Below are 72,089 nucleotides of genomic sequence, written 5' to 3'. Positions count from 1 at the left end.
TAAATAAATCATGTATCAAAATCAGCTTTAGCTAAAAATAAAAAACACAGAATAAGAAAAAGAACATTGGGGAGGAAAAAACTGTTTAAACATATTGAACTTTAGCAAAAGATCTATTTCACAATTTATTGTGAACAACTTTTCTACTCTCTCTTGCAAAACTAATGAGAAAATCAGTTCAAATGAGAAAAAGGAATGTTGAGTTGCGTAAACGGTGCTGTTTAAACATAAAAAATGTGAATGCCAGACTTTTGCCCCAGTAGCTCGCTGACTGTACCATAAAACCAATTTTCCAAATCATAGTTAGGTAGCTAAGCTGAGAATCGCTTAGTTTTAGGGGTATTCATGTATAATTGGCAAGGTTTTAGTGTGTACGAGAATTAAAATTCTAGAAGTTAAAAACCACCTGTATGGCTAAGTGGCTTTCCAAATGCTTGTAACAAGTGCAAACTCATCAGAAAACTATGAAAACACCATTTCCATCCACTTTTGATATTATTGCAGGTTATCAAGTCTTAATTGTTTTGTATATAACAATATCTTATTTCAATTTGCTTTGTTTTGATGGCTGAGTTTTCCTTTCATTATTAATTGAGCTCATTCTCTGCTTCACTTCTGCACTTCACTAAGTATACTTCCTGGTGCTTAAAGAATGTGACAAAGATCTCTGTCTTCTAACAGGGGAGGTGACACTATACAATAAATATAAATAAATGATATAGTGTGTTAGAAGAGAAGTTTAAAGGGAGGGAAAAGAAAAGCAGGCTAAGGGGCATTGGGGAAAGCTGCACTGGGAAGTGCTGGGCATTTTGTTGTATAAAATAAGGGGTCAGGGTAGGGTTCATTGAGAGGGTGGGATGTGAACAAAGATTGGGGCAAGTTAAGGAGAGGACAGATAACTGCAGAGGGGGGTTTACACGGTGCAAGCGGCATCCCCATGACAGCTAGGGAAGTGAACTGCTCACACTGCACTTCCAAAGAAACAAAAAAGCAAAACTTAGCTGTGAGAAACACAATTAACTGGCGGCTCTTCTAGGGCATCCCCTAGCCACTGAGCATGGTGACAGCACCAGAATTGGGCAATTTTGTCCACTGACTGCCGGGATGGGCAATGTTGACTCCAGAGCTGCCCATTAGGTTGACTGAAACTGTGTGATCTACATCACAGTCTGACTCTCTCTCTGCCCAATTCTGCTTCCTTTCCACTTTCCTTTCACAGGAAATATTATCACCATTGTGGTCTAGAGGCTTTCCTTACCAAATCCTGCTTCCTCCCTTCTATTTTTCACAATTGATATCCACCATAAAAAAGGGCTAGTATTCCTAACTGTTTTGGTGTCTGCTTCCCAGGTACCTGAATTTACACAGTGACTGGACAATGAATAAGAGATTTACAAGGATGAGAAACTTGAGCTGTAAGCAGCAGGATGGAGGTTGAAAAAGCCCGAAGTCTAAGATAGAAGGCAAAAGGTTGTTGTTGTTATTATTAATATTATTATTATTGAGACAGGGTCTCATTCTGTCACCCAAGCTGGAGTGCAATGGCGCGATCACAGCTCACTGCAGCCTCAACCTCCCAGGCTCAAGTGATATACCCATCTCAGCCTTCTGAGTAGCTGGGATCACAGGCATGTGCCACCACAGCCAGCTAATTTTTTTTTTTTTTTTTTTGGTAGAGGTGGAGTCTCCCTGTGTTGCTCATGCTGGTCTCAAACTAGACTCAAGTGATCCTCTCACCTCGGCCTCCCAAAGTGTTGGGGTTACAGGCGTGAGCCATGATGCACAGTCTGACAAAAGATATTTTTTAAGCTCACTTGTTGCAGGCTGAAACTGTTTTTAAGTGTTTAATTGTGGGATGCTAAAATGCTTCAATAATGAGTTGAAAATTTTTGTTACAATAAGGCACTGTTGTTGCACTTAACAAAATGTCACCACTCTACAAGCATGTAGAATTTGGAAAAAGGTTCTATGAGCATAAAATTTATGTCATAAATCACCAATCTACTTATTAACAATGGGAAAAGGAACAACAGCTCAATGACTAGGCATGTGCTGTGATTTCTATTATGGTTTCTTTCTAATTTGGTCTGAAGCTGTCTCTCTTGACAATGGCCACAAGCCAAGATAGCCACTCTCTAGAAGAGCCCTGACTCGGGCAAAGTTAGCTTTGGTGTGTTGGTTAGGGGAAACACAATGAGGAAGTGAGGCCAAAATGCACGAAACAGAACAAATTTATTACTTACAGATCCCAGAGGCATTGGGGTGCTGCGAAAGTCTGGAGGTGGCAGAGAGCTCAACCAGTGGGTGGAGAGAGACAGAGAGGCAAAAGGGGAGAGCGGGAATGAAGGAGACAGAAGAGGGAGAAGGAGTGGAGTGGGAGAAAGAAGAGAGGGGGAGAGGAAGGGAGGGAGAGAGAGGACCTGTGAGGCTATGCCTTTATTAAGGTCCATGATCATTATCCCTCAGGCTTTCATGAAGAGGGCTGGGGATTGGCTAGTTTAAAGAAAACAAATGCAAAGGGGGAAACTACTTACTTGCCCCTGGTGTTGACCATTAGGTTTTATCATGGTCAGCATCTGTGGAACCTGCTGGGTTTTGGGTTAGCAAGATGGGGAGAAAGGCTATATCTCAAACAACCACAAGGGGAAGTTTTTGAGGTTTTGTTTTTGTTTGTTTGTTTTAGAGACAGAATCTCACTCTGTCACCCATGCTAGAGTGCAGTGACATGATCAGAGATCACTGACATGATCATAGCCCTCCTGGGCTCAAGGAGCCCTCCTACCTCAGCCTCCTGAGTAGCTGCCACTACAGGCACACAGCACCACACTTGACTGATATTTAAATTTTTTGTAGAGATGGGGTCTTGCTATGTCGTCCAAGATAGTCTCAAACTCGGGGCTTCAGGCAATCCTCCCACCTCAGCCTCCAAAAGCGCTGGAATTACAGCCATGAGCCACAGCACTTGGCCAGGAGGGGAAGTTTTAATTAAGCCCAAAGTGATAGGGTACAACTGGGTTTCTAACAACTTATGTCAAGCCTAAAAATGGATGCCAAGACTGCAACAGTAAATAGATTTATGCAGTGTGTGTTCCGCCTACAGAAGGGGTTGAGTGAAACACTTATTTGCCTTAATAGGATCCAGCATCAAACTTTTCCTATTATTGTATTTCCAACACAATGCCTGGTACAGAATATGTGGTCAGAGAACATTTGCTGGATAGATTGATGTCTTCAGAACACTGTGAGTCAAGGTAGACAGATGTGAGTGAGGAGGATCAGAAAATGCCTAGGAAGTTTCCTAACATGAACTTGCATTCCATGAGCCTCTTTCTTTCACATACCACATCAACTCCATCAGCAAAGCCTGTCAGCTCTAGTTTCAATAAATCCAGAACCCAACCGCTTCTTACCACTTGTGCGGCTTCCACCCTGATATGAGTTACCACTCTCTTCTGAAGTATTGCAATACCCTCCTAACTGGCTTCTTTCCATCAATCCTTCCCTTCCTCCAGGGAATTCTCCATACAGCAATCAGAGCAATTCTTTCAAAACATAAGTCAGATCATGTCACTTCTCTGTCTTAAACCCTCCAATGACTTTCTATGTTACTCAGAACTAAAGCCGAAGTCTTTACAACAGCTCTCAGCCCACTGTCCCACCTCCCCTTGTCTCTCTCCTCCTTGCTTCCTTGGCTCCTTCACCTCACCTCCTTGCTATTCCTCCAATAGGCCAAGAATGCTCCTACATCATGGCCTTGCATCTGCATGTAATAAGTGCTATATGAATATGAACATTTATGGCTATTATTGTTTTTCCCTTTATTCAGTTCTCTCTCTTTCCCTAGCATTGGCATGACTGGCTTCCTTGCTTCACACTACTCCAATATCACTCGATTAAGGAGACTTTTCTTCATTAACTGGTACATCAATCTGGGCCTCAGCAGAAAAACAGACATCACATTGCCATTTTATGGGTTGAATTGTATTCTCCCAAAGATACGGAGAGAACTGAAACCCCAGCACCTCAGAATGTGACCTTATCTGGAAATGGGGTCATTGCAGATACAATTAGTTAGACAAAGTCATACTGGAGTAGGGAGGGACCATTAATCCAATATGACTGGTGTCCTCATAAGAAGAGACATAGGGATGTGGACACACAAAGGCAGATGATGATGGAGGCAGAGACCAAAGCGCTGCGGCTACAAGCCACAGAACGCCAAGGATTGTTGGAAAAGCACCAGAAGCTAGAAAGAGATGAGGAAGAACTCTCCCAAATCTCAGAGGAAATACAGCCCTATGAACACCTTGATTTTGAACTTCAAGCCACCAGAAATGTGAAAAAAAAAAATTTTTTTTTTTTTTTTTGAGACGAAGTTTTGCTCTTGTTGCCCAGGCTGGAGTGCAATGGTGTGATCTTGGCTCACTACAACCTCCACCTCCTGGGTTCAAGCGATTTTCCTGCCTCAGCCTTCCGAGTAGCTGGGATTACAGGCATGTGCCACCAGGCCCGGCTAATTTTGTATTTTTAGTAGAGACGGGGTTTCTCCATGTTAGGCTGGTCTCGAACTCCCGACCTCAGGTGATCTGCCCACCTCAGCCTCCCAAAGTGCTGGGATTACAGGCGTAAGCCACTGTGCCTGGACAAATTTTGGTTATTTAAGCCACCCAATTTGTGGTACTTTGTTATGGCGGCCCTAAGAAACTAATATGGATATATATTTTGAAAACATTCACGAAACAGACGCTTTGCAATGATGTGGGAGAGAGAACAGGGAAACTGCAGGGAGAGTACATATCCCTGGAGTGAGAAATAAGGGTCCTCTAGACTTGAGGGGGCAAAGTGAGGAGCAGTTACCAGAATCACCTGGAGAGGAGCCACGCTACAGAAGCAGTGACCTTGTATCAAGTGCACTGCCAATGTCAAAGAGGAACAAATTCCCTAACTTCACCCTCCTCCCTCAAACCTATCTCCTGCAGAGATGCCTCAGGAAGCCAATTGCGGTAGTCCTGCAGATTAGCCTTCTTGGGGCTAATTTCTGGGTGAAGAAGGAGACAAAAAGAATACTGGGGGTGGGGTGGAAATGAAACATAAATGGAACAATCTGTAAAGCAATATTCCTTTTCCACAGCACTATTCATCCTCTTCATGCATTTTTAAAAAATGGTGCTTATCATCTGATGTATAATTTTTTTTATTTTTAGTGTATTATCCGTTTATTATCATACTAGAATAAACTCCATGGGTGCAAGGACTTTGTTCTGTTTCCTACTGAATCCTTAAAAATTATTTGTTGGACAAATGAATTGTCTAGTCTGGCATTTTTACCCTGGATTTTTTAAGTCAGCAGCTGCTGTATCTCTTCTTGCTCAGCCTCTTCCCTAAAACCATTTGATGGATTTCCAAAAATGCAAGCAATGCTTGTTATGAAGCATTTGGAATTTAATCTTGGCCCAATAGCTCTAGAAGGGAGGCTCAAGGCCCATCCTACAATGCCTTGCTGACAAGAGCTTCATCTTGGTGGGATTTTTGTGTTCTGGAGTAGGGGTGGAAGTGTCATTATCTAGCATGTCTAGTGTGCAGTTTTTCTAGAAATTCAAAACAAAATTTTATCTTAACATTGTTTTAGAAAAATGATATTGTGCAAACATTTTTTTTTTTTTTTTTTTTTTTTTTTTTTTTTTTTTTTTTTTTTTTTTGAGACAGAGTCTCGCTCTGTCGCCCGGGCTGGAGTGCAGTGGCCGGATCTCAGCTCACTGCAAGCTCCGCCTCCCGGGTTCACGCCATTCTCCTGCCTCAGCCTCCCGAGTAGCTGGGACTACAGGCGCCCACCACCGCGCCCGGCTAATTTTTTGTATTTTTTTAGTAGAGACGGGGTTTCACCGTGTTAACCAGGATGGTCTTGATCTCCTGACCTCGTGATCCGCCCATCTCGGCCTCCCAGAGTGCTGGGATTACAGGCTTGAGCCACCGCGCCCGGCCTGTGCAAACATTTTAATTAACTGACATCTAAAATCTGTTGCCACAACCACAGTCATGTGCCGATGACATTTTCATGCTGAACCACATTTATGTATGACATTTTAAAGGAGCTGAAAAATTCCTATCACCTAGTGATAGCTTGGGTGTCATAATGTTGAAGTGCTATGCATTATTTACAAGTTTGTGGTGATGCTGGTGTAAATATACCTGTTGCACTGCAAGTCATATAAAAGTCTAACACATAAAATTATGTATTGTATATAGTACCTGATGATAAACGATTGTTATTGGTTTATGTATTAACATACTACACTTTTACAATTTGGGACAAGGTCTCACTGTGTCTCCCAGGCTGGAGTGCAGTGGCACAATCACAGCTCACTGAAGCCTCAACCTCCTGGACTCTAGGGATCCTCCCACCTCAGCCTCCAGAGTAGCTGGGACTACAGGCGTGCATCACCATGGTTGGCTAATTAAAAAAATTTTTTTTTTTTGTAGAGACAAAGTCTTCCTATGTTGCCCAGGCTGATCTTGAACTCCTGTGTTCAAGCGATCCTTCCATTTCAGCCTTCCAAAGTGCTGAAATTACAGGCGTGAGCCACAGTGCCCAGCTTGTACTATACTTTTTTTTGGAGACAGGATCTTGCTCCGTAGCCCAGACTGGAGTGCAGTGGTACAATCTTGCCTCACTGCAACCTCTGCCTCCTGTCCTCAGGTGATCCTCCCACCTCGGCCTCACAAGTAGCAGAGACTACAGGTGCATGCCACCACACTTGGCAATTTTTATTTTTTGTAGAGAAAGGGTCTCGCCATGTTGCCCAGGCTGGTCTCAAACTCCTGAACTCATGCATTCTGCCTGTCTCGGCCTCCCAAAGTGCTGGGATTACAGGCATGAGCCACTGCGCCTGGCCTTGTAGTATACTTTTTATTGTTCTTTTAGAGTGTACTCCTTCCACCTATAAAACAAAAGTTAACTGTAATATAGCCTCAGGCAGGTCCTTCAGGAGGTATTCCAGAAGAAGGCATTGTTATCATAGGAGACGACAGCACCATGGGTGTTATTGCCCTTGAGGCCCTTCAGTTTGACAAGATGTCGAGGTACAGGATGGTGATACTGACAATCCTAACCTGGTGTAGGCTTAGGCTAATGTGTGTTTCTTAGTTCTTAACAACAACAACAAAAAAGTTTAAAAAGTAAAACAACAAAAAAAGAAAAGAAATAGGAAAAAAAAAAAAATGACCAGGGGCAATGGCTCATGCTTGTAATCCTAGCATTTTGGGAGGCTAAAGTGGGAGGATCTCTTGAGGCCAGGAGTTCAAGACTGCAGTGAGCTATGATCATGCCACTGCCCTCCAGCCTAGGTGACAGAGCAAGATGCTGTCTCAAAAAAAAAAAAAAAAAAAAGCTGATAGGATAAGGATATAAAGAAAATAGTATTTTTACAGCTGTACAATGTTTGTATTATAAGCTGTTACCAAACAGTTAAAAAAATTAGAAGTTCATAAAGTTACAGCAAGCTAATTTATTATTGAAAAAGGAAACACTTTAAATTTAGTGTAGCCTCGGTGTGCAGTGTTTATATATAAAGTCTATAGTAGTGTACAGTAACACTCTAGACTCACATTCACACACCAGTCACTCATTGATTCACCCAGAGCATTTTCCAGTCCTGAAAGCTCCATTCATAATAAGCACCCTATACAGGTGTGCCATTTTAAATCTTTTACACCACTTTTTTAACCATACCTTTTCTATGTTTAGATACACAAGTACTTAGCGTTGTATTACAATTATCTACAGTACTCAGTACAGTAACATGCTGTGCAGGTTTGTAGCCCAGGAGCAGTACACTATATCATGTAGCCTAGGTGTGTAGTAGGCTATACCATGTAGGGTGTAATATATTACATTCTATGATGTTTGTACAACAACGGAATCGCCTAATGACACACTTCTCAGAATAAATAAATTTCTTTTTTTTTTTTTTTTTTTTTTTTTTTTTTTTGAGACAGAGTCTCGCTCTGTCGCCCAGGCTGGAGTGCAATGGCGGGATCTCGGCTCACTGCAAGCTCCGCCTCCCGGGTTTACGCCATTCTCCTGCCTCAGCCTCCCCAGTAGCTGGGACTACAGGCGCCCGCCACCTCGCCCGGCTAGTTTTTTTTGTATTTTTTTAGTAGAGACGGGGTTTCACCGCTTTAGCCAGGATGGTCTCGATCTCCTGACCTCGTGATCCGCCCGTCTCGGCCTCCCAAAGTGCTGGGATTACAGGCTTGAGCCACCGCGCCCGGCTAAATTTCTTCATTAAGTGACGCATGACTGTATTTGCGGAAACATATTCTTTTTTTTTTTTTGAGACAGAGTCTCGCTCTGTCACCCAGGCTGGAGTGCTGTGGTGCTATCTCAGCTCACTGCAACCTCTGCCTCCCAGGTTCAAGTGATTATTGTGCCTCAGCCTCCCAAGTAGCTGGGACTACAGGCACGTGACATCATGACTGGCTAACTTTGGTATTTTTAGTAGAGATGGGGTTTCACTATATTGCCCAGGCTGGTCTCGAACTCCTGAGCTCGGATCCACCCATCTCGGCCTCCCAAAATGCTGTGATTACAAGTGTGAGCCACTGCACCCGCCTGGGAAAATATATTCTTTTATATGTCTAGAAAGTTTCTAAGAACTCAAAGCAATGCTTACTTCTAGGGAGGTGGGAGGAGGACTTTCATTTTCAACCAATCCCTCCCTTTCTACATTGGTTTTTTTTTTCCTTTTGCCACAAGTAAAAAAAAAAAAAACTTTTTTTTTTTTTACATTCACTAATATATGGAAAGGCATCTCTCTCCTTGTTTTTCTGCAGACAATAATAGTTGTAGCAGGAAGCTTTTAATATTATAACTGTACAGCATATTTCAGGTTTTTAAATATTTTCACATTTTCTTATAACTGTTGTAAATTATAACTAAAATGACCTTACCATGTTTTCAAACAACATGTACAGATCATCCACATTGTGCTAGTTACTTCAGATAACAAGATGCACAGGACTGACTCAGCCCCTGTCTTGTGGAGTCTACAACTGAGTTAGGAGTCAGTCAGCATCCACTACTGAGCACCTACTGTTTTCTAGTCTCTGTTGTAGGTGAAAACAGCCGTGAATATAGGAGTGAGTGTCTCTCCCTAAAAAGCAAGTGGTTTGCCTAGAAAAAAGGCTTAGGCCAGGTGCGGACGCTTATGCCTGTAATCCCAGCACTTTGGGAGGCCAAGACGGGCAGATCACAAGGTCAGTAGTTCGAGACCAGCCTGGCCAATATGGTGAAACCCCCATCTCTACTAAAAATACAAAATTAGCCAGGCATGGTGGCACGCACCTGTAATCCTAACTACTTGGGAGGCTGAGGCTGGAGAATTGCTTGAACCTGGGAGGCAGAGGTTGCAGTGAGTCGAGATTGCGCCACTGCACTCCAGAGTGAGACTCCATCTCAAAAAAAAAAAAAAAAGAGAAAAAGGTTTAATACATGTTTAATGTATATTATTAAATTTGTTGGAGAAGTCTTCACTAAAAAAGTAAAATATGAATTGGAACCTGAAGTTGAAAAGGAGTTAGCCATTCAAAGATCTGGGAAGACAGAGTTTCAAGCTGAAGGAACCTCAAGTGCAAAGGCCCTGAGGCTACAAACAGCTTAGCCTGTTTGAGGGCTGAGAGGGAAATGGATGACAGTGAATGAGCGGGTGAGAGAAGGAAAGAGATGAGGTCAGAGAAATTGGTAGGAGTCAGATCACGTGGGCTCTCCAAGGCCATGTAAAGAGTTTGACTTTTATTCTAAAATGTAGATATTAAGCATAGATACAACATGCTCTGGCTGCTGGGGACGCTGTTGGGGGTAGAGTGGAAGTGGAGAGACCAGGTGGGACGCAGGTGAAGGATAATGATGGATTAGCTTAGGACTGTAGAAGTAGAAACGGTGGAAAAAAGGTTGACTTGGGGATATACTTTGAAGAATAAGGTTGACAGGGCTTGATAATGAATTGCATGTGGTGGCTGGGAGTGGGTGAGGGAGGGAAGACAGTTATCACGGATGAAGACCAGATTTTTGGTCTGAGCACCTGGGTAGATTGTGAGGCCATAAACTAAGATGGGGGAAAACTGGGAGAGGAGCAGTTTGCAGCAGGGAAGGAGGTCCAAAGAGAAATCAATTGTTCTATTTCACCATATTAAGTTTCAAAGGCTTGTTACATATTCAGGTGAAGATATTGCTTAGGCAATTGGCTAACTCTATAGCTAAGAGGAGAGGTCCAGGCTGAAGGTATTTCAAAACAAGGGCCAAGATGAAACCACCTGATGACTACGAGTAGCTATAGGAAGAGAGAAGGCAGAAGATTGCATGTTTAACTACTACGAAGCGAGTTATGTGCCGTGAAAGGGGAAATACCAGGTTATTGGAAGGAGAAGCTGGTCAAGGAAAGTTTCTTGGAAACATTAAACCCAAGCTCTTAGAAGCCACTGAAAACCAGGCAGTGACACTGTATTAGTGAGGATGCTGTCCCAGAGAAGTAATTTGTAATTGGTCGTAGAGCTAGTGGCCTGACTAGAACTGTGTTTTATACTTGAACTAAATCAAATGTGCCACAGGCACATTTAAAACAGGAGATTATTTATAATATTATTATATTTATTATAATAAACTCCTGTTTATTATAAAACAGAGGAGAAGAGCTGGGCGTGATGGCTCACATGTAATCCCAGCACTTTGCGACACCGAAGCAGGAGGAATTACTTGAGCCCAGGAGTTCAAGACCAGCCCTGGCAACATAGGGAGAACATATCTGTACAAAAAAAAATAAAATATCAGCTGGGAAGCAGTGGTGTGTGTCTGTGGTCCCAGCTACTCAAAAGACTGAGGTGGAAGGATCTCTTGAGCTCGGGAGGTTGAGGCTGCAGTGAGCCGTGTTTGTGCTACTGCACTCCAGCCTGGATGACAGTGTATCCCCCTCCTTTAAAACAAAAAAAGAGGGGAATAGTGCCACACCCTGGGATACAGGCTCTGGAGTCATTCTGTCTGAGGTCACATTCTGGATTTGCCATTTACTACCGGCTGGGTGATTCCAGGTGCATTACTCAACATCTCTGTACTTCAGTTTTCTATCTGTAAACGCATTTTCTACTAATAGCTAACGGTTTACAGACTGTTTATCATGATCCTGGTACTAAGATTTTACATACAGGGCCAGGGGCGGTGTCTCACGCCTGTCATCCCAGCACTTTGGGAGGCTGAGGCGGGCGGATCACGAGGTCAGGAGATCAAGACCATCCTGGCTAACACGGTGAAACCCCGTCTCTACTAAAAATACAAAAAATTAGCCGGGCGTGGTGGCGGGCGCCTGTAGTCCCAGCTACTCGGGAGGCTGAGGCAGGAGAATGGCGTGAACCCGGGAGGTGGAGCTTGCAGTGAGCAGAGATTACTCCAACGCACTCCAGCCTGGGCGACAGAGCGACACTCCGCCTCAAAAAAAAAAAAAAAAGATTTTACATGCAATATTCAACTCCCCCCTCCAATAATCAATGAGTGACATTATTATTTTCATTTTACTGCTGAGGATCCGGAAGCACATTCACCCATTCCACAAGTATTTACTGTGCACCTGCAATGTGCCAGGCATGTTCATGGGGGAACACAGCAAAATCTTTGCCTCTATGCAGCTTCAGTCTGGGGTTTACAGGAAAAGGAGAAAGATGATAAACAAGAGATATGTACATTACACGGTAATTAAAAGGGGATACCTGCTATACAAGAAAAACAGAGCAGGATAAGACAGATAGGAAGCTGCGATTTTAAGTAAGGCAGCCAGAGCAGACCTCACCAAGAAGGCAACATCTGAGCAAGGATGTTAAGGAGGGGAGCCGGGACAAGTGCAAAGGAAGGCCCTGAGGTGGGGGCAGCCTAGAATCCACCAGTGGGGAGAGTAAGGCGACTCGGAGAAAGGCGAGGGACTAATACATCCGTTCTAATAACTCTGACTTTAACTCGGAGCTAGATGGGGAAACACTGGACAGTTCTACCCCGAGGTGTGACAGAACTTGACATTCGTTTTAAATCGGTCCATCTGTTTAGGCCCAAGGACCCAAGGCTAGTGAGAGAAAACAAAATTTGAAAGCGGGCAGTCCGGCTCAGTAGTCTGTGCTGTCGGGATTAAAGAATCAGTCGACACCCCCAGGGCTGAGCCCCGCAGCGAGCGCCCCCCGGGTGCTGGCCCCTAACTGTGGTTACCGCCATCCTTTCACTTAAACTCCGCCCCGATTACTCCCCCGCTCCAGGGCTCGGCATCCACTCTGCCGGGTCTCCACGTAGCGCTTCCCCGGCTACATATTGCGTAACTTCGGCAGTCGGGCGGAGTCTGCAGACGCGGAGAGGCGGCGGGCGGAGAGAACGCCCCAGTAATAGTCGCTAGGAGGAAACCCCGAGAGCCCCTGCCGCCCACGGAACGCGCCTGCGCAATCCGGGTCCAGGCCGCCGACATTCCAGAGCCGCCTTCCGCCCCGCCCCCAATTCCGGGGCGGAGTCGTCTGCCGCGCCTGCGCAAAGCGTCGCTGCACCCCCACGCCTGCGCGCTCCGCCCGCCCGGCCCCATCCCCCCAGGTTTTTCGCGTGGGGGAGGGGGCACGTCTCGGCGAGTCACGATGATGGCGGCCACCATCCTGTGGTGAGCTAGCGGATTCCCTGCTTGTCTCGCCGAGCCCCTTGCGCCTCCTGCAGACTCAGTGGCTGGCGCTCGGCGCGTGAGGAAGCACGGCGGCCCGAGCTCGCGGGGAAGGCCGCAGTCGCGGAGGCAGCGGCGCGGTCCGGGGCACGGGCTGGGGGAGAGGCCGCTCCGCTGGGCGAATGTGACAAGCCCCCACCCCCACCGCCTTCCTCCCCAGAGCGCGAGGAGCGCGGGCGACCCCGGGGCCCCGCCAGGCCACAGACCCCGCCCAGCGGCCAGCACCCGGCGCAGGCCCGGCAGCAGAGCTGCGCGGCGGCACCATGCAGGTCACCCTGAAGACCCTCCAGCAGCAGACCTTCAAGATAGACATCGACCCCGAGGAGACGGTATGCGCGCGGGCCGGGGGCAGGGGCGGCCGCGTGCTGGCCGCGGGGAGCGCCAGGAGCTCGCGGGGCTGGGCGGCGCGCTCCAGCGGGGGAAGCCCCGGAGGGCGCGTTGAGGGCCCTGAGTCCTGGTGCCGGCCCTGGCCCTGGCGGCGTACAGCGGAGCCAACTCTCCTGGCTTGGCCACGGGCTTTGTGGCAGGAGAAAGGGGAAGCAGTGGCCGGACGCCGAAGGCCTGGTGGCAGATGGCGTGGAGCGCACGCCCGCGGGCCTGGGCCTAGGAGCTCGTGCTAGCGGGGCTGGAGGGGGATGGGGAGGTCCAGGCCGTCTCGGCAGTGGGGCCTGGCTTTCTGGTGTGGGTGCACAGGTGGGGGAGGGAGACGTAGGCGTCGCCACTACCCATGTGTGGACCTGGTTAGGCGCTTAGGTCCCAGAGTTGGTAACCCGAGAAGATGAGCCTTAAAAAAAAAGTATCAGGTTCCGTTTGCCGCCGAGTGAGAGGTGAGTAGTGGTGAAAATGAATTTACCCCTTTCCCCACAGAATTGTTAACCCTTTTATTTGCAAATGAATCGTTCTGCTCCCTTCCTCCCGCCACCAAACCCACACCCTTGCGTAGATTGCACTTTGAGGCCTCTTTAGTGTTGGTTTTAGCGTTAGAACCCTTCAAATCCATCCAGGCTCAAACTAAACCTCAGATTTAACGGGTTTTCTGCATTAGAAATCTTGGAATTGTAGGAGTTGGAACCCTGCACCCACCCTCCCCCGATCCCCCAAACAGTAGCGGTTCAAGGGGGAAAAAAGAAAAAAAAACAACTTTGAATCCCTTCTGCAGTTAAAGCCTTAAACATTTCAGAAGTCCACATTATACATTTTTCTGTATTTGTGACTGCATAGAGAGACACTGTTGAGGTCAGTACAACTTTATGCCAAGAAGCTAAAAACGCCGTGTGAATTTACTGCTTATGTTCGGGAATACACCGCTAAGATTGTCATAATACTAAGTTTAAACCAGCAGCTTTCTGCCCAACTCTATTTTTAAAAGTAGTTGATTCTATTTTGGGTGGAGATCAGGGGCTTTGGTGTTAATTAAGTAGACCTGAGTTCCATTTGTGGTTTTGTAACTTATTTGCTATGACCTTGGGCAAATTACGCTATCTTAGTTTCATCTTCTGTATAATAGGGATAATACCTGCCTTGCAGAGATGTGAAGATTAAATGGTATGTGTTTACTTGGTGGTCAGTAAGTGGAATCGATTATTTAAACAATGGATTCCTTTAAGTGGAGATACAGTGTTACGTTTTACTTACCTCATTTAATCTTAAGTTTTGTACATCTTTAATTTTTTAAAAAACAACCTTTTTGGGATTTTGGTACAAAATTACTTGATTTCAGAATATATGTAGGTGTATGCTGTGTGATTAACTTCTTAAAGGAACAGTAGATCTCAATTATACATGAGAAACTTTTCAGTGTCCTCAGAAGTAATTGACAACACCCTGTGGACTGACAGCACTAATAGAATCAGATTCCTCTTGAGTATTTCTTTACTGCTTAATGTGTATTAATAAGTTGAAGGGTGAAAGTTAAAATGGAGTTTGATGATTTCAGACAAACTATGTAAAATGCCTATTTGACTTTGGTTCTTTGTGGTAACAAATGTTGGTGCCACAGTAACTTAATCGGCTTATAATACTCAGTTAATTTCAGAATTATTGAAACCTAAAGAAAGATTGTGGCTTTTTGGTAAACATTTGTGGGTGTATGAAGTTATGCAGTGACTCTTTCAACAGCTCCACTGAAGTATTTATGTTCTGTAGGGTTTGTTTAGCGTTTTAGGCACTTTACACATGCAGTGTTAACTGAGAGTCAATGCTGTACCTGTGTTTATATAAATTCTTAACTATTTTTGCTGTTTTCCAGTTTATTTTCAAGGAAAAGTAATATGTTACACTTCAGGAAGTATATTTTTGAGAAGCCCATTGTTAGGGAGTGGCTTCTACAGCTTTTGCTGCTATTTACATAAATAAATATAATTTTGTTTCTATTAGTATAAAAAAACTAATACTGTTAGTCTGGGGCACGAAATTAAAGCATTTCCCCTGGGATATATGGAACGTTTGCATTTAATGACTTGTCAGTTTTTATTTTAATTAGGAAATAGTTTTCATGACAACATTTTCAATTCTATATTTGTAATGTGTTTTATTTAATATTTGTTTTTGATACAACACTTCAGAGTTCCAGTAAGAAATACACAAAGAAAATTGTATTTAATAGAGCAACACTAAGTGTTCTGTTTGTAAGTTGTTGTGAGAACTAGGTAACCAAGGATATTAGAAATAGATCTAAAATGAAGACAAGGTTGGATCTTATTGAGACCTGTATTTTGGTCGACTCAGAGATTTGTCCTTGTTTAAGAAGGAACCAAGGAAATTAAGTGACTTACGTAGCCAGTATAGAAGCTCTTGTGAGCTTGAGATGAGCATGAGCAAAAATGGAAGAAAGGACTGTGCGACAAGGGGAATCATGGGAGTGATTCATTTGTTGAACAAGTAAATGTTTAGTGAGCTTTGCTGGCAGGACTGGAGGAGTACAGGGACCTGTAGAATGTGACCTGGGGCTTCTGGGAGCCTTATTGACTTAGTCAAATCTCAGTAGCTATAGAGTAGGGGATATACACATTGGAAAAAGCAAGATAATTTGTTTTAAGGTGTTTTTATTTGCCCTAGTTTTAACAAAACTTTCTTAGACTTATTAGGCATTTTGTACCATTTACTTGACTATTACCGTGATACATGACATGACCACTACCTTTAATGTTAACCTTTACAAAGGTCTTTGTTTTTACAATTGTAATGCAAACCGTCTTATAAAATATTCAAACAATACAGAAACAAAATGAGAAGGTGGTATGTGTGGGGTAGGGAGATCATTGCTAGGAGATGTTCTTCATTGTGTGCTTTTTTTTTTTTTTTTACTGTAAAAATTGTGGGAGACATTTAAGTAGCCTACATATTAAAGCATTTTGAGATGTCTAATAGACCACTGCTTCTCTGAAATTTTTTAAAATTCTGAAGTTTAGGCTGGGCGCGGTGGCTCGTGCCTGTAATCCCAGCACTTTGGGAGGCCGAGGCGGGCAGATCACAAGGTCAGGAGATTGAGACCATCCTGGCTAACGCAGTGAAACCTCGGCTCTACTAAAAAAATACAAAAAATTAGCCAGGTGTGGTGGCATGCTCCTCCCAAGTAGTCCCAGCTACTTGGGAGACTGAGGCAGGAGAATCGCTTGAATCCTGGAGGCAGAGGTTGCAGTGAGCTGAGATTGCGACATTGCACTGCAGCCTGGGCGACAAAGCGAGACTCTGTCTCAAAAAAAAAAAAAAAAAAAAATTTTTTTTTTGAAGTTTAATGGTGTCGTGGACATTTAGAGGGAAATGGAATAGTTTTTAAGCTCAGTTTTGTAGTCACTTAGTTTTTTATGTTACTGTTGCTTGAAGCCATTAAGAAAGGTAGATTTAAGAATAAACCTTTTGAGATAAAAAATACAGTGCAGTATTTTATTGCATCACTGAAATGGTGACAAGAAAGAGTATGTGGTATACAAATTAATCCTGCAGTCTAACTCTTGACACTGTTTGCTTTGAAGAACTGAAAACAAAACTCAGTAAATTTGAGATGAGACTTTAAATGCAGAAGCTGAAATGTGATTGGATTACTATATAAGTGACATTAAAATTCTACATATACATTGGATGTGTTTGCTAAGAGAATTGTAAAGATATCATTGTTTTAATATCTGTAAATAGCATATTAGTATGCTGTGAAGAATTACCTAATTTTGTGGTTTATCTCTATAATGTGGTTATTATAAAATACTACTTTACCCAGCACTTTGGGAGGCCGAGGCGGGTGGATCACCTGAGGTCAGGAGTTCAAGACCAGCGTGACCAACATGGTGAAACCTGGTCTCTACTAAAAATAGAAAATTAGCTGGGCGTGGTGATGCATGCCTGTAATCCCAGCCACTTGGGAGGCTGAGGCAGGAGAGTCGCTTGAACCCAGCAGGAGGAGGTTGCGGTGAGCTGAGATGGCGCCAAATACTTTATCCTATTTCAACTTTCTGCATAGCACTTACACCATTACCTGGTTCTTAAAATTTGTTTTTTGACAGTTTTATCCCACTAGAATGCACCTACCATCACAGCAGGGCCTGACATCTAGTAAGTACACAGAAAGTATTTATTAAATAAATAAATCAACATACAAACACACTACATTGGGGGAGCTCACCTTCGGCTCTGGGGCTCAAGCGATTCTGCTGCCTCAGCCTCCCAAGTAGCTGGGACTAGAGGTGTGCCTCATCACACGTGGTTAATTTCTTTGTATTTTTAGTAGACATGGGGTTTCACCATGTTGCCCTGGGTGGTCTCGAACTCCTGAACTCAGGAAATCTGGGTGACTACTTTTAAATTTACTAGTCACTGAAGGCCTTTCTGAATAAGGTGACATTTAAGCTGAGAGCTGAGTAAAAATGAGCACTTGAGATGAGGAGAGTGTTTTCTGTAGGGAACTGCTAGGGCAAAGACCTTTAAGAATGTGTTTTGGGAACTAAAAAAGCCTGCATTGCTAAGGTGATGGATAAGAGATAAGAGAGTGAGTTAGGCAAGTGGCCAGAGCATTGTAGGCTAGGGGTTTTCAGGCTAAAATTGGAAACATTTACAAGCAGAACAGAAATCTTTATTTATCTCTGTCTCTCTTTTCTCTCTCTTTTTCCCTCCCTCCCTTCTTTTCTCCCTTCCTCCCTTCCGTCTCTTTTCCTCTCCTTCCCTCCTTCCTTCCTTTCCTCCCTTCCTTCCCCACTCCCTCCTTTCCCTCCCTTACTTCCCTTCCTTTTTCGACAAGGTCTTGCCCTGTCATCCAGGCTAGAGTACTGTGGCATGATCATAGCTCACTGCAGCCCCAAACTCCTGGGTTCAAGTGATCCTCCACCCTAAGCCTTCCCCAGTAGCTGGGACTATGGGGGCATGCCACCACTCCCAGCTAATTTTTAGTTTTTGTAGAGATGGGGTCTTGATGTTTTGCCCAGGCTGGTCTCCAACTTCTAGCCTCAAGTGATCCTCCTGCCTCAGCCTCCTAAAGTGTTGGGATGACAGGCACAAGCCCGCATACCCAGCCGGGAAATATTTCTTTTAGGATTTTTAAAGGTTACTTTGATGCTGTGGGGTGGGCAAGAGTGAAAAGCAGAGACATCAGTTAGGGGGCTTGTGCAGTAGTTTTAAGTAATTGAAGCTTGAACCAGGGCAGTAGCAGTGGAGATGTAGAGGATTTGGAGATGTAGAGCAGGGGAGATGGAATCAGGATATGTTTTGAGAGGTACAGTTGGCTGTACCACTTGCTGTGTGACCTCAGGCAAGTTACTCAGTATGTGCCTTTTGGTCCTCTGCTGTAAAATGAGAATACTAGTATAAAAGTACTAAATTATTGGTATATGAGTTTTGAAATAATATTAACAGTGCTTGGTAATGTGGTCCGACTCTCCCTCCATTGTTCTTGATTAGAAAGCCTCAAATATGATTAAATTCAACTCAGTGTTTGTACTTGCACCTGAGTGGCCAGAGATGCACCTGTTGCCACATTGACTTGTCTCGCTTAAATTTATGAACATTAAGGAACTTAAATTCATGAGCAGTAAGGAACACTAAGACACACGAAGGAACCTTAATTGGGTCCTTAGTGTGCAGCACCTGACAGTCTTACAGTTTACTAGTCACTCTTCCACTGCCACAGGATGCTTTCATATCATCTACCTTCCTTATTTTCATTTGACAACCCTAGTCTTTATTTGATTGAGAATTTAGAAATAATCGAGACAGAATGTCTACAAGGTCCTACCATAGCTACCTACCTGCTAGCCTCCTCTTACTGTAGATAGTTCTGAATTGTGGATGGTGCTATCTAAGGCAGGTCCTTCCACTTTTCCACTATACTTCATCCCCTGTCATGTGTGAAGGACATCACTCCATCAGATCTTCTTTTCTCTTCATCACTGATTTTTCCCATTTCTAGGGTATACAATTTTTCCCCATCCTAATGATACAGTCCCTCATCTCCACATCCCTCTGCTGCCCTATTTCCCTGCTTCTCAAGAAAATTCAGGAGTATCTCTTAATTCTGTTTACTTTTTTCCACATCTTGCTCTTTTCAGATCTACCATACTGTTCCTAAAAGGGAGTCCTCACAACTTTGTACTTGTGCTTCATCCTTAAGCACAATACTTTTAAAAAAATCTTTCTCCTCATTATTAAAATGGGAGTAATAATAATTGAACTGCTTTCCTAATGGTTGTGAAAATCAGGTGAGATCATGGGCATGGAAATATTTAGTGAATTGTGAAATTAGAAATAAGTTTTGCAGTTTTTAAACAACCTGCTTTCATCAGTTTTTATTTTGATCATTTCACTATCCTTTCTTTAAAAGGTTTGTATGAATGAGATATTCTCATTCTCTTAGATTGACATAATCAGCAATTTTGAACAGTGTGTAAAAGCAATGAACAAGGTCCTGCTGTGATAGATGCCATATAGGATTCCGGTTAATTTCTGAAAGAAATTTGCTGAATTTAACCCTACTGTGGCACAGTGAATCCTGCCAAAGGACACTACACCATCTGTTCCCTGTAAGTTTAGATAAATAAATGTCTTTTGTAGTGTCACGAACGCTAATCTTACAACTGAATTAGCTTTATAAACCTTTTAAACATTATATAAACTTACTTCAGCAGAGCAGGTAGACCAGCTACAAATGACTGATAATACATGAGCAGATCCTAGAGGCTTACACGGGTAGATAAAATTGTTTTCACCCATTATTCCCCACACACTTCTGGTTGAATTAGGTAGGCACCTTGTTTTTGCTGGTGCACTGGAGAGATCTATTCTTTGCTTATATAGAAACTTACAGGTATTTTGGGAATTCTGCTTACTCAATTTTCAAATTCCTGTGTTTCTTTTAATCTTGTTGAAATCATACTCTTAGGAATATATTTTAGAATAGATTAAACTGGCATGTATTGGCTGACTTAAGAGCCTAAGTACCGTTTTACATGGTATTTAGGCTCATTTCTGTAGGACAAATGGGTTTTGAATTTCAAATAATGTATTTAAAATAATAGCCTTTTGGATCATAACCCCAGTTTGAGGATTGCCTTTGTTATAGTGCCTGCCTCTTGTCGTATAATTCATTTTATGTTACCAGTTATTGTTTCTGTTGTAAAAATCTCCTTTACTAAATTATTTTATTGCTTGGGTCCAGTGAGGAGATTTTTCCTGTTTGTACTGAAGTCAGCTGACATTTTTAAAATCAAATTTGTATTTGTAGAATTATCAGGAACCTACCTTGGTACAGAAATTCCCCAGGAAGTACTCTGGTCCGTGTACCAGTTTCTCAAGTGGAAGGAGATCAACCAAAGAACCAAAAAAGAAAAAGCATTGCCTGTAGTGTAAACATAAGAAATCCTTTAGTAAACATATTTGGCTTTGGGAATCTCCTTTATTTTGCTAATTGTTGATTGCCAAAATTTAATTGCTATTACTGTTTTTTAATTAGTCCGTGTAGTATTAGAACTGCCTTAGACCTTTTTCTTTTAAATGAAGTCTCTCTTTTTCTGTTTGAAAGTCCAGTTTTCCCTGAATTACTCAAATAATTCAGGCTCGTTGTAGTAAATATAGTAAAATGTGATTGGCTTCTAGTCTTTTTTAAAAATATATTTACACATAATACATGAACACAGCTACACTGTTTAAAAAAATTAATTGCTTAGCAACTAGCTTTTTTCCCTCAAAGATAGTTATAAATATTTCATTCGTTTATATTGCATAGTGTTCAAATGAATGTATGTACATTAATTTATTTTACCACTTCTCCTTTGTGGATGTTTAGGGTTGTTTTCAGTTTGTAGTATTGCAAACAGCATTGTAGTGCACATACTTTGTACCTTTGTCTTTGAAGTAGTTACATAAGCACCTCTAGCATTGATTTCTAGATGTGGAATTATTTGGTCAAAGTGTGTCAGATTGCCTTAAAAAATTCCTGGTCAGGCTGGGAGCGGTGGCTCACGCCTGTAATCCCAGTACTTTGGGAGGCTGAGGCGGGCGGATCATGAGGTCAGGAGTTCGAGACCATCCTGACCGACATGGTGAAACCCTGTCTCTACTAAAAATACAAAGAATTAGCTGGGCTTGGTGGCGCACACCTGTAGTCCCAGCTACTTGGGAGGCTGAGGCAGGAGAGTCACTTGAACCTGGGAGGTGGAGGTTGCAGTGAGCCAAGATCGCACCACTGCACTCCAGCCTGGTGACAGAGCGAGACTCTGTCTCAAAAAAAAAAAAATAAATGGCTGATCAGTGCTTACAAACATTATTTGTTATTTATAAATACTGTCTTCCATATGAGTAGCCAGGATTCAAATTTAGGGACTCTGCCTCTAGAACCTATGTGTTTAACCTTTCTATTTCATCTGCCTTAGTGTACCCATCAGAAAAAGGATAATAGTATCTACCTGTGTACTAGTTACCCTATTACTGCATAACAGATTACCCTAAAATGTAATTAAAACAGTAAATACTTACTATTTCATAGTTTCTGTGAGTCAGGAATTCAGGGGTATTTTAGCTCTGTGGTTCTTATTCAGAGTCTCAGGAAGTTGCATTTAAGGGCTTCATTCTGTACGTTAAAGGCTTGACTGGCTGGAGGGTTCCCACTGCAAGTGACTTCCTCACATGGTTAACAACTTGGTGATGGTTATTGACTGGAGGCCTCAGATCCTCCCCATATGGGCCTCTCCCCAGGATGCCTGAGTGTCCTCATGACATTGTGGCTGGCTTCTCCCAGTGTGAGTGATCCAAGAGAGCAAAATAGAAACAATGGCTTTTATGTATAAACCAGCCTCAGAAGTCACACTTTTACTTCAGCAGTATCTTACTGTTCTTGTGAACTAGCCATAATTCAGTGTGTGAAGGGTATGTACGAAGACTTGAATGCCAAGAGATGGGAGTCATTGGGGGCCATCTTGGATGTTGGCTACTACAACCTCATAGAGATGTAGTACAGATTAAAAGAGTTAATTATTGTGAGGCTCTTAGTACACTGCCTGGCATATGGCAGGTACATAGCCTACATTAGCTTTTATTCAGATGTTATATTTCAGGGCTACCCATTAAGACTTTACACCATTATTTTTACTGTATGTAGTTATAACAGTAATAAGGAACAACATAGTTACAGAAGTAAGAAAAGTAATACTGTAACATTGAGCAAGCTGTTATATGGAATATGCAGTTGCTGACCTAATTAACAATCAGTAGCCTAGAAATCTTATGCAAAGTGCTGTGTAAGAAGATTGACATGGCAGCTCATTATACTATCATAGGAACATGATTTACGAGATATTATTTTGATGTCTCATGCATGACCTAAATTTGTCAAATGAAAATGACTACTTTTTTTAAGAGACAGAGTCTTGCTGTGTTGCTCAGGCTGGAGTACACTGACAAGATTATATCTCACTCCAACCTTGAACTCCTGGGCTCAGTCAGTCCTTTATCTCAGCCTCCTGAGGTAACTGGGACTACAAGCAGGCACCACAGCACCCGTCTAATTAAAAACAATTTTTTTTGAGATGGTGGCTCACTATGTTGACCAGGCTGACCTCGAACTATTGGGATAACGGGGGAAAGGACTACTTTTAATGGTTGTTGGCCTGAACTAAAATAGTGCCATTGCCACAGAGATGCACAGTAGTGCTTACATTAGGAAATAATTAAATGGTAAGTTTAGCTTTGTGGCTTTGTGGTGGCACTTTTTTTGAGATGGGGTCTCGCTCTGTCGCCCAGACTGGAGTGCAGTGGCGCGATCTCGGCTCACTGCAAGCTCCGCCTCCCGGGTTCACGCCATTCTCCTGCTTCAGCCTCCCGAGTAGCTGGGACTACAGGCGCCCACCATGTGGTGGCACTTTTAAATACACTATTATGATTGTCTTCCTTTGCAGGAAAAAGGAAAAACCATGCCCATCATGTTGAATATTATATTGAGTACGTTTTTATTTTAAAATGCACAATTTTATAAGAGATAATTAAGTAGCTAGAAAAAAATGTTTGATTTCTTGAATGTTAACCATGGCTTTGTCTCTAGTGGAATTGATGATAAACCACCATTATTTATATAGCGGGATATGCGGCACAATGAAAGTTCTAGCCCTGGTTATGTACTGGGACTGTGGTGCTCACGTTTATATTCACTCTGTCGAGATGGCTTACTGGAATGGGAGTGTTGGCGTGGGGCTCAGCTCAGTTAAAGGAGTCATAATTGCATCTATTGTGGGCCATATCCTTTCCAAGAGAAACCTGTGCTGAGTTCTCCCTCTTCCTTTGAAGCATCCAGAAAGAAGGCAGTCTTTCTTGCTAATCTGTTTTAAAGTACGCCCAATTAGATTGGGTTAGGGATGATCAAAACAAAGTAATTTAGATACAGTTCTTCCACAGATACATTATGGTTTAAATGCCTCTAGGACATCGTGTGAAGGTGTTCAGTAGAGAGTTAAGTGTGTATAAATGAAGGTCAGGGAGAGACAGCTGGGCTAGAAATACAGATGACATCTGCATAGTTATTAAAACTAGGAGTAGACACGATGGATTATCCTGGAAGTCTTAAGTAACACTTAAAGGGCTGGCCAGGGAGGAGGATTTCGTGAAGCAGTGAACGGAGAGATAGGAAAACCAAAAGTATGACATCCTGGAAGCCAAAGGATGGTAGTATATAAAGGAGGGACAAGTCAGTACTGTCACACGTGACAAGAGGAAGATAGGAGAGGATTAAGAAGTGTCTTATTATGATGTTGCAGAATTCAGTGATACGGGTAAAGAGCAGTGTTAATGGAATGGCCAGTGGTGGGGGTGGGGAGGCGGGGGGCGGCACTACCAGAGAAAATAAGAAGCAGAATGAGAATAAATTTCATGTTTTTGTTTATCAGCACAATATTGCTCTCTTTTGAGTAGTTGGTTTTGGATTATGAGTAAGTGAAGACAGTGGTGTGTGTTTAAGTTTTTGAAGAATTAGATTAAGAGGGGAGAGAGAGTGAGTCTAGGAGGAGATGAGATTGTTAAGTGTTTGTTTTTAAAATGATAAAGAATTAGGTCTGAGTGTGAATGGAAGTGAACTGAGCGAAGAGAGGCTGAAAAAGCTGGGGGAGATAGGCAATATAATGAATTTAGTAAGATACTGAAAAATACTTGGAGGCGAACCAGAGGACAGGTGGAAAGAATTAGGTTTGAAAGAAAGAGATTCTTCTTTCATTTAATAGGTGAGAAGGAGATGTAGGTGGGTCTGGATGGAGATGTAGGTGGGTCTGGATGGAGATGTAGGTGGGTCTGGATGGAGATGTAGGTGGGTCTGGATGCGACAAAGTTAAACAGAAAGTTGAAAATAAGTTCCTCTATCTTTTTTTAATAAGGTAGAAAGTGGTCACCTGCAGAGAGTATGAGAGGATGCTGGGAATCAGATTTAGAGTAGAATGCAGATTTAAGATATTCTTTTGGAGGATGGAGAATAGGGCTAACCAGGGGGAACAGAAGATTTAGTGTATCCTTTTCTCCACTAGCATTTAGAAAACTAGGTATAAATGTAGATAGGCAGTCTCTTAGGTAAAAGTTGAGATTTGTTAGCTAAGCAAGGTTAGGACAATGAGACACTACAGAGTGGTTGGAGTAAATTTTAGAGGTTGAGTACTGACAGAAACAGATGGTGTTAGTCCAAATACAGAATTCTGTGTGTCAGAAGCAGCCAAAAGACAAGGAAGTTTTTGATATTAGAAAGAACGTGATAAGAGCAGTGACAGTGTTGTCTAAGCAAAATAGAGCTGATAGTGAAGATCAAAATGAAAGTAGAAACTCTAGGAATCAAGTCTTACGGAGGTTCAAGAGCAAGTGTAGTGAACAGTTACTAAGAGCTGGTAGGAACCGGAGATTGGTCACTTATAATTTTAAACATAGAGTGGTTTGTAGATGATAGAATTCAGCCTGTGTTCTATGAGTATAGATTGGATTGTAAGTAAAGATCACTGTTTTGTTCAAGGTAAGGAACAATGCCAGAATTTCAGACAGGTCAGTGAACCTGGTTCCTAAGTCTTGGGCTGTTATTTTCTTTGAAGTGATACTGTTGGGTCAAATCCCCGTGCCTTCCCCCACTACCTTAAAAATGTTGAAGCATCTTGGCATGTTGCCCTCAAAAAATTTGATCATTTGATACTTTAATTCTTATTCTGAGAATGTATTTCTTCACTTTCAATGCCAAGAATTATTCAAACCAGTCTTTCCAGTGTGGTAGTCTATTGGATTAATAACATGAGGCATCATTTATGTGTTTGGTTACTAATGAAGTTGAGCTTTTCTGTGCTGTGACTGTAATTGTGAATTGCCTGCCCTGTCATTTGTCCAATTTTTTTATTAGTGCACGAATAGTTTTGTGCCTTGTTTCTCTTTTTTTTTTTTTCTTTCTTGAGACAGTCTTGTTCTGTTACCCGGGCTGGAGTGCAGCGGCGTGATCTTTACTCACTGCGGCCTCAGCCTCCCGAGTAGCTGGGATTACAGGCATGCGCCACCATGCCCAGTTAATTTTTGTATTTTTAGTGGAGACAGGGTTTCGCTATGTTGGCCAGGCTGGTCTTGCGCTCCTGGCCTCAAATGATCCACCCGCTTCAGCCTTCCAGAGTGTTGGGATTACAGGCGTGAGCCATTGCACCCAGCTGCCTTTTCTCTTTTTTAATTGCTTTTTTTTTTTTTTTTTTTTTTTGAGATGGAGTCTTGCTCTGTCGCCAGGCTGGAGTGCAGTGGCACAATTTCGTCTCTCAGCAACCTCCGGCTCCCTGGTTCAATTGATACCCCTTTCTCAGCCTCCCGAGTAGCTGGGACTACAAGTGCGCGCCACCACGCCTGGCTGATTTTTGTATTTTAGTACAGACGGGGTTTCGCCGTGTTGGCCAGGATGATTTCGATCTCTTAACCTTGTGATCTGCCCATCTCGGCCTCCCAAAGTTCTGGGATTACAGGCATGAGCCACTGCGCCAGGCCTCTTAATTTCTTTTATTATTATTTATTTTTATTTGTCCTTTTTTCTGTTTGAGTTGCATGTTTAGCCTGTTAATTTTTCTTCTTTGTTGAATAAACATTTTTAGTGTTTAGTCTACAATTACTTCTTTAGCCAAATCATATAGGTGTTTTGTATGGAGCCCCCATTGCTATGTTCTTAATATTCTGTGTTTGTTTTGTTTTGTATTTGAGACTGAGTCTTGCTCCTGTCGTCCAGGCTGGGGTGCAGTGATACGATCTTGGCTCACTGCATCCTCTGCCTCCTGGGATTCAAGCAATTCTCCTGCCTCAGACTCCCAAGTAGCTGGGATTACAGGTGGCAGCCACCATGCCCGGCTAATTTTTGTGTTTTTAGTAGACATGGGGTTTCACAGTGTTGGCCAGGCTGGTCTTGAATCCAACCTTAGGTATCCGTCTGCCTTGGCCTCCCAAAGTGTGGGATTACAGGCGTGAGCCACTGTGCGCAACCTTAATATTTTTTAATCAATTTTGATTTCTTTGAAGCAAAAGTTATTTAGTAGTAAATTACTAAAGGGCCTTTCTGTTTTGGTCCAGCTTTTCTTAATTTATGGTGCTGGTTTTTTTTTTTTCCTTTTGTCCTCTCCTCTCTCATTTTTGATATATAAAGCTAGAGAGTCCTGTTATTTAGGCTTTTTGAAATATGAAATATTTAAGTCTTACTTCATTGAAACCTGTCAAGAATGAGATATTCCTGCATGTTTATTTTCTTTTATTTGTTCCTTCATATGTGTCTTTTTTTCTTTACATATGTCTATGCTCTGTTCATTTATTCATCGAGCACAGGATAATGGAGCACCCACTCCATGCCAAGCCACTGTGTATTGTTCTGAGAACTGGGTTCATGCATAGAGCTACACTTGATCTGTAGTTTATTGTAGTTTTCCTAAATAATCACCCTTGCAAATATTGTATCTTGTCTTTATAAACAAAATTTGAAAAGAAATTTACCATTCACCACTGAGTGCTCCACCCATGCTCTGCCATCAGTTAGTTGACTTGGGAAGTCTTTTAGCATGTAGGATAGCAGTCCTCAAATGACTTGGTTTCAAAACTTGTTTACATTTAAGTAAGTTATTGAGGGCTGGGATTACAGGCATGTACCACTATGCTCGGCTAATTTTTTTTTTTTATTTTTTATTTTTTGCATTTTAGTAGAGACAGGGTTTCATCATGTTGGCCAGGCTGATCTCAAACTCCTGGCCTCAGGTGATCCTCCCACCTCAGCCTCCCAAAGTGCTGGGATTACAGGCATGAGCCACTGTGCCTGACCCAATGTACTTACATTTATTAATGTTTACCATATTAGAAATTAAAACAAATTTTATTAATGTTCATTTAAAAACAGATATAATAAATTTTTTTTGCAAAAAAATAACTATGTGCCAAAATAACAATAACAACGAAGCACTGAGAAGACTGACACTATTTTACTTTTTTTGCAAATCTGATGTTTGGCTTTAAAAAAATTTTACTTGTGTTTCACCTTTGAAATGAGGAACAGTGGAAAATAGTGAATTGGGGTTTTTGTGATGGATTTCTACTTTGGGGAACATCAGAATAGCAATAATGCTACCGATCCATTTCAGGAAGATCAGTACAGCAAGAATGGTTTATATGGTATTTGCAAAATACTTTTTGGAGTCATAAGGGATGGTAACCTCTTTATTTCCGTCTCCTCGTCTATAAAATTGAGTGGGTGACATTTCCTTTTGTCCCAGAGTTTTGAGGATTGTGTGAAATTGTATGTTAACATTTGAAGCTAAATAAGCTTTTTTAATCTTTGAAGTACACACCGTCACTTTTTAATTGTAGAAGAGAAACTTGTATTTGTATCCCTTTCTGTCTAAAACTCAGAGAACTGTCAACTTAGATAATTTTCAAGAAGTATTCTGGGAAATTGAAGGAATTTGAATTTTTCTCCTTGGTTCTTGTGTCTTTAAAGTAATGAAAGTAGTTCTATAAAGGCAAATGAGAAAGCCATCTCTGCCTTTTTTTACTCTTTTGCCTCCCTACTTAACAGGTGAAGAAGTCCATTGACTCGTTTTTCTAAATACTGTATAATGAGCCTAATTGTCACACAATTTTAGGAAATGAAGAGACTCTAAAGGTCATGGATTCCAGCTCCTCTTATAGATGAAACTGATTCTGAGAGAAGCTAAGCTGCTTGTTTAAGAGCATTGAAGTTGTCTGGTGGTTTTCAGCCTGGGCTGAACTTTGGAACCACCTGTAAAGCTTTTTAAAAATACTGATGTCAAGGTCCCACCCTCAGAGATTATGTTTTAATTGGTGTTTGTAAAGCACCCATGGTGATTGTAATGAAGCATAAAACTTAACATGAATTATTTGCCTTTTAGCATTCACAATTTAACCTTTAACATTGAAGTATTCTTCTTGTTGATGAGACTATTTTATTTCTGAGACTTTTTAGGTGATCGAGCTTTACTTTCTTGCTCCGTGGGAAATAAATCCATAAACATTATATAAATCAAAACTTTGATGTTGAAAACTTTATTTTAAATTATCAAGTCAACTAGTACATTTTTAAAAATCTGTGTGTATCAGATGGTGTTAAAGTTTATGCCTATCATAACTAATAATATGAGTTAATATTGAATCTTTTTTGATACAAATTGGAAAAACGATCTTTGAGGTTTTGGAAGCATTAATAATTATGTATATAATTTTTGTCTTCCATTATTTATTCAGATTCTGGATTGTCATTTTTTGTTTAGACTTTTTCCAAAACAGATCTTTATTTTTCCTATAGGTGAAAGCACTGAAAGAGAAGATTGAATCTGAAAAGGGGAAAGATGCCTTTCCGGTAGCAGGTCAAAAATTAATTTATGCAGGTATGAATTAAATATTAAAATTAACATGCCATGTCTTGATTATTCTTTTAGTTTTAGAAATGTTATCTTACATATTGTAGTATATTCAAATTGTCAGAAAAATGGTTGTACAAATAAAAGCAGTGAAAGAGCAGTCGTTTGAATCTAATGTTGATATTCAATCTTCTCTTTATTCACATTTGCCCTATGTATTTTTCCATCAAACGGTATTTTGTTTCATCTTTTGTAAGCATCATGTAACTGGCTTTTGTGTTTTTAATGAAACTGAGCTTTTTTAAAAAATTTAATTGAAACCATTTATACTGATTGTGTTATTATTACTCTGTTTGGAATCATTCCTGTAAAATTAAGTTTTAACCAAAACCGACTGAAGAATACCAAAAAAACACATCACACAGAAAGACGTCGACAGGAAGAAAAGGGGATTATGTAAAGAATTCTTAGAAATCAATAAGGAAAGGATGACCAATAAAGCAACAAAGGATAAGAGTAGGAATTATAGATTTAACTAGCCTCACTAATAACCAGGAAAATGTATATTAAAAATACACTTGATATCCAAATTTAGTAGAGAAAATGCTTTCGTTGTAGATGTTAGTAAGGTGGGTGTTTGATTGCCCATGGATTCTTCTATTTTTCTGAATAGTGTTTCCTAAAGTGAGACAGCCTGGCGGAAATGCTAACACGGTGATTCAGTCCTATTATTTTTATAGATCTGAGTTCAGAAGCCTAAAGAAGCAGACATAAAATTCCAATTTCCAGTTTCTTGTTTTGGCCTGTTTTCTCATTCCTATCCATATTCCTTTCTGTCTTAATGTTAGCAGCTTTTGATTCGATAGCTTTTTAAAGGTGGAAAACTAAATTCATGGACCAGGAAACATCAGGGAGTCCTACTTACCTAATATGTGACCTTCAGCATGATCACAGTCTTTTGTACTTCTTTGTGCATTTCTGAGTTCTGTAGCATCTTGCCCTTTCTTGTGTATCATGTCGTTTTCTGAAGTACTTTTAGTATCTTGCTTTGATAGTGTTAGAACATTTCTGATTTATCAGATAATCGGTATTTTGGGGAGCAGGAAATTTGTTTCTCTCCCCTTCTTCGTATCAGAAAAGAATATAGGTTATTTTCCAGAGGACCCCTGTGCAATCAGAGTATTGGATTTTCTTTATCTTCATGGTCTCCTCCTTTTCAGGGTCTCTTTCGTATTTTCTTGCCCAGTAAGTCCTTTATATAATGAAGTAATACATTTGTAAAAATTGATTGTCATTCTATATACACTATATAAGTTTGACATCTTTCAGTTAAATGCGTATGCCTTTTAATTTTATTTTGAGAGAGAGTCTTGCTGTCACCCAGGCTGGAGTGCAGTGGTGTGATTATAGCTTGCTGTATCCTTGAACTCCTGGGCTCAAGTGATCCTCCTGCCTCAGCCTCCCAAGTAGCTAGGACCATAGGCATGTGCCACAGTGCCTGGCTAATTTTGAATTATTTTTTTTTTTATAAACAAGGTTTTGCTATGTTGCCCAGGCTGGTCTCAAACTCCTGGCCTCAAGCTGTATTCCCTCCTCAGCCTTCCAAAGGGTTGGGATTACAGGCGTGAGCCACCATACCCTGCCACTTAGGAATTGTTTTATTTTTATCTCGATTGATTGGTTTTTTCTTGGGGAAAAGTACTGACTGATAGAATTTATGTTGGTGATTCATATTTTAATATTTCTGAAATAATCATATTTCAAGTAGAAAGTTGTTTTAACTTATGTGTAAGAGAAAGATTATGCCTTAAATGATTTTTTTTTTCTCTTAATGTATTAGGCAAAATCCTCAATGATGATACTGCTCTCAAAGAATACAAAATTGATGAGAAAAACTTTGTGGTGGTTATGGTGACCAAAGTAAGTTTCAACTTCATTCTGTGTATGTTTATGCATGTAAGTCTTTTTAAAAATGATGACCCCAAGTCCACACAACGGACACAGTTTATACACATCCATAGTGGTGTGCACTTTACTATGAAGCTTTTTAAGAATTTACCTTAAGTGAAACATAAAGTTATTAATGGTTTACATTATTATACATTAAACTATAATTTAATATAGTTTTAATAAAATTTTATGTAAATTGAAACAATTGAAACACTGATAGGAAGAAAAAATTAATATTCAGATTATGTAAAGAATTCTTAGAAATCAGTAAGGAAAGGATGACCAATAAAGCAAAAAGGATAAGAGTAGGAATTATAGATTTAACTAGCCTCACTAACCAGGAAAATGTATCTAAAAATACACTTGATATCCAAATTTAAAATGTTAAAATTATTTTTGCTAGAGTAGTGAAATCATTTATTATATAATTCTTTTAAAATATCTTTATAAATGGAATAAATGTTTATTCTGTAGATTTCATAAGTTTGTCTTAAATAGACTTGCTAAATTATGTACTAGTCCTAACAAATTCCTCAAGGCAGAAAAGGCATGAAAGCTTATTATTACAGTGATATTTCTTAGTGAAAGAATATGTTTTTTGAAACTAAAAAAGGGAAAAGGCAACTAAAGAAATGATAGAATGATTTTTGTGAGGAAGTTTTAAACAGGTACTTTCTTGTGATTTAGTAGGCTGGAATGTGTTTGGAACAATTTATGAAAGTAAATTTAAAGCAGAGAATGAACATGGATTTTTTTAAGAGACTATATACTTGTTTATTTAAAGATAATAATGCAGTGTAGAATTAAGAGACAAATGGAGAAGTGGTACTCATGACATTCATTTTTAGGATTGGATTGTCATAATCTTAGAAAGAACAGTGTTACTTGTAGCAATGAAAATAAGTTTAAATCACTAATTGAAACCACTTCATCAAAGGCCAAAAGTGGAATAAATGTGGGTTTTTTCTCAAAGTCACAAAATAATTAATAGTAATAGAAAATAGAGTTGAAATAAATTTTAATTACCACATCCTTTTATACCGGGAAACAAGCAGCTAAATAATTTACATGTGTTGAACTTGAACATTTTTTAATTTGTTAAGAACCATATTGATTTTGCTATACTTAAGAACTCACTATATGTTAAGCTTTAAAAACAGAGAAGCAGAATCGTAAGGAAACCTTGTATCATCTAGGTTTTTTATTCAACTATGGTAAAATATAATAACAAACTTCCAGTTTAATCATTTTAAGTGTACAGTTCAATAACATTATAGTTACATTGTTTTGCTGCTATCACATACATCATATGAGTGGAATCCTATGGTATTTGTCTTTTTGTGACTGGCTTATTTCACTTAGCATAATGTTATCAAGGTTCATCTATCTTTGTTATAGCATGTGCCATAATTTGCTGAATACTATTGTATTTTCCCATCTAGTTTTAGCATACATAGTACATAATGGAAAATGTGATAGCCACACATTTTTAAATATGTTTTCTTACTGGTCTTAGTTTCTTTTAATATTACAGTAATCCTATTTAGAACACAAGAATTAAGCAGAAAAAGTCTCAAAGGGTGCGTGTATTTGAGGAATAGATACTTGAAAACTGTTACTATATTACATACAATTCTTTTGTTTTTCCTTCAAGTCTTTTATTCCTAATATTACATAGGATTCTAATGATATTTATGACTGTTTTATTTTGAAGTTAATAGTAGAGGACAACTATAAGAAGAAAGGGAATGCTGCTACAGTAAGGCATTTATGGAAGCACTGAGAAATGACCTTATTAATACAAAGAAGGGAAAGGAAAAAGCTATTAAGATCAAAAGCAAGAATAAAAACTAAAAAGCAGAGAGGGACTTGGTACTGTTTAGAATAAAGAATAAATAGCTGTTCTTGGCAGTAGGAACCTTGAAGATAAGTCATTTTGCAATATTATTTTGATAACAGATAATTGAGAATATTAAATGAGTATACCACATTTAAAAGTACATTTTTATCTAGATTGGTTATTACAAAGTTTTGGTGCTTAAAACTCTGAATTTTCACGTTTGTGAAACTCCAGTCTATCCAGAATAACTGACGATCCAGAATGACCTGAGGATTTCAGCTCATTGAAGTTTTAGAACGTTAATAATCTGCAGAATATTATATTGGCTGTTAAGAAAATTAAGCTAAATAGGAAAAGGGAGTAATGCTAGTATTTTTTAAAAGCCTATCACCTTTCACTAACCTTTTTTTTCCTAATGTCTTCTTTATTAAATCAAAAAGACACAAGGCAGCTCAGCTTATTGGTTTTAGAGTTTGTTTATGCTTGTGGCAGATTTTGTTGAATTTAAGTCCTGTCTTCCACCAAAATATCTACCTTTGGTCCTTGGGAAAGTTATGAACTAAACAGGTAGCATTGACAGGCCTTAGGAGAAAGCTAAAACTCATGTAGTATGATTTTTACACATGTACAGTTGACCCTTGAACACCACTGAGCTTAGAAGTGCCAGCCTCTCCCCTACAGTCAGAAATCTGCATATACCTTTTGACTCGCCCAAAACTTACCTACTAATAGCCTACTCTTGACCAGAAGCCTTACTGATAAACAGTGGATTAATACATGTTTTGTATGTTACATGTATAATATACTGTATTAAAGTAAGCTAGAGAAACTATTACTAAGAAAATCATGGCCAGGTATGGCGGCTGATGCCTGTAATCCCAGCACCTTGGGAGACCGAGGTGAGCGAATTGCTTGAGCTCAGGAGTTGGAGATCAGTCTGGGTAACATGGTGAAACCTTGTCTCTACAAAAAAAAAAAAAAAAATACAAACATTTAGCGGGGAGTGGTAGTGTGAGCTTGTAGTCCCAGCTACATGGTGGTGGGGGCGGGGGCAGTGACTGAGGCTGGAGCCTTGAGAGGTTGAGGCTGCAAGGAGCTGTTATCACACCACTGCACTCCAGTCTGGGCTCCAGATAGAGTGAGACCCTCTCTCAAAACAAAATCACAAGAGAGAATATTTTTGGTGTTCATTAAGTGTAAGTGGATCATCATGAAGGTCTTCATCCTTGTCTTCACACTAACTAGGCTGAGAAAGAGGAAGGGTTGGTCTTGCTGTCTCAAGGTGGTAGAGATGGAGGAGGTAGAAGGAGAGACAGGCACACTCAGTGTAACTTATATTGAAAAAAATCGTCATATAAGTGGACCCAGTGTAGTTCAAACCCTTGTTGTTCAAGGGTCAACTAATTGTTTTTTTGCTCTGTGGAAAGCTTTATGGCTCTACTTCCAGTTCAGAAAGTGCTGAGCATGTGGAGGTAACTTAATTTGGCCTTCATTTTTCTGCTTATCTACATATGCATCTCAAAGTATTGTGAACCTTTTTGTACTTGGACCTGTTGATTTGTAGTCAGTTTTGAGATTTTCCTCCCTCTTCTAAAATACAGTACGACAGAATATTTGACATGTTTATAAATAAACATTTATACTGCCATTTCAAGAACATTATTTTGGGCTGGGTGTAGTAGTTTATGCCTGTAATCCTAGTGCTTTGGGAGGCCTTGGTGGGAGGATTGCTTGAGGCCAGGAGTTCAAGACCAGCCTGGGCAATGTAGCAAGACCCTGTCTTTAAAGAAAATTATTTTGGTAATGCTTTTAAGTGGTATTAGGTAATTTAAAGTTACAACTCAGGTACATAGTTTTTTTGGGAAAATGATACAGTTTTCTTTTTTGTTATATATATATATACACACACACAAACTCTCTATTTCAAATTTTTGACTTTTTATATTAACTTGATATGAAGACTGAAATTGTTGGGTAAAATTAATTGTGGTTGATAATTAAGATTAACATATGCTCTCATGAGCTTTGAAAGAGGAACCATGAGTCAGACTGCTAATATTGATCATTCATTGAGTCATTTTACAAAATTATTTTCAAGTTACAGGTTGTTATTAGTGCTATGTTTGTGGCATCCTGTAACGGTATAGTGTAATTAGAGATCAGTCAATATGTAGTATTTTATCGTAATTTATTTTGCCTTTAATGTGTTTAGCCCAAAGCAGTGTCCACACCAGCACCAGCTACAACTCAGCAGTCAGCTCCTGCGAGCACTACAGCCGTTACTTCCTCTACCGCAACAACTGTGGCTCAGGCTCCAACCCCTGTCCCTGCTTTGGCTCCCACTTCCACACCTGCATCCATCACTCCAGCATCAGCGACAGCATCTTCTGAACCTGCACCTGCTAGTGCAACTAAACAAGAGAAACCTGCAGAAAAGCCAGCAGAGACACCAGTGGCTACTAGCCCAACAGCAACTGACAGGTAGGAACTGGATTCTAGGAAATTCTATCTCAAAATCCGTGTTTAACAGGAGCTTCATGCATTTATTTTGATTATTGTTTTGATTAAACTGACTATCTACTATGTTAAGCCATTTTTAAACGTTTGACTAAAACATATGCTATGTCTATTTTGATAGTTTGCTAAGGAGAATATAAGTACAAATTTTCATAATCAGATTTCTGTACTCTGTTGATTTGGGCAGGGTGGGGTGCAGTGGGAAGGAGAGAGCAGGTGAAAATCATTTTTTAGTAGAAACGTTAGGAAATACAAATAACCAAAATGAGTCAAGGATTATAACATGACATTGCCACCCTAATCATCATTTGTACTTGATCTGTATTCTTTGTGGTCATTGTCATATATATCATAAGCATCCTTCCATGTTAGTAAATCTTTCCAGTAGTTTATACATTGTGATTGGTTCTGACATTTGTTAGCTCTTGTAACCTGAACCTATGGATTATTTCAGTTTTTCACTGTTGTATCTGTATCTTTGTGAACTTGTGTGGAAATTCAAGCTTCTGCCTGTGTAGATATTTAGGGGAAAAGGGGAAAAGAGTGTTGGGATACTTGAGGAGCAAGAAATAATTTCTTGTGGGAAGTTGACAGCAGAGACACCTCAACTAAGTGGCTACTTAGGCAGTTAGGATTATTGAGCAGTTTAAGACAAGATTTTTTTTTTTTTCCTCCCCAGATGATCAGGTAAATTGACCAAATGCTTAAGTCAGAGAGGTCTCTTGGTTGGAAATCATTCAGCACAATTCCTTGATCTAAGAGCATGAGTTATATTATGACCAGCCTTCACTGGCACTACAGCTGTTTGTGCTTTGTGACTTAGAGCAACTCAGGACCTCAGAGGTAGTAGTTATATGATCCTTGCAGTCAGAATCAGACACAGTGGAAAACTGCAGTGACTGGAAGGGTTAACAGACATGGAAAGGGGTTAAGATATATATGACAATGATCAGAAAGATATAGTTGTGATCCTTCATTTTAGTGTTCTGCCTTTGAGTGTGGTTTCTGTGTCTGACTTAGTCAACCGTGTTTGGAGGAGTCTGAGCCACCGGATTCATTGCTTACTCAGGGGTCTCTTTCTAAAGAATTGATTCCCTAAGAAGATAACACGGGTTTAGGCAATAAAATATTTGCGCTGTTACTTGCCTAGAACACTGCTTTAAGTATTCTGTGACACCATTGCCTAACTTGATCCATCTTTCCCATGTACAACTAGAAATGCATTCAACCATCTTATCCTAGTGGATACCACGTACAGTCAGGTTAAGCTGTTACATCACAGAGCTGTTGATCAGGTCTGTGTGTGAGAGGGAACTTAGAAATTTAAAAAATTGGTTCACCAAAGCACTTAAATATTGCAAACTTAATACGTCTTAAGTCAATCGGCACAGTACATCTTATTCTTTTAATTGCTTTAAGCTCCTTTAAAAAAAACTTAGTGTGAGAATTTTAAAGTTGATCAATACATTTTAATGTACTAATGCCATAGATTTAAATTTGTTTCCTCATTAACTCTTTTTTTTTTTTTTTTTTGAGACAGAGTCTCGCTCTGTCACCCAGGCTAGAGTGCAGTGGCATGATCGTGGCTCACTGCAGTCTCCACCTCCCGGGTTCAAGCGATTCTCCTGTCTCAGCCTCCTGAGTAGCTGGGATTACAGGTGTGAGCCACCACGCCCAGCCCATTAACTCTACTTTTATTTTCTTCCCGGAGTTGCAGTTTTACTTAACGTTATTCTAAAAAGAGCCAGGATTATCTTTTCAGACCTACAAAAGTTGCATAAGTAACTTGATGGTCAGTGATCCCGGAAAGCAGACACTAGAGTTTCTTAGTTGGACTTTGTATACCAACTGCTTATTCTTATTTCTGAAAATTTTACCTCAGAGAAATATAGAAAGAGAGGAATGAGAGAAACTCAGAAAACAAGCTGCTTAAATGTGTCTTAGTTCCTTTATCTTTGCTGGAAAATATCTACTGTCCTGTGAAACACAAAACCTAGTGAATAATTATCAGGAGATAAGCTGATAAGAGTTTGTGGAGTGTCGGGAAGTCTGTTTGTTATTAGGGGTTTGTTTCTTTAGGTCAATTTTGTTCTTTTAAAAATTGTCTATTACAGTGCAAATTCCACTTGATATCTACCTGAGAGGAACTGCACTTGTGCCCATGACCGTATTGTTTGTAATTAAAGGACAAATTGGAATCCTAAATTGACCTGTGGTTTATTCATAGTAGAGAACAGGACTACTCAAAGTGTAGTTGTCAATAGGCCGCATCAGCATCACTGGGAGTGTGTTTGACGTGAATTCTTGGGCCACCCTGGACCTGTAAATCAGAATTATCTGGGATTGGATTCCAGAAATCAGCAAGCCCTCCTGGTGAATACTTGGGATTCTTGAAATTTGTAAAATTTGAGAAACTCTGCTAACTGATACTGCAAGACAGTTAAAGTATGTACTATATAAGCATGTTAAATAAGTGTGGTTTTGAGGCTTTGTTATTGAGTGAAAAAAGCAGGTTGCAAAAGAGTATAGGTGATAACCATAAACCAGACAAAACCCATAAACAACATCGTACATTTTCTGTGGGTATGCATGTTAATGTGTAGAAGAGAAGTAGGCAAGCGTTGACATATAACTGATGAGTGGTTTCCTCTGTGGTTGGAGAGGGGAGAAGTAGTGAGACAGAATCAAGATTAAAGAATAGTGGTTAAAGTATAAGTACACCCAGTCTTATCTGTGGTGTTTAAAGAGAACTTTTTAAAGACAATGTGTGATAATAGTGTAAATTATTCTAAGGGAGACGAGTCTTCCCGGATTTTAAAATGTGTTATACAGTAGTGATTAAAACAGTTTGGAATGGCTCATATTACAAAGATTGGTCAGGGAAATCAACAGTAGCTTAGAAATAGACGCAAATAGATAGAGGAACTTAATAGAAAATAAAGATACAATTTCAGAACAGTGTGGGGAAAATGCTGTTGAGATCTCATCATCTGGAATGAAAAAAGAATGACCCCTCATACTATACACCTGCAAAAATAAATTACAGATAGATATGGATTTAATGCAAAAGAAAAGCCGTAAACTAATGGAGAACAAGGGAACGAAAGAATAATCTTCACTTTGCGAAGTCATTCCTAAGCAAGACAACAACAACAACAAAAAAAGTTGTAACAGGAAAGATTGATAAATTTGACTACAGAAAGAATTTAAATGCAGGAAACCAAAGTACGCATTCCTTAATAAGAGCTTAATTTGGTCTTTTAAATGGAATACTGTGCATCTGTGGGAAGAAATTGAAGTAGATTTGATTGTGGCGACATAGAATGATTGTTAAGTTAAAAAACACAAAAGCTTAAAAAACAAAACAACAAACAAAGTAAGACGCAAATTGTTATTCTTTTAAATAGAAATTGGTGTCATAGTGGTGGTCTCTGGGTTGGGGTAGGAAAAATTTAGTTTTTATATATTGTGCTTTTTGAAATTTTATTTTCTCTGCATTAGTTTTACAGTATATTTAATGAAGAACTTAAAAATTATACCAAAGGATTATATTAATCATAATATTCATATTGGGTGTTATGATGCCAGGCACTTTGCTAAGCAGTCTACTAGTGTAGCCCTACCCACAACACTCTGGAGTATATGATACTATCATTGACCATTGTACTGATGAAGAAAGAGGCTTAGAAAGGTTCAGTAATTTACGAATCCAAACTTGGGTTTTCTGCTCTTACTATATACTACCAAGGGCTTTCTCAGAACTGAAATATAATGGGTGTTTTTTTTGAGACTCAGGTCTAAGTGTTTATGCGTGTCTGCTTTAATTTAAACTTGCAACTACTACCTTTACCACTGTTGTAAACTTAAGTTTATTTTTCTTTGGCCTGCTCTTCATGGTCTTTCATAATTTTCTTTTATTGCAGACTTCTCTGTAGTTTCCCAACAGAAACTTAATCTTTTTACACTGATTTTCATTACATTCAAACTTGGATTTAACCCATATCTACCTTTTTTGCATATGCTATATTTCTTTATTTGAATGTCTTCTTTCAGTGTCCTCGTTCAGAACTTATCTGTAAGATCTCATTATGTAAAGACTATAGCCTAATTTGGTTTCTTCATGTGCTATTTTACTATATACTGCTTTTGATATTTCTTCTGGTGTGACTTGATTTATAAATTATTTAACTTCTCATGTAAATTACTTCAGGTAAATAATTGTGCATTATCTTTTTTGTATTCAATAGACAGATGCTTTCAGGATATTATTTTATATATTTTGACATTTAAAATGATGGATTCTCAGAATAGGAGGAGTACCAAGATTGAAAATTTTTCCCAAACCACAAATGTTGTAGATAAAGCTTTTGGATTTAATCTAGAAGAGACAGTTTAAATACTTTAGTCAGACTTTTATATTTAATTAAAATCAAAGAATCTGTTTACAAATTGGATAGTTACTAAACTAATATAAATTAAATTGTATATACTTTTTAAAATGTGATTGTTCTAAAATCCTTTTACAGTACATCGGGAGATTCTTCTCGATCAAACCTTTTTGAAGATGCAACAAGTGCACTTGGTAAGTATCTACTTTTCCTTGTAAACAACCTGTAAAGAGATAGGTAAGAGGCTTCACTTTTCTAGATCGTGATAAAAGTGTTAATAATTTGCATGGTTATTTATAATCAAGCTGTAAAATGATTGAATTAAGTAATTCAATTAAGTGTTACTAAAGACTTTTAAATTAATATTTATGTATTGAGTTATTTAAAACTTGCTCTGAGTTGAGCATACTTGGTTAAAGCAAATAAATTTCTATTTTCCAGATGGAAATTTTAAATGTGATCCTAACATGGTTGATCTGTGTATGTATGGGTTTATTACAAAGGGTCTTTGAAATGGGTATGACATTTTTCTAGATCTGTCTCACACTTCATGTGTATTCACCTTCAGTCTTAATTCCAACTTGATGGCACTGTACATTCCCATCTATATCATGTTGCTTGCATTGGCTTGCAGCAAAAATGCTTTTTTATCCCAACTTTGACCTGCTGAATAATGCCTTTCCATCTCCCGTCACTCCAGTCTATCAAAATGAAGCACCTTTTTTTTTTCTCCCATTGTAGCATCTCTGATATAGTTCCTGCTAATTACTGGTTTATTGGCTGGCAACTCCGTTCCTACTGTTTGGTACTCTTAAATGGCAGGGAGGGAGAAAGCGAGGAATAGGTAGAAACAGCAGCTTTGGTGCAGTACAGGCTCTGGATTCCTGCTTAGCTTCTACAGCAGCAGAGTTCCAGCAGCAGTACCACCTCCTAGCATCTGAGTTGGTTCTCTGACCTAGTTGAGCTGGAACTCCGTGATGCCCTCGTTGCCATGGAAAATGGCATGTACATATAGTAGCAAAACAGTAGTTTAAATTATCTAAGATTGCCTGGGTGTGCCAACCCCAGATTTTCATCTTTGAGGAACAGTGTCCTAAAACACTCTGCTGTCAAATACAGTATGAGTTAGTCTCCAGCCAGGAAAACAGAAACCACTCTATTTCAAACAGGGAAAGGCTTAATCTTAGGAAATTGTTAGGAATTGGAAGGGCTGGAGAATAGGATTACCCAGAGATCAGTAAACTGTCTGTGGCCTCGGGGCTGGAGCCAGCTGACACTTGTGGCTAATGGTGCTGAAGGCTCTGGCTGTGGTCACTGCTGCTGCAGCTGTAATGCATTGATGCTCCTGAGTGGGAGCCTGGGAGGCCATGCTGTAGCTGCTGCTGCTACACTCAAGCCTCTGTGACTATGTCTTACTTCCCATTCTCAACTTTATGGTGTCGGGATCCCTCTACATTTTCATCTTTAATTTACCCAAGTCTCTATGTTGATTCCTGCTTTTTTATTTTATTCTGATTTATCTTGTTGCTGCACAAATTAACCTTGCTTCTTTAAACTTTCCTTCTTTGGCTTCTGTGACACCACTCTTCCTGATCCATACCTCAGGCTCTTCCTTCTCAAGCTTTTCTTTTCTTCTTTTCTTTTCTTTTCTTTTCTTTTCTTTCTTTCTTTCTTTCTTTCTTTCTTTCTTTCTTTCTTTCTTTCTTTTTTTTTTTTTTTTTTAGATGTAGTCTCGCTCTCTCGCCCAGATTGGAGTGCAGTGGCGTGATCTTGGGTCACTGCAACCTCCACCTCCCGGGTTCAAGCAATTCTCCTGCCTCAGCCTCCTGTGTAGCTGGGATTACAGGCACGTGCCACCACGCCTGGCTAATTTTGTGTATTTTTAGTAGTGACGGGGTTTCACTGTGTTAGTCAGGATGGTCTCAATCTCCTGGCCTTGTAATCTGCCCGCCTCGGCCTCCCGAAGTACTGGGATTACAGGCGTGAGCCACAACGACCGGCCAGTTAATTCATTTTAGTTTACCTGACTATTAAATGTATGAGTTTTCTATGGTTCCATTCTAGGTCATAGTTCAGACTATGGGAATGACCAATACCATCCATATACTATGTAGATTCCCCAAATTATAGCTGCAGTACAGATCTCCCTCTGAACTCCCAAACTCGTATTTTGACATTGTCAACTAGAAAACTTAGAACCTCCATGACTTTAGGTTTCAAACTGACTCATTTTTTATTCCCCAGTCTGAGTCTTTCCTTTTGTTCCCTTCTTAATTGTACCATCAGTCATTCATCCACCCTCTGCCTCTTTTGGCCCAGTAAGTCTGTTTCTTTTCCTTTCTCTCCTCTCCCCTCTGACCTCTCTTCTTCCTTCCTCCTTCCCCCTTCCACTTCCTCCCATCATTCCACAGTTACTAATGACTCCCTCTCTTAAAGTCTCTGGAATATTTGTTTTCCCTGTCATTTAGTTGCCTTAGTTCGGGTCCTTATTTCACTTATACTCTTGCATTATCCTTATCCACCTGGTCTGCCTCTTCCTTACTAGAGTGTATTTTCTAAAAAGCAACTCTGATGGGGTCTTTGTTAATTCCTTTAATAGTTCCTCATGACCTAGAAAGTAAGTCCAGAGCTTATTCTTTTTAATTTTTAAAATTTGTATATATTTAGAGAGTACAAGTGCAGATTTCTTACATGCATATATTATGTGGTGGTGAAGTTTGGGCTTTTAGTGTAGCCATCACCTGAATAATGAACATTTATTGTACCAAAAAGGAAATTTTTGAACCCACACTCCACTCCCTACCTTTTGTCGTTTCCAGTGTGTATTATTCAATTCTATATGATGTGTGCCTATGGTTCAGCTCCAACTTGTGAGGACATGTGGTATTTGACTGTTTCTGAGTTATTTCATTTAGGATAGTGGCCTCCATAGTTCTATCCATGTTGCTGTAAAAAAGACATGATTGTATTATTTTTGATGGGGGAGTACTTTTACACACACACACCCCATTTTCTTTATCTCATCCTCCATTTAATGATTCCATATCTTTACTATTGTGAATAATGCCATGATTAACATACAAGTGCAGGTATCTTTTTGATATAATGATTTATTTCCCTTTGGGTATATACACAGTAGTGGAATTTCTGGATTAAATGATAGTTCTGTTTTTAAGTTCTTTGAGAAATTTCCGTGCTGTTTTCCATCAAGGATATACTAATTGACATTCCCGCCGGCAGTATGTAAGCATTCTATTTGCTTCGCATCCTTGCCTGACATCTGGTGTGACATGGGACATCTCATTGTGGTTTTAATTTGCATTTCTCTGATGATTAGTGATGTTGAGCATTTTTTCATGTTTGTTGGCCACTTGTATGTCTTCTTTTGAAAAATGTCCAGTCATGGTTTTTGCCCACTTTTTAATGGGGTTATTTGGTTTTTTCTTGATGTTAAAGTTCTAGATAATAACACTTTGTTAGATTTCCTATGCCAGTGTCCAGAAGAGTTTTTCTAGGTTTTCTTCTCGGTTTTTTGTAGTTTCAGATCTTAATATTTAGGCCTTAATCTGTTTTGAGTTAGCTTTTGTGTTTGATGAGAATTCTGGGTCTAGTTTCATTCTTCTAAATGTGGCTATCCAATTTCCCAGCACTGTTTGTTGAATGGGGTGTCCTTTCCCCCGTGCATGTTTTTGTTGACTTTGTTGAAGATCAATTTGGTTGTAGGGTATGCGGCTTTATTTCTGGGTTCTCTATTCTATTCCATTGATCGATGAGTCTGTTTTTATACCAGTACCATGCTGTTTTGATTACAGTAGCCTGGTAATAGTATTTGAAGTCAGGTAATATGATCAAAGCTTATTCTGAATGGCATATATAAAGTTCTTCATCACCACCTCTTTGGCCTCATTACTCTGTTTCTTGTCCAGTCTCTCTCGTTTTGTTTGTTTGTTTGTTTGTTTGTTTGACTCACTCTCTGTCTTTGTCACCCAGGCTGGAGTGCAGTGGCGCAGGCTCAGCTCACTGCAATCTCCGCCTCCTGGGTTCAAGAAATTCTCCTGCCTCAGCCTTCCAAATAGCTGGGATTACAGGCACCTGCCACCATGCCCAGCTAATTTTTGTGTTTTTAGTAGATACGGAATTTCACGTTGGCCACGCTGGTCTTGAACACCTGACCTTAGGTGATTCGCCCACCTCAGCCTCCCAAAGTGCTGGGATTATAGGTGTGAGCCACCATGCCAGCCTCTCTAGTTCTTTTTACAAGTCATTTGCCTTTGGACTTTTAAGATCTAAAAAGTATCACACTGCTGATAGGTATTTTTTGAGATTCTATAATTTAACTAGGAAACATGATTTTAGGAGTCATAGTATAATGATTAGATGTGGAGACTTCACTATCAGCCTGTGTTTGTTTGTATCTCTGCACCATGACTTAATACTTTGACTTTTTTTTTTTTTTTTTTTTTTTTTTGGAGACAAAGAGTCTTGCTCTTTCACCAGGCTGGAGTGCAGTGGCATGATCTTGGCTCACTGCAGTCTCTGCCTCCGGGGTTCAAGCAGTTCTCCTGCCTCAGCCTCCTGAGTAGGTGGGACTACAGGCACGTGCCACCGTGCCCAGATAATTTGTTTGTATTTTTAGTAAAGATGGGATTTCACCATGTTGACCAGGATGGTCTTGATCTCCTGATCTCGTTATCTGCCCGCCTCAGCCTCACAAGTGCTGGGGTTACAGGTATGAGCCACCACGCCTGGCCTTTACCAAATTATTAATCTCTCCAAGCTGTAACCTCCTCATCTTTTAAAGGAGTTGAAATTAAACCTTTCTTATGAAGTAGAGAGGACTAAAAGAGAAACACCATGTTGAAATAGTGCAGTTCTGGTTTTCTGTAGCTCTTAATTTCAGTTGTATTGATACTGATTTCTGTATCTGGGAATTGGGTTACTGAAAGTGTATTGCTACTTGAGTTGCTTTGTGCTCGAATTATATCAGTAGATAAGAAAATGAATAATTAAAAATTATTGTTTTATGAGATGGGAAAAGGAAAGTCATTATTTTAAACAAGATATCAAATGATTAATCTTTTTGTGATATTTAGGGGTTTTTTAGCTATTAAACACCTTTATTTGGAAAGTTCTGCAGAAAAAAATTATTCAACGGATACTCGGTGTCAGCTGTGTATCAGGGAAATATGCAAAATGGCATGGTTTTCTGCACAAACTTGCATTCAGTTGGGGCAAGAAAAAAATAATGAAACTTTAAAAGAAAAAAAGATAAATGATATTAAGAACACAAAGGGCGTCCCTAAAGAAAAAACAGAAGGCTACCTGGGATGGCTAGGCAATACCTTTTAAATATAGAACTGAAGCATGTTGAAGGAACCAGCCATCTAAAGATAGCTGGTGTTGTGTAAAGGCCCTGAGGCAGGAAAAGGTGTGGCCTGCTGAAATAACACCGGGAAGATGAGTGTGGTGGGTGGAGCATTGTTGAGGGCTGGGAGCCAGAAATTAGATGGGGGGTTTTGTGTGTGTGTATGTGTGTGTGTGTGTTGACTTTTGCAACTGGCTGAAGAATAGATTGTAGATATGGAGACAAGAGTTGGAAATGTTGTAATCCCATGTACAGACTGTTGTGGGCTTGTCTTCAGTGTTGACAGTAGAGAATGAAGAGATGGGTTTGGGGTGTAATTTAGAGATAGAACTTACGAGGTATGCTGGTAAATGAGGTGTGGAAGGAAGAGGAAAAGGAACTGAAATCCCCAGGGTTTCTGTTCAAGCACTTAGAAGGTGAATAGAGGTGTCATTTGTTTAAAGAGAGCAAACAGATAATGGTGGGACACATTTGAGAGGGAAATCTGAATTGCAATTAGTTGAGGAATGAGTGGAATGTGAGAAAATGGACATGTGTTCAATAGCTGTGGCTGTGATGGGAAGAGAGCAGATGGTTCCTCAAAGAGGAATTAAGATGAAGTCAAAGGAGGGAGGTGTGTTTTTGTTTTAGGGTGAAATATAGGACATAGTTAACTACTGACCCAGGATAATTACACAGAGGGGGAAAGGTGTTGGTGGAGAAGAGAGGATAACCAAATCCAGTTTGGTAATGGTCCCCAGAACACAAGCGGAAGAGACGATAGTTTTAAGTAAGGTAAGTTTATGAGGAAAATAACTTTCATTTATTCAGAGTGTTGTCTGTGCTGAGAGGAGGGAGCATAGGAGTCTGTAAGAAGTGACTTGTTGGAATATTAGCGCTTAGGGCATTTTACCAACTTTGTATAGTGTACAAGATTTTAACTTTATAGCTCCTAACGTCTTTCCCCACTGTTTTAGTTATATAAGGTATCAAAGGGAAACTGAACTTGTTGCATCAGAGTTGATGGTTTGAAATGCCATCCCTTCCCCAGCATGTTTTCAGAATTCAGTGTCTCTTCTTACCAGTTGCCTTCTTTGACCTCCTGATTCTCCCTTCCCTTTGTACCTCATTTTTCTGTTATACTCTGAAACGTATTATATGAGTTTCCTGTTGCTACTGTAGTAAGTTAACACAAACTTAATGGTGTAGAACAACACAGATTAACTATCTTCTAGTACTGTAGGTTAGAAGTGAGACACAGGGCTCACTGTACTAAAATTAGGGAACTGGAGTTCCTTTTTGGAGACTCCAGGGAAGAATTTTTGTCCTGATCCTGTCCAGTTTCTAGAGACTGTTCACATAACTTGGCTGGTAGCCCCTTTCTCCATCTTCAAAGGCAACAGCATAACATCTCTCATCCTGGTTTTGTCTCCTCCTCCTCACACCTGTTTCTCTGACCTTCTCACCGGCCTCCTCCTACTGTTCTTAAGGATTCATGTCATTATGCTGGACACACTTAGATAATCCGGAATGAGGTCTTTATCTTAAAGTCAGCTGATTAGCAACCTTAATTTTATCTATAACCTCAATTTCCCTTTGCCATGTAGCCTATTTATAGGTTCTAGGAATCAAACTGGAGGGCATCTTTGGGGTACCATTACCTACTACATGTATGTTGTAATTTATACTGTTACTCATCTTTGTATTCCTAGCACAGTTGTGCCTGAAATGTTGTATACATGAATCAAGAAATGTATAGAGAATGCTTATTTATTAAATGTTCCTTTTCTTTCCCCTCCACCCTCCCTTTTTAGTGACGGGTCAGTCTTACGAGAATATGGTAACTGAGATCATGTCAATGGGCTATGAACGAGAGCAAGTAATTGCAGCCCTGAGAGCCAGTTTCAACAACCCTGACAGAGCAGTGGAGTATCTTTTAATGGTGAGAAACATGTTTTACTTTACTTCATTCTAGTTGTTTAAGATCAAAATCTCAAAGAAACAGATTTTAAAGGACCACTTCATCTGTATGATATATGCTAGATGATACACAGTGCTTTTTTTTCTAGTATGTTTGTATTTTGTGTTAATAAAATGTAACCTTTTTTAATATAGTGGTCCAGCATTGTAGTAGCTTTTTAGGTACCACTGTGCATGAATTATTAAGAACAAACATTTTAAGCTTGAGAATTCGGGCCAAATTCTTTTGCTTATACTATGTATATATCTGTAATAAGTTGCCAGCTTTTTAAAATCTGGGAAATTTCACATATAAGTACAGATTTCTGGTTTATCTGGACAACTTTGGATCCCAGATTTTTGCAAGGGATTAAGGAAAATATTTTAGATCATAGAATCTAATTCATTATCCTCTGATTCACTCTGTTACCAATGTAACATCACGCATTTAACGAATGATGTTACTTACCTGGTTCCGTTAGCATTTGAATTTGTTTTTATAGTCAGTAGGAGTTGAGGGACTTTTTGAATAAGGTTTTCTTTTTTTACCGGTAATGGGAGTTTTTGAGAAATAGATTGTTGTGGACATTGACTGAAACACTTGGTATTAAGATGAAAGTCTGCTAGTTTTACAGATGTGACACAGGCTAAAGTAATTGAATTAACTTTTTAAAAATCTTCTATTCTATAATTGTCTGCTGTTTTGGAGTATTATCGAAGTCTGAATTGCCCTAAATACCATCTTAGAGTTGCTCTTTTTGTATCTTAGAGTTAACTCTTTTGGCAGTTAATCCACAGTTTAACCCATTCCTTTATGTCTAGGTTGTCCTTTGTGTCTAAGTTGTACTTCTGTTAAAAATTCCTTTCAGGTAGCTGGCTAGTTTCAGAAGTGTCAGTTATAAGCCTCATAACTGTACTCTGCCTCCACCATTTATTTGCCCATGCATTTGGATGTGAAGTTCACAAAACCTTTTCTTAGCATATTATTTTATCTTTTTAAATTCACTTTTTCATTGTCTTCTTGAGTAGTGTCTTTAAATGCTGGCAGTTTATCCAGTTTGTTTGGAATTCTGGAATTAATTGTTGTGAATTTGTTTGGTGAGGGGTGCATACCCTAAACAGATTGTATAAAAGTATTAGCTTTTATGGAGTGGCTTTCATTTACACTTGATTTAGAATTCTGCGTAAGTTCAACGGTATCAGTTATTGTGATCTAATGGATGTGGAGTTTTGAGGTATAAAAAAAAAGAATCATTGTTACCAAAGTTGCCAAATGCTAAAACTGCTGTATAGCATCAAATGCAAATAAATAGAAGAGTCATGAGTTCATCAAACATTTTATAACTAAAATGTTTTTTATATGTTTGCTGTTTGTTTCATAGACTGGAGGGGAAAAGTTGCCTTTAACTGTTACTAGTTAACAGATAAGGTGAATGGGTGGAAAGAAGAAATGTTGAGCACTTATCTAATAAGAGGCTATGTAACATGTGTGAGAATAGAGGTTGATCTGTAGCAATGAAGATTAACTTTTTAGTTTTATAAAACAGAATTTGATGGACCCTCTGGATCCTAAATTTGTATGTAGTTTGTTAGCACTTAAATAACTGACCATCTAAGTTAAGGGTTTGAAATGATGAACTCATTCAAAAACATTGGTTTTAATGCCTGGAGTGACATCTAATGCATGCAGCCATTTTCCTGCTGTGTTGCCCTTCATCCTTTATATGTTGTTGCTTTTGGCTTCTAGCTTATTAGGAAATGGAAGCATTTATCATCTTATTCAATTGTAATACTTGGTTCTTTATTCTCTTCTTTTCAAAATCTATAAGAACTTGATAAAGACTTTTTTAAATTTTTAAATGACAAGTCTTATCAACCATGTGCATCAAAATAGATGTCCCAAAATATTTTAGTGCATGCAGTTTTAAGCTCTTAATAACTTTAAAAGATAAGTACTATAAACTTACAAAAGGCATCACCTAAAAACTAAATGGTTTCAGTTTATTTTAGATCAATTTTGTGCATTTTGAAAAATTAAATTTTTGGAAATACTTGAGTAGCTCATATTTATGAGATACTTTGACACTTTCTCAAAGAAACGCTTTATTCAAAAGTATGTCAAATTTATGAGATACTTTCTGAGTGACACTTACTCAGTACCATGGATCAGTAGAGGAGATCCTCCTGCCTGACCGCTGTGTACCTGGTCTGTATCCATTAGATATTTTTTCCCCAGGAATCATTTCAGAACTGTCAAGTGTGCATCAAAAACTCTTTTTTTGGATTATCTTAAGCCCGGGTTGCAAATTCAATCCTTTTTGTTACTGAGTAACAGCTGATGAAGATTTCTAAGAAGTTAAAAAGTCAACTGAAGTAATAGCTGGCACAAAAACCTTTGGTTATATTCAGTTTTAAGAAGGTACATGTATCAGTATTTTTCAAATTTGACGCCAATTACGTGTGCCTGGTAGGCATCTTATTGGACAACACAGGGAAAATTTCCATCATCATGGAAAGTTCTGCTGGACAGTGCTGCTTTGCATTATTACAGCAATGTGGGTTTTTCTATAATGCACACAGGTCATTTCTAATCTAATTTTAATCCATGCAGCTTAATAATCCTTTACTTTTAATTGAAGCAGACGTCTCTTTGATGCTTTTGAAAATCAGACAAGATGTTAAATAGACTATAAATCTTTTACTCTGTATAATATTAAATTTTGCCTGAAGGGATATCTTAAAGCTTGGAAATTCTGTTATAGGGAATCCCTGGAGATAGAGAAAGTCAGGCTGTGGTTGACCCCCCTCAAGCAGCTAGTACTGGGGCTCCTCAGTCTTCAGCAGTGGCTGCAGCTGCAGCAACTACGACAGCAACGACAACAACAACAAGTTCTGGAGGTAAAGTGGAATCTTTTGGATGGAGAAGGAATGGCCCTGAATTTTTACTGTAAAATGATTTAATCTGAAATACTTCAGAAATGAGGTTCATTCCCAGAGCAGCTGAATGATTCATTAAGTTCTCTCTTCACTAATGTTTGAGAAAGGCCCAAAAGAAAGTCTCCCAAGTGGATGTAAAAGGTATCCTTGCTGATATTAAACATCAGTTGCAGTTTTGTCAGAGGGCATATTCTGTTTTATTTGTTTTAAGGAAAAGATGCTTTCCAGTTTGTATTTAGTGTTACTTTCTGATGCTGTTCAGAATGGTTTGCTCACTTTGTCTCTTAACTCTCTCCATAAATTTTACAAAGTGTATGTAATTTCAAAGCCAGCAGGATTTCACTAGTTAATACAACCAAGGAAATGAGACCTTGAGAGGTTTCAAACCTTGTATCTAGAGGAGAAAGCAGAGCTTGAATTGAAGTCTCCTTACTGGGGTACTGACCATACCCACACATTGCTATAGGTCTGACTACAGACCAGAACCTGGAACCTGCGGTCGGCTTAGGATTTACGCAGTGTTCTCCTTCGTTCGTTCTTCTGTGTATTAATAAAGTAATATAAACTGTTGATCTTGAAAAGGCCATTCTTTTATGCATTTCCTAGCTCTGATTATGATAGTCACCTCTGGTTGACAGAGGTCACTCAGTGCTTTGTGTACAGTCTCCAGAGGACAGGCCTTTTGTTTGTTGTGATTCAGCATGGGAGTGGAAAGAGATGGCCACAGCTCTGCTTTGGATTTGGGGTTCTGTTCCTTTTAGCACTTATTAGGTAACATAGTCTCTAAGTCTCATTGCCTTCACCTATAAAGCTAGTATTATATATGGAAGAATAAAAAACCCATGTGCTATGGTCATTTCAGTTTGAATGATTGTCTTCCTGAATAGGAAATTACAACATACATCTAAAAATTCTCTTTTCTTCATTAGTAATCTCAAAAACATAATTCCTTTATGTACGATTTTTGGTTTCCTATAGCATACCAGAGAAGTACCAGCACCCTGAAAAAGCCACAAGTTCTGTATTTTATATTTTATTTGGCATTACTAACATTTATTATTGTGAATGGATTTTAGACTGAAGAGTTCAGGTATATTAGTACTAGATTGCCATACAGCTTATAAAGTAGTGAGTTTTTGTTTTTGTTAGTTGTGGTGTATATTTTTCTTAGGAACTTTTAAGCAACAGGAATAACTTTTAGTACTTTTTATTTTGATAGAACACACGTAGCGGACAAGTTTCTAGGATTATTTTATAACATTGAGTGCCAAGGGCGATTATAGGCAAGTTTGGTTCATGTTACAGTCAGCGTTCTGCACTCCCTGCATTTGCTAATAGGAGTAATTTTTGCCGTATAAAACTTGCAAGTTGATATGGTCGGAAGATTTCATCATTATTTACTTCATTTATTACATCTGAGAAATCATTTTTTACTTGATAGTGTTTGCTGTGTAAATGTATTGTTTAACCACTCTTTGTATATGTATTTACTGCTTTTGTTTAAAAACGTTTATGTGTATTTTAGGACATCCCCTTGAATTTTTACGGAATCAACCTCAGTTTCAACAGATGAGACAAATTATTCAACAGAATCCTTCCCTGCTTCCAGCATTACTACAGCAGATAGGTCGAGAGAATCCTCAGTTACTTCAGGTGACTAATCAGTGTCAGTTTCACAAGTAGGTTAGAGTGTATCACATTTTGAAAAAGTCCATGAACGGTCCTTCCCCGCCTCAAATACAACTCTGTATTTGAGAATGGTGAATGTATTCTTCCAAGCTACACTTAGTAAAATATTGTAATCTGGATAGGTGTACTCAAATAACAGTTGGGATATAGAGGTTGGGTTAAATTAAGTTGACCAAATAATAATAAGTTTGGGAAACATTTTATATTTCCTTCTTGGAGATTCCCAGTAGACATTAATATGTTAAAGAATTTGGGAAGCTGTTTAACAAAGAAACTGCCTAACTTTAAATCACTTTTCACAAGCTTATTTCTTAGTTCCTTTTTCTTAGGAACTTCTAAGCAATAGGAACAACTTACTCTTAGAAAAAATAGGTGTGGGGCTTCTTTAATGCTCAGATCACCAAGTATTTTGAATTTTATACAGCATTTTAGTGCCCACTAGTGTGGAAGGTAAAAATATATGCAAGTATAAAGAATAAGTTCTGTTCTTACAGTGCCACAGTAGTTTGCTTGTTTGTTTTTTAGCACAGGAGGCTCAGAGCCTTAAGAATTTGAATTTCTTCACTGTTTACTTTGCCCAAAAGTACTGCATTTCTTTACTAATGTACAAGAAATCACATCCTTCCAAAGACTGAATAATCCAGAATCCCTAAAATACTACGTTTGCAAAAGTGTAGCCTTTTCTCTTAGTAATATTTAGAATTCCTCTGTTCCTGTAGATGCTTAATATCAATGTATTATTTTTCTCTGTCATTCACGTCACCACAGCAAATTAGCCAACACCAGGAGCATTTTATTCAGATGTTAAATGAACCAGTTCAAGAAGCTGGTGGTCAAGGAGGAGGAGGTGGAGGTGGCAGTGGAGGAATTGCAGAAGCTGGAAGTGGTCATATGAACTACATTCAAGTAACGCCTCAGGAAAAAGAAGCTATAGAAAGGGTGAGTTTAAAACTTTAAAAAAGTTAGTTCTTGGCTGGGCTCACGCCTGTAATCCCAGCACTTCGGGAGGCCAAGGTGGGCGGATCACCTGAGGTCAGGAGTTCAAGACCAGCCTGGCCAACATGGTGAAACCTCATCTCTACTAAAAATACAAAAATTAGCTGGGAGTGGTGGCACGCACCTGTAATCTCAGCTACTTGTGAGACTGAGGCAGGAGAATTGCTTGAACCTGGGAGGCAGAGGTTGCAGTGAGCCAAGATTGCGCCACTGCACTCCAGCCTGGGCAACAGAGTGAGACTCTAAAAAATTCCTTAGTCACACTAGCCCCATTTCAAGTGCTCAGAAGTCACATGGGGTTAGTGGCTACTATTGGATAGAACCAATGTAGAACATTTTCATTTACTGGAGATAGTTCTGATGGACAGAGCCAAATAGAGCATTGCCCTATGGATTGCGGTAAAGATAGTCTCCTCTTAACCCTGTTCCGCCATCTTGTCTTCTGTGAAGCCAAAGGACAAGCTGTAAAGGTATAATTTTATTGCTGTGTTAAAATTCAAGAAGAAAAAGTCTTAGAAGTAAATACCCAATTCTAGATTTTTTTCGGGTTTTTATTTGTATTTATTTTTTATCTATATTAAACATCAGAAATCTGCTATCCTGATTCCAGTAACCTAGTTTTTATATCGTGATTAGTCATTCTTTTTCTCCCTCATTTTTACAATAAACAGGGAATCGTAGTAATCATAATACTTGCCCTGTCTTATCTTACTAAGTGTTTTGACGTGGAAATCAGATAAAGTGCATATTAGTATGGCTTTCTAAGTAAGTTTTGAAATTGGGAAGTGTTAATTGTTCCCATTTTATTATTGTTTCCCAAGATTGTTTTGGCTGTTCTGGATCTTTTACATTCTTGCACAAATTTTAGCATCAGCTTGTCTGATTGCTGCCAAAAAAAAAAAAATTCTGGTTGGGATCTTGATAGGGATTGTTTTATTCTATAGATGAAATTTGTGGAGTATTGCCATATTAATAATAAGATTTTTCTATAATTTCTTTCAGTAGTGTTCTGTAGTTTTCAGTGTAGAAGTTGTGCACTACTTTTTAAAAAATTATTCCTAGGTATTTTTATTCTTCTTGATGCTATTATAAATGGATTTTTCTCTTAATTTCATTTTCAGATTGTTCATTGTTAACTATATAAAAAGACAATTTAATTGTGTTTATTGATCTTTTATCTTAAAACCTTCTTGAACTCTTATTTATTCATTAAGTAGTTTGTGCATGTGTTCATTAGGATTTTCCATATACAAGGTCATGTCATCTGCAGATAGAGACAGTTTTACTTCTTTTCCAATATGGATACCTTTTATTTTTTTGTCTTGTCTAATTGCCCTATCTGGAGCCTCCAGTATATTATTAGACTAGCAAGAACCAACAACATCCTTGTCTGGTTCTTGATCTTAGGGGAAAGCATTCAGTCTTTCATCACTAAGTATGATGTTATCTGTGGGTTTTTTGTGGATGCCCTTTATGAGATTGAAGAAATTCCCTTCTATTCCTAGTTTGTTCATCAGAAAAAGGTGTTGGATTTTGTCAAATGTTTTTTTCTTTTTTTATTAAGATAATCATGTGATTTTTGTCCTTTAGTATGCTTTTATTACATTGATTGGTTTTTGTATGTCGAACCAACCTTGCATTTCTGGGATAAATTTTACTGGTCACAACGTATGATCCTTTTTATACGTTGCTGGATTTAGCCTGCTTGTATTTTGTTGAGGATTTTTGCATCTGTTCATAAATCATATTGGTCTGTAGTTTTTTTTGTGATGTCTTTGAATTTGGTGTCTGGGTAATACTGGCCTCTTAGAGTAAGTTGGGATTTATTCTCTCCTCTTCTGTTTTCTGGAAGTATTTATTAAGAATTGGTGTTAATTCTTTGAACAGTTGATAGAATTCATCAGTAGTCTGGGCCCGGGCTTTTCTTTTTGGGAAGTTTTGTGATTACTGATTCAGTCTCTTGTTACTTGTCTATTCTACTTTTCTGTTTCTTTTAGAGTCAGTTTTGGTGGTTTTTAACTTGGAATTTGTATATTTTATCTGAGTTGTCTAATTTGTTGGCATGCAGTTGTACATATTTCCTTATAATCATTTTATTTCTTCTTTTGTTAAAGTAGTAATATTCCTGCATTTATTCCTGATTTTAGTAATTTGAGTCCTAAGATTTTTGTTTTTTCCCTTCAGTTTAGCTAAAGGTTTTAATTTTGTTGATTTTTTTTTTTTTTTAATGACAAAAATAACTTTGGGTTTTGTTGATTCTCCCTATTGTTTTTCTAGTCTTTTTTTTTTTTTTTTTTTTTAAGTCTCTCTAATGTTTATTTCCTTCTTGCTTTTAGTTTGTTCTTCCATTTTTAGATTAGGTTTAGTTTAGATCTTCTTTGTTTAGTTTTAGATTAGATTATTATCTATCTTTGTTAGGATAGATGTTTATAGCTATAATATTCCTTCTGTGTTTATGCTATAGCAGCATTCCATAGGTTTTAGTATGTTGTTTTGCTTTCTTTAATCTCAAAATGTTTTTCAATTTCCCTTTTGGTTTCTAATTTAATTCATTTGTTATTTAGGATTGTGTTAATTTCTACAAGTTTATGAATTTCCCACATCATCTCCTTTTCTAAATTCATTCCATTATAATCAGAGAATATACTTTCAATACTTTTCAACTTTTTGAGGTTCGTTTTGTGGCCTAACATGGTATTTCTGAAGAATGTTCTATGTATACTGAAGAAGAATATAATGTAGTTCTTATTGTGGTCTATAAATACCTGATAGATCTAGTTTGTAGTCAAGTCTTCTTCCTTAGCTGTTTTATCTATTATTGAAGGTGGGGCTATAGATTTCTCTATTATTGTTAATTACCATTTCTACCTTTAATTCTCAGTTTTTATTTTATGTATTTTGTGGCTCTGTTATATATGTTTATAATTGTTGTGTCTTCCTGATCCTTTTTTATCATAAAATGCCTTTTGTTTATAGTAACAATTTTTATCTTAAATCTGTTTCATCTGATATAGTCATTCTAGCTCTTTTTTGGTTACCATTTGCATGGTATATACCTTTTTCGATCATTGTATCTTTGAATCTTTAAATTGTGTGTTTTGTAGAAGCAGGCAGTTGGATTATACCCTTTACTTCACCTATCCTAGCTTTAATCTGGATAAAACCCAGATAACAAACGGATTTTTAAATTTCTTCTCCTTTCATAGATCAGTAGTTATTCGTGATGAATTCGGATTTTTGCCCAAATTTTAAGGGTCATTTCCGAATATAATCTAACAGCAGTCCTCAACCTTTTGGCACCAGGGACCAGTTTTGTAGAAGACCTTTTTTTCTACCAACAGAGGTGGAGTGGGCGCGGTGGTTTTGGGATGAAACTGTTCCACCTCCGATTATCAGGTATTAGTTAGGTTAGGAAGTGGGGCGGGGTGGTGGTTTGGGGCTGAAACTGTTCACCTCACATCATCAGGCATTTGTTAGGCTATCATACGGAGCACAGAACCCAGATCCCTCACATGCACAGTTCACAGTAAGGTTCATGCTCCTATGAGAATCTAATGCTGCCGCTGATACGAAAGGAGACGGAGCTCAGGTGGTAATTCGAGTGATGGGGAGCAGCTGTAAATACAGATGAAACTTCACTTGCTCACCCACTGCTCACCACCTCCTGGGCGGCCCAGTTCCTAACAGGCCAATGGGTGGTGCCAGTTTGCGGTCTGGGGGTTTGGGACACATGATCTAACTCAAGGTGATTGAGACAATTGAGGAAGGTGACATTTGGCTGAGTTTTTAAAGGCTTTTAAAAGCCGTGAGTATTGTCACAAGTGGTTGTTAATAGACTAGGAAAATGAAATTAAGTAGCTAGTATTACCATTTAAAATGCTGTGACTGTTAAGCAGATAAAAATAGAACATTGTCTTTACTTCAAAATGTACCGTGTGTTATTACTACTAATTGGTCACCTAGTTTTCTAGTATGGAGTGTTGAATAAAGCAAGGAGATTGAGAGTGATGTTTGATCCAAATGAAAGACATTAGTTGGCATTAATAAATAAAACATTTGCTTTTAATTTACAAATAATTAGATGAGGTGGTTAAACTATACTCCAGGTACTCTCATCCTTATCTTCACTCTTAATATACTAAAAACCATTTGATTTACACATTTCTGTAGTCATTTATTTTTAAACCATAGCAATTAGCAACTAATGTTTAATTAGGCCAAAGAGTATTTGCATAGTATCTCTTAAGCTTTAACTAGAAAACAAAGACTTTTTTAGGCGATTAGTAAAGGAAAGGGTCTAGATTCCATCAAATCGCTTGGGTTGGGCAGTAAATCCATATTCAGATAGAGATGAATTCATGTAAAATTCTCAAGAGCTTTTTTGGGTTGCAGTATGTTTTTGAGTAATGATCTGTCTTTAGTGCTATGCTGGAATCTGTAATATGTAAGTAAATTAAATGCGCCATAATTGGTGTGTTGGATTTATATTTTTTTCCTTTTTCTTCCAGTTAAAGGCATTAGGATTTCCTGAAGGACTTGTGATACAAGCATATTTTGCTTGTGAGAAGAATGAGAATTTGGCTGCCAATTTTCTTCTACAGCAGAACTTTGATGAAGATTGAAAGGGACTTTTTTATATCTCACACTTCACACCAGTGCATTACACTAACTTGTTCACTGGATTGTCTGGGATGACTTGGGCTCATATCCACAATACTTGGTATAAGGTAGTAGATTGTTGGGGGTGGGGAGGGAGGGATCTAGGATATAGGGCAGGGATAAATACAGTGCATGTCTGCTTCAACTAGCAGATGCCGCAACTCCACACAGTGTGTAAAATATATACAACCAAAAAATCAGCTTTTGCAGGTCTTTATTTCTTCTGTAAAACAGTAGGTAACTTTTCTTAGGTTTCACTCTTTTTAGTGTACTAGATCCAGAAACTTAGTGTAATGCCCTGCTTTATATTTCTTTGACTTAACATTGGTTTCAGAAAGAATCTTAGCTACCTAGAATTTACAGTCTCTGTTTCATAGCAACACTGGATAATGGCTTTGTGAAATTAAAAGAATTTTTGTAGCGACTGTAAACAGAAATGCCAAATTATCAAAGGTTAATTGTTGCTGCTTCAAAAATAAGTATAAAATTAATGTGTAAGGAAGCCCATTCTTTCATGTTAAATACTTGGGGTGGGGGGGGAGAAAGGGAACCTTTTCTTAAAATGAAAATAATTACTGCTATTTTAAAATTTCTTGATCATTGAATGTGAGACCCTTCTAACATGATTTGAGAAGCTGTACAAGTATAGGCAGAGTTATTTTCCTGTTTACATTTTTTTTTGTTTGTTTTGGGGAAAAATTGGTAGGTGTCTAATTACTGTTTACTTCATTGTTATATTGCAGTAAAAGTTTTAAAACAACCATTGCATGTTTGCTTTTGATGTATCCCTTTGTGAAATTAGCACTTTTGGGGCCAATGGAGAAATGCAGCATTCACTCTCCCTGTCTTTTCCCCTTCCCTCAGCAGAAATGTGTTTATCAGCAAGTCGTGAGTCAAACTGCTGCCTTTTTAAAAACCCACAAAATGCTGATTCAGTTCAAAATTAATGCAAATGTTTCAAAACTGGGTTTCTGATATTTGTAAATGTGTTTCTTTATTAGATAAGAGTGTATTACCATTAAAGTCATTAGTATAATATCGCTTTCAAAAAGAGATGGTAGAGAAAACTATAATCCAGCATCTTTTATTGCATTGGAAAGACTGGCAAAATCTTTTGGAAGGGTTGGGAGATGTGGCTGGAAAGTACTTTGGAAAATATACAATCAAGATATCTCATGGCATATTAAAAGAAAAATCTTAATAGCAGTGTTGGCTTTTATTTGGATTTTTTCATCTCAGTTTTTCCTTTGGAATCTCCTTCATTGGCATTGTTATTTGATCATAAACGGGGCAGATGTGTACTTGTTCAGTTTTTCAAATCTGTTTTCCTGAGTATAAATAAGAGTATTTAAAGAAATAATTTGGGTTGTTTTTGTTTTTTGTTTCCTTTTTTTTTTTTTGTTAACCATCTGATATTAAGATGATGAATTTGCACAGATTTCTCTCTGCATAATTTCTCAATATTTTTAGCACAGCATGGTGATGACTTTAAGGATTTACATCACGTACTCATAACCTATTTCTTATGAAAATAAATGAAACTGGCTGGGTATGGTGGCTAACACGTGTAATCCCAGCACTTTGGGAGGCCGAGGCGGGCAGATCACTTGAGGCCAGGAGTTCGAGACCAGCCTGACCATCATGGCAAAACCCCATCTATACTAAAAATACAAAAATTAGCCAGGCATGGTGGCGCACGCCTGTGGTCCCAGCTACTTGGGAGGCTGAGGCATGAGAATTGCTTGAACCCGGGAAATGAAGGTTGCAGTGAGCCGAGATCACACCACTGCCATAAACATGACAGGCTTTTGGACTTTGTATTACCTGTATGTTTTATAATGGATCATGCATAATTTCTCAGGAGAATAAAATGAGAATTCGTATATACGTTCATCATTCAAGTCAGAGCAATGAGTTGGGAAAAGAGGTGGCATTTCTGGTCGAATAATGGAATACTCTCATTTATTTTATGACATTCTCTGTCTACTCAGAGCATAGTGAAAACTGGAAACAAAAAAAAAACAGCAGCCTCCTCCTTGGAAAGTGACAGCAGAAGGTGGCATGGAGCTTTTGTCCTTGGACAACAAATCTGGATATACTAGGATTAATAATTATCGGAAGACAGCTCAGGCCAAGTTTTGATCGTTCCTTACAGTAACTTGTTTATCTGCTTCTTAAAGAATCAGCCAAGACACCATAAAAGAAATAGGCTTTTTGTGCCTTTTGCTGTTATTGTTTAATTTACAAACTGTTTTGGTAAATCTCTTAATGTAAGTAGCTGTTTGACTTTGGAATTTCGCATTTGAGGTATACTGTCATTTCTTGAAATCTTTTTCTTGTTTAGTTGCTCTGTGGGAAATGTGAGGAAGCCTAAGTTTGTATATGTAAATTTCTTATGCCATCCTCTAGTCAAATATTTTTTTTTCATTGTTTAAAAATACTGAAGTGTTCCAATATAATTTTTTCCTGTACTGGATGGCTAGGATTCTAGAGAATTGATTATAAAATATTTTCAATACATCCAACATTGCACTTCTCATTTTTTAAATGATTCTGTCACATAGAATCAGATTGAAAGTTGACAATGCTTCTGTCACTGATACTACTTTTTACTTCAGTAATTGGTGAGTGTATCACATAGGAGGCCCAGGCACTAGATTGACTTTACTGGGTCTCCTGGTGCTTTTCTCAGTCAACACAGAGATGGGATATTTGCTGGGATGTTAAGGTTAGTGAGGTCTTTTAGGGAATGCATAAAATTTCCATTGTTCCATACTTCTTGTCTGAAGCAGCCAGCCAAAGGCTGCTACAAAATGTTCTACTGAAAGTAAGCAGTTGCAGGCAATGAGTGTTCCTGACCCAGTCAGTTCTGGTGGATTCTCCAGCCATAAAGTTCAGTTGGCCTTCCCTGTCCATTTTCCCCATTTTTCCTCCTAAGCCAAGGGCTGGCAAACTACAGCTTCATGAGTCAAATCTGTCTTATACCTGTTGTGTGGTCCATGAACTAAGAGTGATCTTTACATTTTTAAATGGTTTCAATTGTATATGTTTTTTATCACCTCAGCGTTTCAGTTTACATTTCAGTGTCCTTAAAAGTTTTATTGAAACACAGCCATGCTTATTTGTTTACATATTGTGTATAGCTACTTCTGCGCTACAGAGGTTTGCTGTTGGATAGCTGCAGCAGACTCTGTGGCCTGCAAAGCCTAAATAATCACTGTCTGGCCCTTGATAGCAAAAGTTTGGTGTCCCTGTTCAAAACCGACTAGTCTACATAGACCTAAGTTATGTGATGCTTTTTATTCCTCTCCTGACATTCCTGGACTCTTGACTTCAGGTCTCAGCTGTAGTTCGGCTTCCATGTGACCATCACAGATCTTTACAGAGGAATGGTATAACCCCCATTGTCCACTCACAAAGGAGCGTTGTGAGCCTGATGTACTGGCCTGGTGGTATCTAAGTTACTCTTGGATGTTGCTACACTGTTTCTTATTTTTACAGTAGGATAATGAAGTCCATCACCACATTGTCAAAAGCATCTGGCATAGTGTGACAAGTCAACCAGAAAAGAAAAGCCAGATGAAAGCATCTGGAAATTCTTATGGCCTGGATTGGAGTTGGGGCAACAGGAGGAAGCGTCTTAACTGCAGCTGGAAGAAGAGAGTGGTGGAACCCTGGAGGGAGAAGTTACAGTAATTGAACCTGTTGTGGTGGGTGGGTGGGTAGCTTCCAGAACTGTGTACTTTGTGGATGGGAGGATGGAAAGGGGAGTGATGAGGCTAAGTGAAGGCTTGGATTTGCTAGCAAAAAGATACTGCACTGTCAGTAACATTTGGGGAACTGCAAGAACGGTTGCAAGTTGGTTGTAAAGAGCCTTCACTGTGGTGAAGTTAGATTTAGAAAGCGGTGGTCCCTCATGTAGGGTTTTCACTGTGGAGAGGAGGCTGGGAGGACCAAAGAAAGGGATGACAAGTTTGCTTCCTGTGTGGTATGGTGCTGCAGATACCAACATGGTCTCTGCCATTGAGCTTGATGTACTGTAACAGTGGCCATTTTAATAGTAATGGATCCTTGACAGATCTAACCTAACTTGTTTTCCACAAGTACAAATTAGAAAAGTCATCCCAGACTTCTGCCTCATGTCTTAGTCATACTTTTTTCCATTCTTGTTGCCTTTGATGTATGCACTCCTCATCTTCCTATTCCAGAGCTTCCTAACTCGGCTTGCAGTAGGTATAGATGTTTAGAGATGGTGATTTTCCTCAGCCCATGAGGTCATCTTCAAGGCAGCTGGGGAACCTGGGCTCTAACCCCAGGCAACCTCATCTGTTTTCCCAGTGTGTTATACAAGTATCGTGTTTGCCATGTTGAAAATACCAGAAAGCTCTGTCCTACACGTCTAACTAACTTTCTAAATGAGCTTTGCATAAGTCAGGGTTCTCCAAAAAAAAAAAAAAACAGGAAAGGAGATTTATTATGGAAATAGACTCATCTGATTATGGAGACCTAGCAGTCCTACAGTATGCTGTCTGCAAGCTGGAGAACCAACCAGGAAAGGAACTGGTGTAGTTCAGTCCAAGATCAAAGGCCTGAGAAGGCCGAGGGAGGTGTTGGGTGCACTGGTGTAAGGCCCATGGTACCCAGAACAGGAGAAAGGGGATGTTCAACTCAAGCAAATCAACCCTTCCTCTGCGTTTTTTTTTGGGCCTTCAACAGAATGGATGACACCCACCTGCACTGGTGAAGGTGGGCATCATCCAGTAGATGTACTCTGGTCTGTTGATTGAAATGCTAAACTCCTCTGGAAACACCCTCACCTACACACCAGAAATACCGTTTTACCAGCTATCTGGGCATCCCTTCACCGAGTCAGGTGGACACAAAACTGTCACAGGCTTCTCAGCTGTAAATGGCCCTAGTGTGCTGACCAGGACTGGAACTGCCAGTTGAGTTGCCACCTGAGGCTCCTGGGATGTTTGATACGGATAACTGGATTTGAATGTTGACACCTTCCCCCTCTGTAAGTTTCAAAACTTTCAGAGTTGTTTCAACACTGCTTTTGTTTGGCTGCACAATCACACAAGCCATATCGGTTTTGTTTGCACACAATAGCAGATTTGAGCACAATATATTGCTTCAAAATTCATTGAAAATTTGTCGAGACTATTTGGTGGTGGGACTATGTCTTAGAACAGCTTGGGGGTTCAGTTTTTTGTTTACTGAATGATTTTATGGACCCTGGAGTGATTTTTGCAGCTTAACATTTTAGTTCATTGTAGGCGTCTTTTGTTATTTTTTGCATAGGGAGCTGTCAGGCCTGCTTCTGCTTAACAGCATTTTGACTATAATTTTTATATTGTCTTCGGTTCTAAGGAAATTGCAAAGTTAAACTGTTTTTTAACCAATTAGTTACTTACTACTTAATTGTAAAATATTTTCCGTCATATCTTTAACTGTTGTAATTCAAGATGGTTTTATAATTTTTTTTTGTTTGTTTGTTTTTTTGTTTTTTGAGACGGAGCCTCGCTCTGTCGCCCAGGCTGGAGTGCAGTGGCGCAATCTCGGCTCACTGCAAGCTCCGCCTCCTGGGTTTACGCCATTCTCCTGCCTCAGCCTCCTGAGTAGCTGGGACTACAGGCGCCCGCCACCGCGCCCGGCTAATTTTTTGTATTTTTAGTAGAGACGGGGTTTCACCGTGGTCTCGATCTCCTGACCTTGTGATCCGCCCGCCTCGGCCTCCCAAAGTGCTGGGATTACAGGCGTGAGCCACCGCGCCCAGCCAGTAATTTTTATTTTTTTTTTTTTTTTTTTAATTTTTTTTTTTTTTTGAGACGGAGTCTTGCTCTGTCACCCAGGCTGGAGTGCAGTGGCCAGATCTCAGCTCACTGCAAGCTCCTCCTCTCGGGTTCACGCCATTCTCCTGCCTCAGCCTCCCGAGTAGCTGGGACTACAGGCACCCGCCACTTCTCCCGGCTAGTTTTTTGTATTTTTTAGTAGAGACGGGGTTTCACCGTGTTAGCCAGGATGGTCTCGATCTCCTGACCTCGTGATCCGCCTGTCTCGGCCTCCCAAAGTGCTGGGATTACAGGCTTGAGCCACCGCGCCCGGCCGGTTTTATAATTTTTATACCATATTTGCATTTTTGCAAAGAGCATTCCATTGGCAGTTTTTTCATACACAATTTCACACTTGCAGAAAAGTTGCAGGAACAGCACAAGAGCTCCCACATACCCCACCGCCACCTTAGAGAACCTTATAAAATTTTATACTTGCACCAACATTGTCCTCCAAGCAAAAGGGCCCGATCCAGGTTAACACACTGCGTTTGACTGCATTTAATGACTCTCCAGTTCACTTTCTCAGTCCCTCTCCCTCAATCTTTATGACCTTAACATTTTTTGAAGACTGTAAGACAGTTGTCTTATAAAATGTCCCTCAATGTATGTTTGGTGTTTCCTCATTACTACCCTTGGTATGCGTGTTTGGAGGAAACAGAAGTGCTGTTGTGCCCCTCTCGCTGCACCCCATAAAGTGACACAGGGTGTCAATTTGTCCCATCATTGGTGGTGGTCACTTGGACCCTGAGGCAGATGGCGTCTGCCCGTCTTCCCTGGAAAGTTACTCTTTGTCCCTTTGTATTGGATAAATATTTTATAGGGAGATGTTTTGAGCCTTTGTAAATATCCTATTTCTCATCAAAATTTGGCGCATTGGTTTTAGTATTATTGTTTCTTGCCTGAATTATTACTGTAATGGTTTCCAAGTGGTGATTTTCAAATTCCTTCTACATCTATTAGTTAACATTGTCCTGTATTCTTACTCTTTTTCCCCTCATTTATTTGTACCTGTATGGACTTTGATTCCTGTTTTATTCGATGGTGTATAATCCCTTACTGTCGTTACTTTGATGTTGGAATTGTCCCGGGTTCTGTGATTGTGTGTTTTCTTTATTATTTTTTATTTATTTATTTTTTTAAGCAGAGACAGGGTTTCACCATATTGGCCAGGCTGGTCTTGAACTCCTGAGCTCAAATGATCCGCCTGCCTCAGCCTCACAAAGTGCTGGGATTACAGGCATGAGCCACCGCGCCTGGCTGATTGTGTGTTTTCTTAAAGCTGGCTTCTGTGTTTTGACTTGCCATTACCCTCTGAGTACTTCCCTACTTTCTGGCACAGTAATGTGTTCCAGGCTCTTGTACTTCGTGTGCCCTAGTGCTGGAATCAGCCATTTATGAAAGAGCTCTAGCTCCCCTTAATATAGATTGTATTTAGAAAACAAACCCTTGTTCTAGGCACGCTCACTGCTATTAAAGAGTCTCACTGCTCCCAAGCTAAGTGGACACACAGTAAATACATACTTATATTTACATTTGATACATAGATACTGAAAAGGGAGTTCACTCTGGTACCATTAATTCTGATCCAGTGCCATAAGGTTCAGGCTGGGCATGGTGGCTGATGCCTGTAATCCCAATGCTTTGGGAAACCAAGGTGGGCAGATCGCTGGAGCCCAGGAGTTCAAGGCCAGCCTGGGCAACATGGTGAAACCCTGTCTCTACGAAAAATAACAAAAATTAGCCAGACATGGTGGCGCGTGCCTGTGGTCCCAACTACTTGGGGGGCTGAGGTGGGAGGATCGCTTGAGCCTAGGAGGTTGAGGCTCCAGTGAGCTGAGATCATGGCACTGCACTCCAGCCTGGGTGACAGAGGGAGACCCTGTTTCAAGTAATATAATAATAATGCCCTAAAGTTCATTCTATCTTCTCCCTTCCCATATTTCTAATTCCTTCCAGGGCAGTGAGAAACTTGGCTCCCATTATCCTCAAAATAATTTCACCTTCCCTGAAGGTAACCAGTGCCCTGCAGCACTCTGCTCCCTTTCTTGTGCTTAGCTGCCACTAGGTCACTTTCCTGCACAGCCGGGGCATTTGTATTTGAAGTGGACTTGGAAATGGAAGTGAAATGTGTTTAGATTTCCTAGTGTGGCGCTCCTATGATGGAGCTTCTAGGAAAGCACAGCTGCATGGGAAAGGAAGGGCCTTATTTGTTCTGCTCCAGTTGCTGTTCCACCAGAAGGTTACCTCCTACTTGGAGTTTAGGACCAGTGTGTTTTAGGTGCTTCTTGTGAGAGACAGGGTTGGGGGTTAGAGGAAAATGCAGCCTCACAGGCTAGGCTGGTAGTGCACCCGCCCCCCACCCTGGCATTGTGCCCTCCTCTCTGTCCTGGCACATGTTGCTGCTCTGATTCATGCATCCCATGAACAAGGAGCAGTTGCCATGTGGTTTGGAATTTTTCCCACCTCCTTTATGTTGCTAATTTTTTTATATACAAAATATGGCCCCTCTTACAGGAAGCCTTCCCATGACCCCCTTTTCCCCTCTAATTTGGGCCAGGAACTCCTCTGGGTTCCCTCAGCTGTTTTTGAGTGTCTACCATCAAAACCCTGAACCGGGATTGTCTGCATTTGGTGTATCACTGAAAGCACTGAACGAGAGAAAACTGGTGAGCTCTTTCAAATTCTGGACTGTGCCTTTCATCTCTGTGTCCCCAGAACCTGGTGAAGGGCTGGACCAAAGGAGATGCTGAGGCATCATTGGATGGATAAACAGACAATGAACAATAGTTGAAATACCTTTTGTCATCTTTCTTGCGGCCCTTAGCGCCCTCTTTACCTTTTCCAGAACCCTTTGGTTCTGAAAGTGGCCTGAGAAGATAGTCAGCGAACAGTGCCTGAAAGGCAGCTCTGTTTTTCCTTCCTCAGCTCCAAGGACCTTTCCACCAGGTTCTGAAAGGCTTGACACATAATGCAGTTAGCTGGCTGGTGGTGGAGACTGCAGGGTTCTACTGACCAGTTCCAGATGGGCGTGCATCTGAGACTTAGTTGGAGAGCACACTGACAGCTGCACTCCCAGAAAGCCTGTGCTGAGGCCAGGTCTGAGGGCCTGGGTTTGAACTTGGAGTCCATCGGGCCCCGATTGTTATCTTCACAGCCACATCAGCTGGGTGACCTCGGCCAAGTCAGTCTACCTCTGCTCTTGTTTTCTCATCTGCAAAATAGAGCTGCGGATGCCTGCCCCAGGTCGCTGGTGGAGATCAAGTGAGAGAGTGGATTGAGAACATCTTTACAAAGGCCAGGATTTTTTGATGTAGGTGCCAACTGCCTACCCTGTAGTCAAAGACCGTCTGGGAAGAGAAGTTCTCTTTGCCTTTCTCCCATGACGAGCGTGTTGCCGAGTTATTTCCAGGAGCGTGGGGTGAGCCTCTTTGATCTCAGGGTGCTATTGCCTTCCCTGCTTCACTGTGATCGGCTCAGCGTTCCCAAGCGGCCAGTGGGCTTCCCACTCAGCTGGGCAGCACCGCCCAAGCATTTGGCGTTTGGGGAACAGAAAGTTTTTATTTTTATGAGCTGTTTCTGAGCAATGCCTTGTTTTCTTCTGTCTGTTTCTAGGCCACAGGTTTGGCAGCTACATCCACCCTCCAGGTCAAATTTGGCAGAGAACCAAGCAAACTTGCCAAACAGAATGCCCACTGCTCCTTCCTATCTCGAGGAACTGTCTCTTCTCAGTGTTTTCTTTTGATTTCCTCTGACAGTCTTGCTGCTCTTCCAGAGGCACAGGAACTCAAAATTGGGAAGGGCTTGAGGGTGACCCCCATGATCAAGTGCAGTGCCCCCACACATGTGACTTCAGCCTCCACATGCACACTTCCGACAACTGCACACACTCCTTCCAGCTCAGATCTTTTAGATTTCACACACCAGTGGTGGAAGGGTCGCTGTGTTAGGATCCTTGATCTTCCTCTCTAACCAGGCTATCCTCAGGTTCTAGTTCACTTCTGGGGGTCACCCTGAGCCAATTTAACCCCTCTTTCCTATGTCAATCCTTTAGATCTTTGAGAAGAGTGGTTGTGTTCTCTCTGACCACATCCCACCCTCTGGCCAAGTCTTCAACTGAAAAAAGTCCCTCAGTTGGAATGAGTGTATTCAGTCCTCCTCCATTCAGATGAACCCAGTACTTCAGGAGGGGCTGAGCAATAGGCACTACAGGGGAGCCTTCACCTCCCTTGTTCTGTGCATAATACCTCTGTTAATGCAGCCTAAATTTGGTCTTGCTGGTTTGGCAGCCACATCACACTGTGCCCTTAGACTAAGTGACTGTGCTAATACACCAGACCTTTCAAGGTGTCTGTGCATTTGGGGGTCATAAATAGCCTACTAAACAAATACTGCTGTTTTCATAAAGTTCTATTCTGGACCAAGAAAATGGAGCTATCATTTACAAGTCCAGTGTCTCACCCTGTGCTAAGTGCTTGTATGAGACACTTTTGCCGTTTTACAAATGGGATAACTGAGGTCAGTCAGGGTAGAGCTACACAGCTACCAAGTGGCAGAGCCAAGGGGCAAACCGAAGTTGATTGGTTCCAAAGTCACCCTAAGTGACACTGTCTCCCTGTAGCTCCTGCCCCTTCACATTCCCTGAGCCAGTCTCTATCCCGCCTGTGATTTCTTTTTTTCTCTCTGCCGTTTTGACAGTTATTTGTTCCTCTGGTGATTTGCCTGGTTATTGCTAGACCAGCGGTTCTTAACATGCAGTATGAGGACTATTTTCAGGGGGTGGTTCTATGAAATCAAAACTTTTTTTTTTTTTTTTTTTTTTTTTTGAGTCTTGCTGTGTCACCGAGGCTAGAGTGTAGTGACGTGATCTTGTCTCATGGCAACCTCTGCCTCCTGGGTTCAAGTGATTTTCCTGCCTCAGTAGCCCAAGTAGCTGCAATTACAGATGCTTGCCACCATGCCTGGCTAATTTTTTTTATTTTTTTATTTTTTTTAAGTAGAGATGGTGCTTCATCATGTTGATCAGGCTGGTCTTGAACTCCTGACCTCAAGTGATCTCCCTGCCTTGGCCTCCCAAAACTGCTGGGATTACAAGCGTCAAAATTATTTTCATAAAAACACTAGGCCAGGCACGGTGGCTCACGCCTGTAATCCCAGCACTTTAGGAGGCCGAGGCCGGCAGATCACCTGAGGTCGGGAGTTCAAGACCAGCCTGACCAACATGGAGAAACCCCATCTCTACTAAAAATACAAAATTAGCCGGGCATGGTGGTGCATGCCTATAATCTCAGCTACTTGGGAGGCTGAGGCAAGAGAATCGCTTGAACCTGGGAGGCAGAGGTTCCAGTTAACCGAGATTGTGCCACTGCACTCCACCCTGGGCAAAAGGGTGAGACTCCATCTCAAAAAAACAAACTCTTCTGAGTTTCTCAATTTTTAAGAGGGAAAAGGACATAAGACCAAAAAACCTGAGAACTGCCATGTTAGGTGATGGTTCCCTGTTAGATATGTCAGATGACTCAGAAAAGAGTACCTGGGAAGGCCCCTGGGGCACTGGTGAAGTGTCCCCTCTTGTCTCCTGGAGACACAGTTGGAAACTCAGATACCTGGTGCTGTGTGATGCTTCTCCGCCATTCTGCTCTCCATTCCTGCTTTCAGGAAAACAAACTCTAAACTCCCTGCTTGGCTTTCAGCGTTCCTTATAAACTTGCTCCAATTTACACCTTCAGCGTGGTCTCCCTCCCTCCCCACCACATTCAACAGGGCTTCGTTAGACTGGCCTTTTCCGCCCCTCTGGTGTGCTCTGCCTAGAAACTCTCCCCTATTCCTCTCTCCTCAGTAGGCCAACGTTTAAAACCCACTTCAACGTGGCGAGGCGCAGTGGCTCACGCCTGTAATTCCAGCACTTTTGGAGGCCAAGGCGGGCGGATCACGAGGTCAGGAGTTCAAGACCAGCCTGGCCAACACGGTGAAACCCTGTCTCTACTATTAGCCGGGCATGGTGGTGGCGCCTGTAGTCCCAGCTACTCGGGAGGCTGGGGCAGGAGAATCGCTTGAAACCGAACGACGTTACAGGCTCTGTGAAGGCTTTCCTGCCCCAGAGCCAGCAGAGGATTATTCCCTTGTTCCACTCCCTGAACATGTGGTACACAAACTGCGTATCTGACCATAGCTATTGATTTGCACATTTGTTTTATGGACATTGGCCTCAAAACCAAAAGCAAAACTGGCCTTATCGGCAGTAGTGGGAGTTCAGCACCTATAACTGACAAGGGAACTGGAAGGAAGTTTGCTTGAAGTCTTTGAAGGATAAAGGGTGGGAGAGGAAGGAGAGTCTGGCTCACATTGTAGGGAGGAAGTAAAACAAAGTCCAAGTAAGTGATGGAAAAAGCCAGGACCTGACATGCCACAGGCCGAACACCTGGAGGGCAAATGCTGAATGCTGTGTGCCGGCACGCCCCCTTGTGGTGAGGGAGAGCCGTGTAGTTTCAGGGGAGGGGCACAAAGTGGGGAAGACCCAGCATCCCCTGGGTCGCTGAACAGCTGTGGGAAATCAGGTCGCTGCAGGAAGAGAAGACGCTGGTCTAGAGACCCAGCTCATACTTGCCTCTATTGCCCAAACTACAGGGGAAGGAGGAAGAGAACAAAACCTCTGTAACTTCAGGTACCGAGGGCTCTATCTGCATTGACTCATGCAGTTCTAAGAAGTGTCGGGCCGGGCGCGGTGGCTCACGCCTGTAATCCCAGCATTTTGAGAGGCCGAGGCGGATGGATCACCCGAGGTCAGGAGTTTGAGACCAGTCTGACCAACATGGAGGAAACCCGTCTCTACTAAAATTACAAAATTAGCCGGGTGTGGTGGCGCATGCCTATAATCCCAGCTACTCGGGAGGCTGAGGCGGGGGAATCACTTGAACTCGGGAGGAGGAGGTTGCGGTGAGCCAAGATCGCGCCATTGCACTCCAACCTGGGCAACAAGAGCGAAACTCAGTCTCAGTCTCAGTCTCAGTCTCTTTCTCTCTCTCTCTCTCTCTCTCTCACACACACACACACACACACAGTCATGCAGAGGAGGAAACAGGTTCAGAGAGGGTTAGCTGTGTGCCCAAATTCTCATAAGTAGAACATAGCCGAGGGAGGCTGGGGACTTACCTGGCTCCAGGCCTCCTCTGAGCCCATTTAGACCAATTTTGTGTGTGTGTGTGTATCTATACAAATATTAGGGTTGGGGGGGACAGTGAGCTTTTCTTCAGTTATCTGAGATAGCTTGAACTTTTGCCCTCCTAAGCCATGGCTGGAGGAAGAGGCACAGGGAAAACGGATAGGATCTGGAGTCAGATGAGTGGGTTTTTTCAAGTTTATTTTGCCGTAAATGCAGCAGAATAGGGATAGAGAAGTCTGTCCCTTTAGAATAATCAATCCTTTCACCTTCAAAAGCCAACCAAATAAAGACAACTCGTACAAGCAGAAAGCCCTCTGGGAGGCATCCATAGGTCATGGCAGGATCCCCTATCTGGCCTGTGACACCACCTGAAGCGCCCCCCCCCGCCCCCCCCATCTCCTCTGTCTAGCCCCCAGCCAGTCCAGGTGATGCTATCTTCCAGCTGGAGCAATGGCCATTCTTAAGCCAGAGGTCCCTGCTGCCCCTGGGCAGGGGAGATGTCTGGGGAAAAAGTGAACCAAGAATCTTTCCAAAACGCCATTCTTTCTTGTGGCCTGGAATGCCTTTCAGCCTCCTGTATCCCTTTCTATAGGACTTTACAAAGCTCCTAATCTCAAGCTACACAATGCAACTTTGAGCAATGATGGATTTGCAATAACCCCAGAAAAGCTGGCTTAGGCCTCGTAGATTTCTGCATTAGCTTGGAACTCACACACATAACCATGGCTCTTAGCCTGTTTCGGGGCCCAGGCAAAGAGGGCTAGCCTCCAGACCTTTGCAGATAATCCCTCCAGGGTCTCTCTGGATACTTCTTCCCCTGGTTTTCCCATTCAGCCTTCTAGACTCAGCCCTTATTCCTCATCCCAGATATTCCTTCTTCCCCAGGCTTTGCCACTGGGTGCCACTGGACCGGGACCCACCCATGACCCTCTCGCTGGACCAAGGGATTTTCATGAACACTTTCACCACCTGACACTGGACTGGGAGTCTCTTGTGACATCCCTCACAACCCCACTGGACCAGGAGTCTCCCAGGGACTCTCCTGTCAATACTTGCCCTTGACACAAAGCATTGCCTCTGTCTGATTTTTTTTTCTTTTTTTTCCGTCACGAGAGTGCAAACTCCTGGAGGGCAGGCCTGTATGTTTTTCTTCTGGATATCTTACTACCCGGCACCTAGTAGGCGCTCAATACATTTTGGTTGAATACATGAATCAGTGACAAGGAGTCTCAAGCCTCAGATTAATAATCACCTCCATAAAGCCTTCCCTGATGCTTCCCTACCATAATGAAAAAAAAAAATTATAAGTGAACGGCTTTTATTTTCAAAACGTTTGTTTTTCTTTTCTTTTCTTTTTTTTTTTTTTTTTTTTTTTTTTTTTTTTTTTTTTTTTTTTGAGATGGGGTTTCACTTTTGTTGCCCAGGCTGGAGTGTAGTGGCGCAATCTCGGCTCACTGCAACCTCCGCCTCCTGGGTTCAAGCAATTCTCCTGCCTCTGCCTTCATGAGTAGTTGGGATTACAGACATGCGCCACCATGCCCTGCTAATTTTGTATTTTTAGTAGAGGTGGGGTTTCTCCATGTTGGTCAGGCTGGTCTCGAACTCTTGACCTCAGGTGATCCTCCCGCCTCGGCATCCCAAAGTGCTGGGATTACAGGCGTGAGCCACCGTGCCCGGCCTTATTTTTTCTTAACCAATGAATTCATGTCATATATATTCAGAGTTTCTGCAGCAGAGTGATAGGGGTTCTGGCCATCGCTCTGATGTTGTCAT

General features: G+C 40.2%; 1 protein-coding gene across 1 annotated transcript; it reads left to right on the top strand.

Moving 5' to 3' along the window:
- Positions 1-12,622: 12,622 nt before the first annotated feature.
- RAD23B (RAD23 homolog B, nucleotide excision repair protein) lies at positions 12,623-59,840 on the top strand. The gene is made up of 11 exons (XM_050762047.1): positions 12,623-12,674; positions 12,892-13,060; positions 28,987-29,068; positions 30,882-30,961; positions 35,044-35,312; positions 39,875-39,930; positions 46,895-47,022; positions 49,802-49,937; positions 51,502-51,629; positions 52,434-52,604; positions 57,170-59,840. The coding sequence occupies exons 2-11, from the start codon at positions 12,995-12,997 to the stop codon at positions 57,281-57,283; spliced, it is 1,230 nt and encodes a 409-aa protein (XP_050618004.1). The 5' UTR covers positions 12,623-12,674; positions 12,892-12,994; the 3' UTR covers positions 57,284-59,840.
- The last annotated feature ends 12,249 nt before the right edge of the window (positions 59,841-72,089 follow it).

The sequence above is a fragment of the Macaca thibetana genome, chromosome 15, assembly GCF_024542745.1.
Source record: "Macaca thibetana thibetana isolate TM-01 chromosome 15, ASM2454274v1, whole genome shotgun sequence".
In the NCBI taxonomy this organism is placed as follows: domain Eukaryota; kingdom Metazoa; phylum Chordata; class Mammalia; order Primates; family Cercopithecidae; genus Macaca; species Macaca thibetana.
This window is presented reverse-complemented; position numbering and strand designations above follow the sequence as displayed.

Bases quoted from the DNA above. Each gene is read 5' to 3' on its own strand.
- RAD23B (XM_050762047.1), top strand. From the start codon at position 12,995: ATGCAGGTCACCCTGAAGACCCTCCAGCAGCAGACCTTCAAGATAGAC. The intron at 30,962-35,043 runs GTAAGTTTCAAC...TAATGTGTTTAG, and splicing joins TGGTGGTTATGGTGACCAAA to CCCAAAGCAGTGTCCACACC. The intron at 47,023-49,801 runs GTGAGAAACATG...ATTCTGTTATAG, and splicing joins CAGTGGAGTATCTTTTAATG to GGAATCCCTGGAGATAGAGA.